Source organism: Dama dama, chromosome Y (assembly GCF_033118175.1).
Source record: "Dama dama isolate Ldn47 chromosome Y, ASM3311817v1, whole genome shotgun sequence".
Classification (NCBI taxonomy): Eukaryota; Metazoa; Chordata; class Mammalia; order Artiodactyla; family Cervidae; genus Dama; species Dama dama.
Genome location: NC_083715.1, coordinates 8,832,435 through 8,904,523, shown reverse-complemented (window position 1 = coordinate 8,904,523; position 72,089 = coordinate 8,832,435). Strand labels below are relative to the sequence as shown.

Genomic DNA, 72,089 nt, shown 5'->3' with positions numbered 1-72,089 from the left:
ATAACTCAGAAGATAAAGAGCTTCATTATACTCCACTAGTGAGTGGTGGGCCCACAGGTTAAACCCAGGATTTCTTATTCCCCAACTACCGAACATTTGACCAATAGCACTAGAGCAGATGCACATCTGCTGAGGACTTAAAACCTGAGAGCTTTAGTGGGTCTCTTCATTTCTTCAGTGCTGCCACACTCCCATGGCAGAATTTTGGGAACAGAATTGAAGATATAAGCTGGAGGGAACACAAGTGGAGGAAAGGATGTGAATACGCCCACTTTGTCTTTTGATGTTCAACTTCCCTTTTCTACATTCACTTTTTTTCCTTTTGGTGCTTTGCACTGTATAAATCAGTCATTGCTTAAAAAAAAAAAAATCCCACAACGACCTGGATTTGGAATTAAACTATGAAAAAAAAATCCATAATTATCAGAATTATTGCATTTTCACTCAAATGGATGGATGCAATCCATATTTATTTTAGAATTTTGTGTGTTTCTTTCACCGGGGAAGTGTTCACAATTTCAGTACATTCAAAACTTCAGGCAAATTTACATTTTTGGACATACTGTTCATAGCATCTTGGTGCTGCTGTTTAAGACATATACAATACATGAAAAAAGTATACAGATCAAATTCTGCTGTATTGTATGATACTTGGAGTACATTGTAGAAATCTGTTACTTAAAGGAATCCTACAGTGAATCCATTTTGTGAAAAAAACAAAAACAAAAAAACTGTACCTTGAGAGATAGTATGACTTGTGGCAAAAGCCTTGATCAAAGAGTAGAAATTCTGGGGTTCTAGTGCTACATCCCCTTTGTGTCATTTGTACCATGGAGTGGGAAAATTTAATCTCTAAACGTCTCTAATTTAAATGTCCTTTTCCTGGGCACTTCCCTGGCTGTCCAGTGGTTAAGATTTCACACTCCCAATGCAGGAGGCCAAGGTTCAATCCCTAGTCTGGGAATAGATCTCTCTCATGGCAATGAAGATCCCACAAGCTGCAACTAAGATCTGACACAGCCAAATAAAGTAACTTTAATAATAACAGATTTCCCTTTCCTGGAGTGCAGTGACTTATGGGGTTTGCCTCTCAACTGTGCCACTTACTGAATATACACTTTCCTGCAAGTCCTGTAACCTTATTATATCTTTTCTTAACTTGTGGAATAAGGATAATAATATGTACTTCAAATAGTAATTGTATTACATTAAATTAGATAATGGGCTTCCCCAGTGACTCAGCAGTAAAGAATCCGCCTGCAATGCAGGAGATGGGTTCAGAATCCCTGGGTCTGGAAGGTCAACTGGAGAACGAAATGGCAACCCACTCCAGTATTCTTGCCTGGAAATTTTTCATGGACAGAGGAGCCTGGCGGGCTACAGTGCATGGGGTTGCAAAGAGTCAGACATGATTTAGCAACTAAACAATAACAAAATTAGATAATGTTTAATAAGCAGTTTGTACATACTAAGCACTCAATAAACTGCAGTCAATACCATTAATTCCACATTTTCATGTATCAAGTTCACTTACAGTGAGGAGACTTCCTATAACACATGCATTTTTTTAGACTCTTCAATTAAATCTGACTATAAGCAATTTTTTTCAGTAGTTGTGTACAGATGTATCAGTTGGACCATAAAGAAGGCTGAGCATGGAAGAACTGATAGTTTCTAATTGTGGTGCTGAAGAAGGCTTGAGAGTGCCTTAGACTGCAAGGAGCTCAAAGCAGTCAATCCTAAGGGAAATCAGTCCTGAATATTCATTGGATAGACTGATGCTGAAGCTCCAATACTTTGGCCACCTGACACAGAGAGCAGACTCATTGGAAAAGATCCTGATGCTGGGAAAGATTGAAGGAAAAAGGAGAAGGGGGTGGCAGAAGATGGGATGGTTAGATAGCATCACTGACTCAATGGACATGAATTTGAGCAAGCTCTGGAGATAGCAACAGACAAGGGAGATTGGTGTGCTGCAATCCATGGGGTTGCAGAGTCGGACACGGGTTGGCAACTGAACAACAAAATAAGTTGTTTACTTTGTTAAATTTAATCCACACATTCATATATTTTCTAGCGTTTTATTGAAAAAATTTTAAATCTACTTAAGGTTGAAAGAAACATGCTGTGAATACCTATCCGCGCACAGCCTGGATCATACAATTAACTTTTCCTTGTGCTGTGCTTAGTCGCTGAGTCATCTCCAACTCTTTGCAGCCCCATGGACTGTAGCCCGTCAGGCTTCTCTGTCCATGGGGATTCTCTAGGCAAAAATACTGGAGTGGGTTGCCGTGATTATCGAGGATATTTATATTATCACATATCTGTCCACTTACTCCTGTATCCATCCAGCAAGACTTCTTTTCTAACGCAGTTCATTTTTCATGGAAAACATCAGTACACTTCTCTCCCAAAAATATACCAGCCTGCTTATTGTTAAATAGAATCCAGACTTTGTCTGGGAGTCTTTTTTTCCCACTTGGGGTAAAACTTTACATATAGGGAAACTACGCATTTATTCTTATATTCCAGGTGATTTAAATATTTCAAATCAACTCTTTTGTGGTGACTTAAATAGTCAAATTAAATCACCAATTATATTTGCTTTAATCTGTAATATAATGCGTTGAAATGCCTTCAAAATCCTGATATCAAACAGCAAGCTTATCTGATAGGTCAGCTGAACCACATCAAGTTTCTCTTTGCAGATTGTTTGATTTGGGCATTTTCAGTTTGACCTTGTGTCATAAATGCAAATCCATTTGGTATATCCATCTGTAAGCTAAAATATAATTTCCACTACAAGAAAAAAAAATTGTAAACTTGTAATTATGTGTGTTAACTAGACTTACTGTGATGATCATTTCACAGTATATACATATACTGAATCATCATATTAGACACCAGAAAGAAATAGAATGTTACCATGTCAATTATATCTTGACTTTTTTTAAGAAAGAAATAAACCTATAAATACATAATAAAACTTCAAAAAATAGAAAAGACAATGAATATTGCCTGTCAATAAAATTAGCATGATGACAAGGACCATGTTCTGGTTCTCCAGCTTTTGTTTGATTCTATCATGTCGAAGCACTTAAACTCAATAGTTCCCGTGTGTAACACTAAGGAGACAATGTGGAGAATGACTGATGAGAAACTCTACCAAAGGAAGGGTTTTGGCAATCTTAGTCTTTTTGGGTGTGCTCCAAGAAAAAAGATTTCAACAAAGTATCCCCTAAAGTGTGCCTGCTCTGCATATTTTATAATTCACACCTACTCCCTCTCGTAATATATTTGATGTAGAAAGTAAACCCTGGGCAGAAAACAAAAACAAAAATGTTCCAGTGCTGTTATTGAAAAAAAGCAACACATAATCACAGTTGGGTCCATCTCATATATCTATCTATATATTCTGATGAGTTAAAGAAATGAATTTCACTCCAAAATCTCTGTTGAAACTTCCGTTCCTTTCTCTAACATGGAAGAAGAACATATTCAGCAAAACTCAATTTTTCCTAGCTAACTTATGTCTTAAATGACATAGAGATGGTCTTTGTGAGTAAAGATCACAGCAATCATATTACATTTTCAGGTCATCACTGAGAATAGCAACAAAATACAGTCACCTCTTAGTATTCAAAGGGGCTTAAGCTCCAGGACCCCCACAGATACCAAATTCCATGGACGCTCAAATCCCCTCTGTAACTTGGTGAAGTATTTGCTTATAACCTGTGTATATCCTCCTGTGTACATCAAATCAGCTTTAGATTACTTATGATACCTAACACAGTGCAAAAATAATTGCAATGTGTGGCAAAGTTTTGCTCTTTGGAACTCAGTGGAATTTTTCCCCCCAAATTATTTCATTCCTTTAATTGGCTGAATCCCTGGATGCAGAACCCTTGGATACAGGGAGTCAATTGTAGTTTGTCAGGGTCTTAGGCATGGACTCTCCATCATTCAGCATTCAGCAACATCCACTTAGGGCCCTTAAGTACAGATCACTCAGGAAGATACCAAAAAAAAAAATGTTTCTGCTCTCCAAATTTTAGGGAGCTTCATCCTATTATCCTGTGTGGAACAGAGTAGTGAAATAGATGATTCAGCAGGAATATTAACTATTTGTGAAACATGCAGACTCTAGAAATGGATAAACCTGAAATTAGAAAAAAGTGTTTGAATCCATCTCTCATGATTTATTAATGCAGTGACCTTAGGCAAATAACCTCTCTCAGATATGACAAGTTACTTAGCCTCTTTGAGATACAACTTTCTGATAGGTAAAGTAAGAAAAACAATAAAACAACAGCAGATTTCTATTAAGTTCTTATTATTTGCACAGTACTGAACTTGAACTAGGAGCTTTGAAGGTTCCTTCACTGATTTTAATTTTTACAACAATCACATGAGGTAGGTGTTGTTACTATCATCTTCTTCTGTAGGACAGCCTAGGTCGTTCAGCTTGAGGGCAGTACCTAGGCTTGAACCTAGAGCTCTTCATCATCTTATCCTAGTAGAACTGAATTGCACAGGGTTGCTTTCAAGAGAAGTGAGCAGAACTGAGCCATGAAAGACATGTAGTAGATGTTCAATCAACAGTAACCTCCCCTCCTTTGCAATATAAATAAGAACACCCAGAACTTATACTTTGGATATTTTTTATCTATTTATATCAAAGTATAATTGATGTACAATACTGTATGTTACAGGTGTACAATATAGTGATTCACAATTTCTAAAGGTTAGATAGTTTCTTACTCTTAGGAAGTTAGTGAATCAAGCAAACAAAACAACAATAGATCAAGAATCGATCTGACCTAAACATAAAGTACAAACTTCTATTCCCAAAGGAAAGCTTCCTTGTTACACTGGCTCTTTACATCTTTGTAAAGAGGGGGGACACACACCTTTGCTATCAAATAGTAAAGACAGGATCAAGAGCCAGAAGGGCTCCAGAATGATCAAAAAACCTTTTGACATCAATGAAGTACAAACATTTCTGAGCTAAATATCCTGATACAAAGTTCTCACATTCCTATTCATTCCCTTGTTGTTGTTCAGTCGTTAAGTCATGCCTGACTCTTTTGCAGTCCCATAGACTGAAGCCTGCCAGGTTCCCCTGTCCATGGGATTTCCCAGGCAAGAATACTGGAGTGGATTGTCATTTCCTACTTCAAGGGATCTTCCTGACCTAGGGATTGAGCCCTCACCTCTTGAGGCTCCTGCATTGGCAGGTGGGTTCTTTACCTCTAGCATCACCCAAGAATACTGTAGTGGGTTGCCATTTCCTTCTCTAAGGGATCTTCCCAACCCAGGGGTCGTACCCATGTCTCCTGCTTTGGCAGGCAGATTGCTTACCACTGAGCCATCAGCAAAGCCCAGTCACTCCTTTAGGAGGATCTAAAATGATCCCAAAGTCATACTTGATTCTTGGGAGATGTCTTGATTAATTTCCATTATAATGTGGAGAGGAGCCAATCTCTCACTGATAAGCAGGAAGTGGGGTGAGGAACACAATCCCAGGATTCCCCTTGGAAGACAAGCCAGGGAAAGAGGAGGTCCCAGAGGGCCACCAGCCATATTGGTTCAAGTAGGACACACGTTTGAATATCATCATCACATTATTTTTCCATGTGTTTTACATAGACACGCTTGTCTTACTGGAAATCTAAGCAAACTGACAGAGCAGTTGCATGTCCCTTTTTAAAGATGCTATCCATCTAGGAAATTTGCTTGTTTTCAGGCACACTTAGTTTCTGGGATGTAACAATTAACACCAAGGTGTTGGTAGCTTAATGTAGTCTACTTCCCATAAGCATTTAATTTTTTTGTTTTATTTTTTTTATTGGAATATAATTGCTTTACAATGATGTGTGTCTGCTGTACAATGAAGCAAATCAGCTGTATGTACACATATGTTCCCTCCCTCCCCCCTCAACTCTTCCCACACTTCTAAGTCATCACAGGTCATCACAGAGCACCAAGTTGAGCTTCCTGTGCTTTACAGCAGGTTCCCACTTGCTGTTTTATACATGGTGGTGTATATATGTCAATCCTAATGTCCCAGGCCATCCCCCCCTCCCCTTCCCTGCCTGTGTCCACAAGTCCGTTCTCTAAGTCTGCATCTCCATTCCTGCCCTGGAACTATATTCATCAGTATCATTTTTCTAGATTCCACAATGTTTATTGCAACACTATTTACATTAGCCAGGATACGGAAACAATCTAAATGTTCAACAACAGATGAATGGATAAAGAAGATGTGGTACATGTTTTACAGTGGAATATTAACCCAGCCACTAAAAGAAATGAAATAGGGTTATTTGTAGAGACATAGATGGACCTAGTGTCTGTGATACAGAGTGAAGCAGGTCAGAAAGACAAAAACAAATATCATATATTAATGCATATATGTGGAATTTAGGAAAAGCATTACTTTTGAAAAAAAACTTTAGGCATGCTTTATCTAGTAGTGGAACTGATGTCTTTGGGCTGAGAATGGGGTGCCATGGGGGCTTGGAGAGACAGCACAGAAACTCACTCCATATTCCATGACTGGCTAGCTAGTTATCTTGTCCATCCAAGCAGATGGCTAGTTTGATTTCTCTGTGTTTTTGTGCATTTCATTTCCTTTGTTTTTGAGGGCAGCATTTTGGCGGGTGGAGAGGCCTCTTCATGACCTGTCATGTTGCTCTGTGTGGGCACCCATCTTGTGCGTATTTGCCTGTGGTGATCCTGATCTACAGATCCCATTAAAGCAGGCAGCAGAGAATAAGCTTTCTTCAGTACCTCTGAGAGAGAAGCCTGTGATCCCTGAGAGAAGTCTGCAAGTGTGTGCGTACATGTGCACACACACCCGTGGCATGTATTTGAAACAAGCTGCATCTTCCTGTGGATCCCTGGCTATGATACACTTCTCTTTGATTTCCTTTTCTGGGTTTGAGAGCTATCCTTTCATTTCAGTGTAGGTTGAGGCCTGATATCATGCCCCTTTATTCACACACACACACACACACACACACACACACACACACACACACACTTCCCTTTCCCTAAACTTAAGCTCCATGTAGAGTCTCTTCACAGATAAATAAATGTGTTCTGTACTAATTTGGGATTTGGGAGTTGACTCCCAAAATCCATTTTACCCCAATGATTAGTATAAACTAAGGTCACTCTCCTTGCTACTGAGTGGGTTAAAATATACATGTAATCTAGTCATGGCCAATGAGCCACAAGAGAGTCTCCTGCTTCTGGGAACAGCTTTCTGGCTCATTACACAGAGAGACAATTCTCTCCTTCCTGCACTGTTGACTTTTTTGTGTCTGTAGGTGATACAGACACAGACACAGAGGTGACTGCAGCCACCTCTCCGTCAGCCCAAGACCAGGGCCAGGATTATTGTCACAAGGCTGGGCTGGAGCCTTGATGTACCATACCTAGAACCCACACTAACTTTGGAATTACTATGTGAGACAGCAGATTTGATTGTTGCATATGCCTATCTGAGTTGAGTTTTCTATTACTTGCAACAAAAATTAATTTGGCTGATTCAGATGTACTGCTTTTTAAAATTTCATATATTATTTGTTTTTGTCTGCGCTGGGTTTTTGTTGTTGCATGCAGGCATTCTCTAGCTGTGGTGAGTGGGCTTCTCACTGCTATGGCTTCTCTTATTGCAGAGCACAGGCTCTAGGAACATGGGCACAGTAATGAGTAGGGCTCATTAGCTGTGGCTCATGGGTCATAGAACATGCAGGCTTCAGTAGTTGTGCCTCACAGACTAGTAGTTGTGACACATGAGCTTAATTGCTTCACGGCAAGTGGACTCTTCCTGGACCAGGGATTAAATCTGTGTCCCCTGCATTGGTATGCAGATTCTTATCCACATCACCACCAGGGAACTCCTCAAGTGTGCTCTTTTTACGGACAACCATAGCTGTTCCGTGGCTTTGGTATAACCACTTGATAACTGCTAATATTCCTTGAGTTTAGACCATATGCCAGGTATTTATATAAAGGAGAGTGTGCTGACTTGTTTTAAAAAGTGATGTTTCTCATAATCAGTTCATTCATAATCCTTCTCCATTCCTACCCATGGACACTTGTTACCACATTAGTTAGTATAACATAGATGTGTAAATGCACCAAAAACTGATGGTAAATGAGTTGATCAAACAGGAGTCTTGTGGACCATTTCTATTACTTCTAAGAGTCTGGACACAATTATGGAAAGAACTGCCTACTCATCAATAGATATAAAAATACTTTAGATTTTAATATAGCATCATACTTTCAATCAAAACCATAAGGATGAAGTTATTATCTGAGATTAAATCAATGCAAGAGTGTCAAGAGGAGTTTGCTATCCACTAGTTTTTAACTGAGGCTTCCCAGGTGGCTCAGTAGTAAAAAATCCTCCTGCCAATGTAGGAGATGTGGGTTTGAGCCCTGTGCTGGGAAGACCCCCTGGAGAAGAAAACAGGAACCCACCCTAGTATTCTTACCTGGGAAATCCCATGGATAGAGGAGCCTGGCAGGCTACAGTACATACAGTTGCAGAGTTGGACACCACTGAGCGACTAAGCATGCACACCTTTTAATTTTGCATTCTGTTGATATTATTGCCAAGTATTAGGATTAAATGAAAAATTAAAAACATGTGCTGAAATATAATACAGGTGAAAAACGATGAGAACACAAAAAGCTTAAGGATAAATTTAATTTGTCATGTACTTAACACTGACATGAGACATAAGTTTTCAGTTGTCATGATGTCAGCTCGAGCCTTGCTGCTCTCTTGTGCACAACAAAAGTGACATGGCAGTGGAGAGAGAAAAGTGGAAGTGCAAATGATGATGAATTGCGCCACATGTAATTTACATATCCAAGGTTTGTGCTTTGTGTGCCTTGGAAGGTAAGAACACAGCAGAAGACAGATCATGAGAAGGGACAGTCGGGTTACACTGCTTTGTGTGTTTATTTTTTCAAGTCCATTGTCGGCCCTTAAAATAAGCATAGCAGATTTACAATTTTAATTCTAGAATTGTGGTAAAATCAAATCTTAAAGTACAGAAAGGATATCTTAATAGTATAAAAGTTATTGAAGATTTTGACATGGCTGGAAAGTCAAAGCAAAATTCCCATCATTGTGTCTCCTTTTCGGTTGTTTTTAGAAGACTTGCTGCTCCTGAGTCTCCCTGGGAAGACAGATACCTTGGGAGCAACCTTCATAGGTTAAGGGACAGCTAGGAAATAGGCCTAGAGAAGCAAAGTTGCAGGGAAAATGAAAGCTGATTGGAAAGTGATATGACTGAGAGGATGATGGTAGTGTTAGGTACCAGATACAGATGACAGAAAGGCTACTGTGTAAATGGTGATGGTACTGGTGCCACCGGGGACGAGATCAAGCAAACAGGATAGGATGGTGGCTGCAGGAATGAAAGTCAAAACGCAGGGTTAGAAATCAACCATGGAACAATTGTTCATGTTCTTTGAGTTCACACTGCCTGTCGGTGTTGTGCCAAATACTTTACCTCCACTGTTTCTCTTAATCCTCATGTTAGCCTTGCGAAGCTGGTATTATCATTAACCTAATTTCACTGATGAAAATAAATGGTACAATTATTGATACAATGGACATGACCTTGGGCACACTCCAGCAGATGGTGAGGGACAAAGAAGCCTGGCGTGGGGCAGTCCATGGGGTGTTGAAGAGTCAGACACAGCTAAGTGACTGAACAACAACAAAAACTGATACCTTGCAGAATTTGGTTTAGAATCCAGGTGGTCTGATTTCGGGGCGGGCATGCTTAACCACGGTGCTATATTCTTTCATAGTTTAAAATTTTAGTGTATGGGTAATGCAATCACTGTTTGTCTACATGGTAGGTTTTCAAAATAATTTTATTTAGTTGTGCTGCGTGGGCTTCTCACTGCGGTGGCTCCTCTTGTTTCAGAGTACAGGTTCCCGGGCTCTAGAGCACAAGCTCAATAGTTGCGGCACATGGACTTCGTTCCTCTGTGGCACATGGGATCTTCCCGGACCAGCAATCAAACCTGCATCTCCTGCTTTGGCAGGTGGATTCTTTAACACCGAGGCACCAGGGAAACCCTATATGATAGTTTTAATACAAATTAGAAAAGACCAAAGGGCCCTGCCCACCACCGAGGGAAACACAGACTCACAGCTGAAGTTTAGAGGGCAATTGGCACCTCTGATCAAGGAAATAGGTTTCCTTCCTTTAAGTAATGACAGCCCTTGCAAGTGCACCTGCTTTGGATATCAGTTCTACTGACCTCCTCAGCGAGGCATCTTATTGCACACAGACTTTACAACTACATGAAGGGGTTTAAAAAAATGTGTATTTTATTTTTATCAGTTGAGTCTTATTCACAAGCACTCTGCACAGATATTCCCTGTTCCCTTCTCCATTCTGCTCTGTGCTCAGGAAGGCTGACCTTTATGGGCCCCATTAATGGGCTTCCTTGCCTTCTGGCTTCCAGTTAGCTTCATCCAATGGGAGGTTACCAGCCAGAAGTCTGGAGGAAGGAGAAGAGTGAGGCTGGGGTATTTTCTACCCTGTCTGCCTCCCTATTGAGCCAGAAGCTTGGGTCCTTTCCTAAGGTCTCAGCTTCTCAGACAGCTTTTGGTTCCACAGCTTCAGAGAGAATTCTGTCTCCAGGTCCTGGTGGCCACTTCTTGTAGCCCTTCTAGCCTGGAAGGGATGCAAAGTTCCCTTCTGTTGTTAAGTCTTCAGATGCTTCATCATTCCGTGGTCACTCCCTAACTCTGCCCACACTTCTGTAAATAGTCCCTGAATTAAACTCGCCTCAATTTCCCTGTATGAGTGAGCCATCTGTTTCTTGCCAGGACCCTGACTGTTACACAGTGGAAACAAACTTTGACTATTTTAAGTGAAAATAGAAATTGGGGAAAGCATGTTAGGAGTCACAGAAAGGCGTGGAGGTGGGAAGATCAGGGTTGGAGAAAAAGCAGGAACCCAGGGACCTCTGGAAAGCTGAAGAGCAGAAATGACACTGAAGTCATTCAGTGGGAGGAGCCTAGGCCACCCACTGCCACTGCTTGTATGCCCACCAAATGTCCCTGTGTCCTTCAGCCCCCAACTCAAGGAGAAGGCCCGCTTGCCTGAGTCTACATGACACATCCCCACGTTGAGCTGGGCAGTGGAGAGTGGGCATCAGGCCCCTTTGGCTATTGTGATAGGAAATGGACTCCACTACCCACCAAGACCACACCCAACAGTTGAATCCTTTAAAACAAGGAATCAGGAGATGTTAATAGCAAGTACCACTCCCCAAACAAGGACAAACATAACTATAAAAATAAAATAGGTTGAAACTGCCTTAACAATACGAGCATCTAAAGCAACTTATCCCAAAAGATGAAGCTTCATGCAGAGGTAGGCACTTCTCAACAAAGTGCCTCAGCAGAGAAGGACCATACCTAAAGTTCTCATACATGAAAAATCTTTACAAGGTTTTAACCTTGGCGAGATATAAAGTTGCCTGTTACATCTTAACAAGGTGTCCACATTGCCCCTTTCTTAGAACCATCCTTTCAGTGGATTGTCTGCCCAAAAACCAGCCATTCAAGAACCAGGAGGTTCAGATACCAGTAACTTCAAATCAACTTATTGCTAGGAATAAATTGATCATATCACCTTGGGGCTAGAAATCGGCCCCAACAATTTAAAAAAAAAATTCTGTAAGTTTCTTAAAGTTAATTCTTCATTTCTATCATCACTATTGAAAATGTAACAATAAAGAATATAGGTTTTACTGTGAACTCAAAACAAACAGCTTATTGAAGAAGTTGAAAGATAATACTATTTTATTACATTTGTTGACTGTTGTATTTGTAGTTCACACAATTACCAAATCTAGCATAAAATTTAGACTATTTACATTTATAGCCCTCTGGAACCGCATTTTATCTCATCTTCAAAATTAACTTACTTCACAAAGACAGAGCTGAAGACTTATAAATTTGAACATGCGTTTTACTCATCATGAAAGAGAGCGCAATACATATCCATAATTGCCCCCCAGAGGTTTCTTTATATAGTTACTGTTATCAGTAAGAGGAAATTATTTGTCTTCAGAATAAAATTACATTGACACGATGCCTGTAATTTTTAATTGAGAATATGTATCCTGTTAAATTAGGTTTGTCGGTTGTACACATGGACATTTTTATTTTCAAAATATTAATTTACTGGATAAATGTGGAGTAAACAGAACATGTCCAGGCCAGTGAGAAGATTTCCAGAGCTGCCAGTGAGATGATTTTGTTTAGCATGACATGTGATAAACAATTGAGATGGGCTTTTATGATACAATGGGCATTTAAGATTTTAATTCAAGATGTAACTTGTTTCCTATGCTCATAGGTCTTACATGCTCTTGTGTAGACGATATACATATAAAAAACAGTAAAAAGTAGAAAAGATCTACAGTTTTTCTGTGATTATGTTGTCAATCCAATACTCCTATAACCTGTCATCTTATAAAGCAAACATGAATGCTACTGCTCTAAACATGTACAAATTTAATGGCCTACAATACTTACTAGTTGCCTGCTGGAGACAAGGAAGAAAGTAGATTGAGCCCTTCTTTTCAAGGAAGTGATAATATCTACGAATCTTTCCCTTCCAATTTGAAGAACGTGCATCTTTCCCTAACACAGCCTTTGCTGTTTAAAGCCAATGAGCAGATCTTTCCAAATAAATTGGTAGGCAGTCAGCTGTTTTAATAAGCAATATCTGCAGAATCAAATCACTAGGTATGATGCAGTGATTAATGTGGCTCGGTATCCTGGATACCTGGAAATTCACGGCCAAGAAGAAGCTATTGCCTTTCACTGGCTTCTCAGTCTGTACTGCCCATCTCTAGACTGGGATGTAGAAAAGAGGCTGGTCCACTCAGCTTCCTGGCTTCTCTGACTGCACGTGCTCCCTGCAAATAAATGGAAATGGGGCCAGAATTCTCCTGTGTCAGGACACCATCAGCATAAGTGGGAATACCAACTGGTAGGCATGTAACATCTAGTGGGTTCCTAGTCCCGCGCTCCTTTCTCTGCTGGATCAGGCGGCACTTGAGAGAAAAAGGAATATCCTGAAAGTTCATTTGCTATTTGCAGGTCAGGGAACACGACTGGACTAGGAGAATGGTCTACTGCTGCTTTAGAGGATATTTTATAGGCATTTTGAGGATGCTGATTTTTTAGGAAGGAAAAGCTCTGATTTCTGGACTACAGTGTACAAAAAAGTTATTGCCAAATCCAGCATGGACCTGTCGTTTCCAAATTTTGCGGATGGGGGAGGGAGGAAGGGCTATGTATTGTGATGGTAGGTCTCATCTGTCTTATTTACCGTACCGCCTGATATATGGCAGCCATTAACTAAATATTTCTTAAGTAAATGAATAAAGAAATGAGCAGTAGAATTTTTTATGGCAGTGGCAGACAAATTCATTTTGAAGAATTTTTCTGGGTCTTTGTGGTTAACAACCTAAAGGGAGACAGTAGAGAGTGGTTCTTTAAAATGCTGCTAAATTTTGCTTAAGTAAAACCATAAATGAAAATCTGAGTTCACAAAACAAAAGGAGATTATACGCTTCACAATTACATGGACATATGCTTTAATGAAGGGGGGGATTCCTAAATGCTGGCTTTTAGTGTGGTGTTAATGCTGGTGTTTTCTCAGGTTCACACTGAAAGAAGAAAAATCAGCTCAATGCATTTTTCTAAAGAACTGTTCTTCATTCACAAACTGACCTTCCTCCATTTCTGTGGTTAAAATACTTAAAAAAGCAAAATAAAATAATGAAGCCAGTCTATGCTTCCGGTTATTTATTTTCTTTTAATGCTCTTTGTCTTGCTGTTTTACTGGCTAAGTCGTGCTCAACTCTTTTGTGACACCGTGGATTGTAGCCTGCCAGGCTCCTCTGTTCTTGGGATTTCCTGGGCAAGAATACTGAAGTTGGTTGCCACTGTCTTCTCTGGGGGATTTCCCCAGGCCAAGGATCAAACTGGCATCTCCTGTGACTCCTGCATTGGCAGGGGGATTCTTTAACACTGAGCCACCTGGGAAGCCCTCTAATGCTCTTACTTGCCAAATAAAGTTGACAACCCTACACTGGTTCTCTAGTGTTTTAAAAAACTACTTAACTGGTTTCTGAAATCCAAGTAAGATTCATTTTGTAAAAGCAAACAGCATTCTTAAAGAAACCTACATATTGAATAAAGGAAGACAGTATAAGCTGGGCCTTAATTACTGAAGACAATAGCAGCCGACAGGTTTTGAGTGACTACTCTGTGTTGAGCACTGCTTTCAGGGTTTTTAAAAATGTATTTATCATCTCAATTTCAGAGTAGCCCAAGGAAGAAACATTATTTTTATCTCCATTTCACAGATAAGGGACTCTAGACAAACAGCCTAGCCCTTGCCCCCAAAGACACAAACTATATCCAGTAAAAGAGGAGAAGGGCTTCCCAGGTGATTCCGTGCATAAAGAATCCTCCTGCAATGCAGGAGATGTGGGTTTGATCCCTGGGTCAGAAAGATCCCCTGGAGGAAGGAATGGCAACCTACTCCAGTGTTTTCGCCTGGAGAATCCCTTGGACAGAGCGGTGCTTACATTACAAAGAAATTGAGCCACCTGACACGGCAACCAATACAAAAACATTGCTTGTTAATATCTTCTAATGATTATGGAAATGAAGGTTCAATCAGCATACAGATTATAATTTCCTATCCAAGACTCCTAGTAATTTACATTTACATCAGAGTCCCTCCCATTGTTAATTTATCAACAAAATTCTTGACCTATTTTTAGCTTCAGTATTTACATAGGTATTGCTTCAAGCAACATCCAAATTGCTCAGTGAAGCGAAGTTGTTCAGTCGTGCCCGACTCTCTGCGACCCCATGGACAGCAGTCTGCACCAAACTCCTCCATCCATGGGATTTTCTAGGCAAGAGTACTGGAGTGGGTTGCCATTTCCTTGTTTCTTAAGCTCTGTTTTATTAAGTAACAGAAAACAGAACAAGAAAATGCTTTCAGTGGGGCATTTCAACCAAGTAAGGGGTGAAAGCACAACACTGGTGAATCTAGTTATCAGGATTAAGTAAATTTAGGGAAAATCCAACCTTACAGCGAACAAATCCAAAAGTTATATCCCAGTTCATTTATTTAAAAAATAAAATAAAACCCCCATCTTCCAAATGCTTAAAAAGAATTAAACTTCAGCTTAAAAAAAGGCATTAAAATAAATTTAGAAAATATTAATCTTCTATTAATATTCATCCCAACAGGTTCTTAAAATGATATCGCAAACTTTAGTGGGAAATCACATATTCCTCTGCAGTCAGAAATCCAAATATAACAATACAAAGAGGTCAATTAGGATGCAAAATCCATAATAAATGAAAAGCAAAACTGATCAAACTAGACTTTTTGAACGCAATGTCAAACTTTTCTTCCCCCAAATTATCAGCAAACTGAAATGAAAGACAACAATTTTTGCCTTCAAAATGTATCATACTCTTGTAATGGAAAAAATGATTTGGCAGGTTAAGGTTAGGTTTCTATCATTCTATTTTCTATTTAACACCATTAGCCAAAATATTGCCCTGCGTTAAGGGACTTGTTATTTCAATGGCAACGAAATACAAACTTTAATACTAGTAAGTTCTAGGTCTCTCAGACAATAGTGAATCAAGAGCTTATGCAGTTTAAGGAAATCTTATGGATTTCCATCCCTCAATCCCGACAGCTGGAGTGTTTATATCCAATCCGAATACCGTGTTAGGCACACAGGACTCTACTTTCCCACACTGCATATATTAATAACTCCTGCACAAACTCCTTCAACTTTCTGGCTTCTGGTCAAGTACCCATCCCTAGACCACATGCTCTAGAAAAACAGAGGAACCAGTTTCAGGACATGGTTACCCACCTAGTACCCTACGCTCCACCCCGAGACTACCCTCCTCCCGCTCTAGCCCAGCCCAGCGAGGTCGGCGGAGCCAAGCGGAGCCGAACACTGCCTACTACAGTCCCGCTCCGGCTCTCGGAACTTCCCCCGCCCACTCCGTCCACGTGGCAGGACCCCGCCCCCTCACCGGCGCTGCACCAATCAGCAGCCCCCTTAACCAGGCCCACGCTCCGCTTTCAAAAAGTCAGCTTACTCCTCCCACCTCAGTCCCGCCCCTTTCCTACCTCTCCGCCCCGCTGGCCCCTCCCACCTCCCCAAATACCCGTTCCCTTCCTCCTCTCCCGTTGCCCGCTCCCTCCCTCAGGCTTCGCCCCGCCCCACCTGGGAAAGCGCGCTCGCTCTCTTCTCGCGAGATTTGAACGTCCTCCTCCTCCTCCTCCTCCTCCTCCTCCTCCTCCTCCTCCTCCTCCTCCTCCTCCTCCTCCTCCTCCTCCTCCTCCTCCTCCTCCTGCCGCGGCCGCCCGCCTCTCCCTCCGGTCTTCCCACCGCCCCTCCGCCCACTCTCTCAGCTCTCAGGCTCCCCTCCCCCCTCTTCCCCCGCCTCCAGCCTTTGGGCCGGATCTCGTCTCGCTGAGGCGGAGGAGGAAGAGAAGGAGGAGGAGGAGGAGGACGTTCGACCTGCGCAGTGAGATGTTTGTACGTCGCCGCCGCCGCCGCCATCGCTGAGGAGCGCGATAAAGGGAGCCGAGCCGGGCGTGAGGGTGGACCCCGCGGAGCCGCCGCGCCAGCGCAGTCCCCCAGCCGAGCCCGAGCCGCCGGAGACCGAGCCGCCGCTGCCCCCGCCGCGGCCGCCCAGGAGCCGGCCAGCTCCCCAGCCCAGGCCGGGGGCCGCGCCGCCGCCTCCCCCAGCGTCGCCCCTCGCCTGCCTGCCCGCCTTAAATGTGACACCGGCGCCTCGGAGTGCGACCCGAAGCCGCCACCGGGGAGGGGACGAGCACCATGTTGAATCTAAGCAAAGGCACGGGGAGCCGGAAGGACACCAAGATGCGGATCCGGGCCTTTCCGGTGAGTCTCTTCTCGGCGCCTGGGACCCCGGGTCGGGGGACCCGGCCGACAGACGAACGCGAGGCCCGGGCCGACCCCCTCCCCCCCGCCTCCCAAACAGACCCCAGGCCCGGCCTCCCATCCCCCACGCCGCGGGGCGCGGGGCGCGAGCTTTCCCTGCAACCGGGCGGCGCGGGACCCTGGCGCGGCCGCCCTCCCGGGCCGTTCCCCGCGCCCCCGGCGTCCGAGGCCGGCGCCGCGCCCCCCACCCAGAGCTGCGCCTTCGGTCGCCCCGCGGGCGTCGGCTGCGGCCGGGGCCCCTCAGCCGGTCCCGGCACCTCGCCGCGCTCCTGGGGTGTAGGCCCAACCCCTTGCACCCCGCTCCTCGCTCCCCGGGGCTCCCAGCCCTGCGAGGACGGGGACCGTCTACGTTCTCCCGGTGTGGGGTGTGTGTGTAACTTTTCACGTGAGGTTTCGCAGCAGTTGAAAAAAAATCACCATGCCTAAAGGATGGTCTGCCAAAAGATGCCGGGGACGGACCTCTCCCGCTCTCCCCCTCCCCGGGAAGAGCTCTGCCGTCCACCTACCCTCGACGCGGTGACAGACGTTCCGCGCAGTGCTCTGTAGTAATACACTAACAACGCCGGTGTGTTTACAGAATCTTTCATCCGCAACCTTCCAGTGTGCTTTACAACCTCCTGTGCAGGAATGGCCTAGCCACTCAAGAGAAAACGAATGGGACGGTTGGTTCTTCATTTCCTAGCCATGGAAGCCCAAAAGAAGAAGTAATCACCACCGTGAGTTGCTTTACTCCAGGTTTTAGTGACGGCGAAAGTATTTTTGTTTAGAAACTTTTTTGGCCTTAAATGAAGTCACACCCCTTTGGTGTTAAGTATTATAGGGTGTAACTTTGGATGTCAAATCTGAATCAGATAGCCCATGGCAAGCAATTAGAGTGTAGTCTTGGGACAGAAACTGGGCATACTTGCTCATGTCGCTTCTGTAACAGGTAGACGTCTAGGTGGACAGACTAGCAATTGAATAGAAGATTTTAAACCGGGACAACTAGAGAAGAAGCTGTGGTTTCCTGTCTTAGAATCACAAGCACGTTATATTGTGTGGTGGGGGGCGGTGAAGAGAGGGTTTGTATTCACTTCTTAAAGCATGCTCTTTCTAAAGTGTAGTTTTCACTTCAGAGGAAAGATTAATATAATTGTCTTAGTTGAGTAAGAAACCGACCTAGGGAACTTGAGGACCTCCTTGGATTCTGAAAATTTAGAAGGAAAAAATAGACCTGATGCAGAATTCCCAGCTGGTAATAAGAAAAATGTTAATGCCTATGTGAAGACTCTTCAGACTTTATGTAAATAAAGGTAGGATATAATCGGGAGAATTAGATGTTTTAATGCACATTAAAGGGATTTTGAATGTCTGAAGTTTTTTCCCTAAGTAATCGTGAGAAAGTACAAAGAAAGTAACAAGTGTTGACAGAAGAGCTCTAATCAAGCTCACTTGCACGTTTTCCTTTATAATGATAAACAGTGAACTGGGTTTATGAATTTGTGAGTAGTGATAGTTTTCTTACTGAATCAGTTCCTACTAAATGAGCAGAATCTAGAATTATTCAGAATTTCAAATAGTTTTATAAATTTTAAAGAAAAGTTTGCTGTTCTTGAAGTCTTGTCTTTTTCTAATACAAGATTATTGTTAAAAGGTGGAATAGCTCACATTTGACATCAACTGACTGTTGGGGATTTTCTGATTAATCAGCTCTACCTTTATCTATGTGTAATCAACTCTCTGATCTCTTGTTTTGCCTGTCCCTGCCTGTTCTTCCACTCCGTCATTTATTTAGGAAATACTGAGGACTGTGTGCCAGGTACTGTGTTATGCCCGATGTCCGAATCCCCGAGTGGGAAGAGAGAAGGCTTTCAAGACAATGCAGTTCGCAAAAAGGGAAGTTTATTGCTGACTGGAGTCAGGGCTCCTGCCGCATAGTGGCGCGGAGTCAGAGAGCCCTGAGCCCACCCTGTTATCCAAATTTATAGGGTGTGCATAAGCAGTTGGTAGCTGGCTTAAACGGATTGGTTACATGTTTGCAAAGCAATCTTATTGGCCCAAACCTTGGCGTGCTTTTTTTCAAACTTGGGCGTTGGCGGGCTTTTCAGCTTTCCCCTGATAGGTTCCCTCTTTCTTACTAGGCGCATGTTGATTGGCTGGCTCCAGGTGGCCTGATAATCTTGTTACCCCGGAAAACCAGGCCTACTCCTAATCTAGGCTGCCTGTCATGGTGTTAGCCCTGGCAGCCTTACACTGTTCTGGGGTCTTGGGATGTATCAGTACAGCTTCAGAGACCAATATCCCTCCTTTCTGAATCTTGTATTGTTGGTAAGAAGCTGTGGGAGAGAATTTTGTTCTTGTTTTAGCTGAAGAGTATCAGAGTATGTGACAGGTTACCACACAGCACTGAAACTGACTTTTTTTTTCCAGGAGTATTATGGTCATGAGCTAATTGAGGCCTTTTCTTATCTGTAACTTGTTGCCCTCTTAAGTTTCTCTAAAATCCTTAAATGAAGTTTGCAAGTGGCTAGTGTTTGATATTCAGTACTTAGTGTCTGCTAATATTCAAAAGTGTCTAAGAGTTATAAATTTTCTCATGGGTATTAACATCACTCATAAGTAGTTCTTACTGAAAAGAACCATTGCATTTTTTAATATATGCATTTAAAAATCACACTTCTTTGAACTTTCATAAGGATGGCTACATAAAACCTCAGTGGTGTGATATTTCACTGATTTATTTGGTAAATAAACACTTAGAGAATTTCAGAATTTTTTTTTTTCCTTCCAGGTTAGTAGTCATTTACACACCTGTAGTCTGCATGGATTGCAAGTCAGAAGTAATAAATGCATCTTATTCCATAAAGAAAATACTTCTTGTGTATTCATGTGTGCACACCTAAAACTACTGTATTTTACCATTTGAGATAAACAACTACTCTAAGGGAAATTGTAGTGTAAGCAGAGGCTTCAAATACTCCTTTCAGAGTGTGTTTTATAAAGCTGATGTGTGAAAAAGTATAAAAATATGTTTGAAGATTGTTATCTTTACAAATTAGTAAGTGATGGTACAGGATATTTTGTAAATGTGTAAACCTACAACAGTTGCAGTCTCATAAGTAAAATCAGGTTCTGAGAAGTTGGTTCTTTTTAAGACGGAAAACAATGAAGGACTTTCTGTATATAACAGATTGACGATGGAGGAAATATTTTATTTCAGTTTGTAAAGTTTGCTGCAGTGGATAAAATATATAGCATCTCATATCTTTTGGGGTGTTTTGGTACCCAAAGTGACAGCAAGGGACACAAAACTTTTTAAAGAAAGGAAGCTGTAGTTGTGAAACTCCTGGAAACTCTGTGGCTTTGGACCCAAGAACGCTGTCCCAAGAAGTTCCTGCCCTTATTTCCTTGCTGTTGCCATGTGTCTCACTCCTGCGCTTTTGTTTCACTCTGTAGGATTAGTTGCTGCCAGGTGAACTTTTTGTTCTTATCTTTGTAATAGTCATTCCTCACTGTCCGTACTGTAGTTGGGTAGTTTGTCCACATGGGCTTGAAAAGCTTGGTTGTATTGGAGGGGACCTGGTTGAATGGGAATACTGGTCTCTCCTCTGATTTGCCTTTTTTGACTTAGACCTCAGAGTTTCGGAGACAGATGGTGAAAGTGATTGTCATTAGAATGTGATCTGAAAATGGTTTCACTTATTGGTTGATAGAAGCATCCTCAGTCATGATAAGGAATCTCTGGCTGTGATGTGCATGCAATAATTCCACCTGTGTGGTATGGACAATTAATGGTAGAGAAGTTATTGTTAGATGGAACCCACAGAATGACTGATAGTCATTTGTTATGTTCTTAAATACTTAAGAGCACGAGAATTTAAGGACAAGAGGGAAAGTTAATATTTTTGTTTCTCTTAGCTGTAGTGACATTTGTTAGATTTAAGGGAACAGCTTTGATGTTCAAAATAGGTTTCTCTTATTTAGAATAAGTAGCTGTTGCCTAAACTACCTGGACTGTACATACAGAAAGATTGAATGAGTTGTGCAAATCACACAGGGTGTGGAATTAACCTTTAAGTTTGGTTTGGTTTTTATTCTTTAATATTTTCTTACAGGGATGTTATGGAGATCTAGCATTCATTTAAGTATTGCTTTCACTTAGACTGACTTTTTTTCTATTTAATGGTTTTAGGCGGCTAAAACAGCTGGTTTTAGCCAGCTGTGTTATAGTTAGTACCTCACAGGCTTTAGAAACTTAAAAAGATACAGTAGTTATAAAGTGTCTTAGAAAGCAGTTCTGAGGGGCCAAGAAAATTATTGCTACCAAATTATTAGTGCTAAAGTTATCAAATTTGAAACAGTTTTAATAGTATAGATTATAATGTGAGAATTTGACTTGTTAAATAATGCAGTAGTCACAGGGCAAGTTCGTTGAAACAAAATAGAGAAAGTTTCATTCATTAAATGTAGCTAGGTAATAGCAGTGTTTTCTCTGTTGCAACAAGATTATATAATTAAGGCTAGAGAAAATAGTGTGTCTTCCCTTTGTGATATAAATTGGGAGACCTCAGAGATAATTTTTGCTGTTATTTGAAAAAAATTATCTGTTAATCTTAACAGCAAAGAAAATTTTGCTGTTAATCTTGGTGTTAGCAGTTTTGCTAGAGTTGTATAAAAAATTATTGGACAATTTGTAGCTTTAAATAATGGAACTTTCATAATAGTTCTTGTTTATCATTATAAAGTCAACAAAAAAGGTGCCACTAGTAAGAAATCGCTGAGCTAAAACATGAATTACAGTTAATGTGTCTACAAGTATATTGTGAAAATTATTCATTTGTAGTCTAGCAAAGCTATGAATTCATTTTAGTAGCTTTTCTAGTTATAAAAGTGATGCATATTCATGATAGAAAACTTAATAAGTGTCTGAACATCTAAGTAAGCTAATAAATAATCACCTGTAACCCTGCCACTTGGAAGTAAGCTGTATTAACATTTTGATGTGTTTCCTTATGATCTTACATATATGTGTAAGCACACAGTAAATTTGAGGTACCATCTTTTTATTTACTGCTTTTTAAAAAATACAATATCTTACTATACATTTATTTCCGTGTTAAATATATCAAAAACATGATTTTGAATCACTACCTAATACTCTGCAGTATTTTGACTTATCCATTTCCTTGCTGACGGGTTTGATTGATGCCAGTGAATACGTGCTTTCTGTATTACAAAGCATGCAACTGTGGTTATTTAGGAGCTTCCCTGGTGGCTCAGACAGTGAAGAATCTGCCTGCAATGCAGGAGACCTGGGTTGAATCCCTGGATAGGGAAGATCCCTGGAGAAGGGAATGGTTTTCTACTGCAGTATTCCTAGTCTGGAGAATTCCATGCACAAAGGAGCCTGGCAGGTTATACAGTCCATGGGGTTGCAAAGAGTTGGACATGACTGAGGGACTAAATAGTTTCACTTTTTCACTTATGATTATGGAACTACTGGACTCAACATAACTAATACATTGACCAACCACTTTGACCTCTAGAAAGGTAGGAATAATAATAGTTGCCCTTGCTGAATGCTTATAATGTGCCACACGCTGCTCTCTGTGCTTTGCATGTGTAAACTAATTTAATTTGCATAACTCTAGGATTCTGTTATCTTTTTTACAAAAGAAGTCTTGAGACATTAAGATTTGCTTAAGGTCACTTTGCTTGGAAGTAGCAGAACCTAAGGTTCTTTTTAACCTAGGCATTCTGGCTCTAAAGTGAATGCTTTAGGAATTAATTACATCTCAAGGTTATATCAGTTTAACTTCTACTGTATCACAGTGTCTTAGATATCTTTAATTTCATAGGTGAAAAAATAGTACTTGAATGTTTTAATGTGTATTTCTTCGCCTACTTATAAGAGTAAAACTATGGATAGTCTGTAGGGAGTTTTCATTTAGTTTTACATTAGAGTATTCAGCACAGGTTTTAGAAACCTGACTAAAAAGTAAAGAGACTAGAGAGCATAATAGTTAAGAGTGTGGGCTCATACACTATCAGAGTTTGAATGTCAGCTCTACCTCTTTCTAGTTGTGTTATTTTTTAACAAGGTACTTCACTTCTAACCTCAGTTTTCTCCTCTGTAAAATGAGATTGTAGGACCTGTCTTACATGACTGTTGTGAGATAGAGAGTCAAGCATTAGAACAGGACCTAACAAACAGTGAGCAATTGTTGTACCAATATTTAGTCATGATTCTGCCACAGTTTTGGAGAAGGGAATGGCACCCCACTTCGGTATTCTTACCTGGAAAATTCCATGCAAAATTCCACAGAGGAGCCTGGTGGGCTTACAGTTCATGGGATCGGCAGGGTTGGACACAACTAAGTGACTGAGCACACATGCCACAATTTATATGTTAAAATTGAAGGTTATTTTTGCACGTAATTTTATTTACTATACAGTTATTTTTTAAGAAGCTTACAGATTCAATTTGTGGACCACGTTAAGAAATCAGTCTCAAAGTATATATGGGTTTGGTACTGCTGGGGTGTTTGAAAAGAATGCCACTGGCTCTTGCCGGGTAGGGGTAGATTCAAAAGAGAAAATACAGTAGTGATAGTTACTTAGTCATTGGAGTAAGTGTATAACCTTTCTGGGTTAACTTTATTGAAGGAGTAAGTACTCACTTCGTGTGTACATTCTAATATGTACATTAAAGTAAGTGTTAGTCGCTCAGTCATGTCTCAACTCTTTGCGGCCCCTTTGACTGTAGCCCGCCAGGCTCCTCTGTCCGTGGGATTCTCCAGGCAAGCGGGCTGCCATATCCTACTCCAGACATGTACATTAAGTGTTTATCTAAAAGTACATTTTGTTTTTATTTCCTTCCTTCCTTTTCTTCCACCCTCTTTTTTTTTTTTTGTTTCACTCATGAACTAGGTTGTGGGCCCTGCCCAAAGTTTATACCAGGTCCCCTTTTCAATCCTGAAGTATTAGACACAGTGTGGATGAGTAGTGAATGATTGATTAAATGAGCAACTAGTCCTTGAAGCCAAACCACAGTAATTGATGACTTAGCTAAGTCGATTCTGGGAGTATTCCAAAATATTTGAACTCTTGCAGCTGTAAGTGAAGCCTTAATTTGTAGGTCATTAATGATCGTGTGGCAGTTTTCCTTAAAGGTTAGTTAGGCTAGTCTCCTAAAAACAATGACTTGAAAGTAAAGATGTAGATGTGTATTGGCAGTTACTTTGGATTGCGTGTCAGAAGAGCTACTTGCTAGTCTAGTCTTTTCTGTTTACTAGCTTTCTCTACATTTTACTCGCTCCACTGTGACGCCTTTCTCCCAGCCAGTTAACCATACCTGGCAAAGCCCTTCTTTCACGGCAGATTGACTACCATCTGTCACCTCTACCCGTTCTGGGAATTTGTCACCCTCTTTTCATCTGAAATTTACCTTTGACCTGAGGATACAGGCTTATCTTCTTGAACTGAGGTGTCCTATTCCCTTGTAGCTCTGTTGGGAAGGAATCTGCCTGCAATGCAGGAGACCCAGATTCGATTCCTGAGTCGGGAAGATCCCATGGAGAAGGAAATGGCAAACCACTCCAGTATTCTTGCCTGGAAAATCTCATGGACAGAGGAACCTGGCAGTCCATGGTGTCACAAGAGTCGGACATGACTTAGCGACTACACCACCACCATTTCCTTATAGTCCATGAATCTTTGGGCCCAGATGCTAATGATTGCCGCATCTATCACTCTTGTGGCTTAGGCCCTTCTGTACTGTTCTTTGAGTGATTCCTTTGACTGTCTCCTAACTTCTTACACATGTTCCCTCAGTCATTGAAGACTTGCATGCATTCTTCACAGATATTCTCTCTAGTTTAAATTGTAACTTTATCCAGTGCGTGTGGGCAGACATTCATTTATTCATTTTAATGTATGTTTATTATGTGTTCCTACTGGCACTAAATAGTAATGGGGGTAGATCTGGCCTCTTCTCTATTACTGTGGTCTTCACTCTGTCTTGAAACTTGTTTTCCAGCTACTTTAGAAATGTTAAAACTTCATACCACATTCTATTCTAGTCCCTTCATTTATTAGATGTAAGACTTAAGCGAACCACTTAACCTCTGCCTGTTTTCTCTTTTGTAAAAGAGAAGAAAACAACAGTACCTACCTGATAAGGTGGTTGTAAGGATAGAGTCAATAACATATAAAGTTCTTACAAGTGTCACATAATAAACACTATAAATAAATGCAACCTGTTATTATTGAATTATTCTATCCTACGTGTTGCTTGTTTTCTTCTCACATTAAATGTGCTCTGGGATCTCAAGAAGACCCAGACTTCATTCTCCCAGGCTCTGGGGCCTGATACCAGTTGCCACTTTTCCTGTTGTCTCCCAGGGCAAGGCCGGAAATACAAGCAAAAAGCATCTTGAACCATTCCATTCATCTGTCTTCACTGCTCATGTTTTTTAAGACTATGGGGCACTCCTGGAGAAAATTCCGAGATTGTGGTCTAACCTTGCTGGACTTTCAGTGCCTCTGGGCAATTTTTTGTGTCCCTGTAAGCTCCGGCTCACTTTTTGCTGCTTGAACTATTTCTGTCGTCGTCCTCAAGCTCTTTATTGAGAATTCTCTTATCTCTCTTCTTCAGGAAACTTAACTACCAACGTTATCTTGTGTAAGTACATTTAGCTTTGATCTTTTTCAGTTTCATTCGTTAACCTGTATCTTTACTTATTGTCAACTCCTTCCCTTGGGACTCAGAGAAGTAAGATGTTCCTTTTTCTGTCTTCTCTACCGTGGTAACTACCATCCCATCTCCTTTGATAGCCCCATCTTCAGAGAATAGTCAGTATGTCCTTTATTAGAATATGATTTTCTTTAGAGAAGGCAGCAGGTCTCTTGGTATTGATCTTTGTCAGTGCTTTACAGTAGCATCCAACAATGTTGAGTGAATGAGCTGACAGACTCTGTATAGTTTGTTTTCTCATCCTGTAGATGGGCACTATAGCAATCTTTCTCACAGATTAACTGTGAGGAATAAAAGAAATATTAGAAAGTGCTTGCTAATAAACAGTAAGATCACTGAGGCTGCTAAAATCATTTTCTAATCATAAAGTTAGTATTTCCAAGCATAAACGTAGTATGTTCATGTAGAACAGGTATTGTCAAACTCTTATAGGGTCTCTGTGCTTAGTCGCTCAGTCATGTCCAACTCTTTGCGACCCCATGGACAGTAGCCCTCCAGGCTCCTCTGTCCATGGGGATTCTCCAGGCAAGAAGACCGGAGTGGATTGCCATTCCCTTCTCCAGGGGATCTTCCCTGCTGAGGGATCAAACCCAGGTCTCCTGCATTGCAGGCTGATTCTTTACCATCCGAGCCACCTGGGAAGCCTAAGAGTGGTGGAGTAGGTATCTTCAGAAATCTCCCTCTCTAGCCATTTAGAGCCATTTTTATATTGTTCTTTGTATAGAAGATTTCATTTTAAAAAGTTCTGTTGCTTTAAAATCAGTGAACAATCCAGCATTTTTAAAGTTGAGAGTCCTACTTTCCCAAGTTGATGCCATTAATGAGAAATTGAGAACAGATTCTGAAGTTGCTTTAACCACTAATCCAGAGCCTTTTGCTGCAAGAAAACATTCCTTCTTTCTGTTTTTAAAGTTGAAATGTAATTAATTTTCTTAATTTAAAAAAAAATTTCTTAATTTGACTTCCATTTATTTAAGTGAACTTTGGGTAGGGTGTGGACCTGAGTTTGCTCTTTAGATGAGAAAGGTTCTAGCTAAGCAAATGAATAAAGACTTCAAAGAGATACCTTTTACCTAGTTTAAGAAAATACAAGATTCCTTAGAGATGCTTTTCTGTAAAAGCAAGCCATCATTTCTAAGAGGAATACTTTAACATACTGATTGCAAGTCATTCTTATCTAAAGCAGCTCTTAACTGAGCAATACTTAGCCAGTCTTCTCTTCTCCCCATCCTCTTGAAAGTAATAATGAAAAACTCTTCCCCCTTTCCTTTTCAATTTAATAGTATGAGAAGTTGATTTATGAGATTAATAACTGCATCATGTTGAATGTCTGCTTTGTGCTCGGCTCTGATTTAGGCTCTGTGAACTATAATTATCTCAAATTTTCACAACAGTCTTTAGATGTTACTTCTGAGGGACTGATGTTGAAGCTGAAACTCCAGTACTTTGGCCACCTGATGTGAAGAGCTGACTCATTTGAAAAGACCCTGATACTGGGAAGGATTGAGGGCAGGAGGAGGAGGGGACGACAGAGGATGAGATGGTTGGATGGCATCATCAACTCAATGGATGTGAGTTTGGGTGAACTCCGGGAGTTGGTGATGTACAGGGAGGCCAGATGTGCTGCGGTCCATGGGGTCGCAAAGAGTCTGACATGACTGAGCAACTGAACTGAACTGTTTTAAATCTGTCCTGTGGCTCATAGTGAAGTGAAAGTCGCTCCACTGTGTCTGACTCTTTGCGACCCCATGGACTGTAGCCCACCAGGCTTCTCTGTCCATGGGATTCTTCAGGCAAGAATACTGGACTGGGTTGCCATTTCTAGTAAAGTAATGTGTATTACATGTACACCTATGGAAGGGCAGAGCTGGGATTCAGATCCCAGGTGTATCTGACTCAGAAATTCATGTTCTTTCCATTACATCACACTGCCTTAATTATATTCAGTCAAAAACTTGCTAGATTCTGAAGAAGGAAATGGCAACCCACTCCAGTATGCTTGCCTGGTAAATCCCATGGACAGAGGAACCTGGCAGGCTACATTCCATGGGGTCGCATGGAGTCAGAACACAACTTAGCGACTAAACTGCCTTGCAAAATATAATAAAAGTACTGGTTTGAAAAAAGAATTTACTAGTTTCTGAAATGTTTACTTTCCTAATAGGAATATATTGGGAAGTTAATTCTAAGCTTGCCCGTTAAATGATTACCTGGGGGTGGATCCACGGCCCCTGAAACTTATACACTTCAGTGCTCTCTTTATAAAAAGAACTTAAAATTAGTTTTCAAGTCTTGGAAGGAGCTTCTGCAAGTTTAAACCTCACTAGATTCAAAGTGTGTGTACCTCTCGCGTGCAAGTTATAAGAACTTTAACTCAATGGAATCCTATGTTGTTCAGTAAAATTTGACTATATATGTTGCTTAAGGGGGTCCTAGTGTGTATTGACTTTAATAAAGTGGTCAAAATCATAGCCTATAAGAAAGATACATTAGTTAATGTATTTCTAAGTTAACACTATGCTTTTTAAGTTGAAGATTCATAGAAGATTCATAGTACACATTTTTAAACTTTTTTCATTTATTAGAAATTTATCTTGTTAAATATTTTAAAAAAGTGATTCCTTGAAGTTAGTGTGTTTAAATACTTTTATATATAATTTTTTGTGTCTCAGAATATACTAAGAGGTGTAGGTTAAACAGTGTATGAATCTTGGAGTACAAGGATCAGATACTTTAAAATAGTTTGCTTTTCTTCATGGTATATGCAAATGAGATATGAAAGAAGTGTATTATTTTGATGAGCGTTGTTCAGTCACTAAGTCATGTCCAGCTCTTTGTAGAGGACATGGTTTCCCTGTCCTTCGCCATTTCTCAGAGTTTGCTCAAAGTCATATCCATTGTGTGGGTGATGCTGTTCAACCATCTCATCCTTTGTTGCCTCTTCTTCCCTCAGTCTTTTCCAGAATCAAGGTCTTTTCCAATGAGCTGCCTCTTGGCATCCAGTGGCCACAGTATTGGAGCTTTAGCCTCAGTCTTTCCAGTGACTATTCAGGACTGATTTCCTTTAGGTTTGACAGCTTCAGGAGACTCTCAAGGGTTGTCTTCAGCACCACCATTTGAAAACATCAATTCTTGGACCCTCAGTCTTCTTTATGGTCCAACTCTCACATCCATGCATGACTTCTGGAGAAACCACAGCTTTGACTCGATGAACCTCTGTCAGCAAAGAGATGTCTGCTTTTTTTTTAGTATGTGTCATTTGTCATAGCTTTTCTTCCCAGGAGCAAGCGTCTTTTAATTTTATGGGTACAATCATTGTCTGTGGTGGTTTTGGAGCCCAAGAAAATGAAATCCGTCATTGTTTCCACTTTTTCCCCGTCTGTTTGCCTTGAAGTGATGGGACTGGATGCCATGATCTTAGTTTTTTGAATGTTAAGTGTTAAGCCAGCCTTTTCACTCTTTGACCCTCATCAAGAGACTCTTTAGTTCCTCTTCGGTTTCTGCCATTAGAATGGTATTATCTGCATATCTGAGGTTGAGATTTCTCCTGGCAATCTTGATTCCAGTTTGGGATTCATCCAGTCCAGCATTTCACATGGTGTACTCTGCAGATAAATAAGCAACGTGACGGTATACAGCCTTGATGTACTCCTTTTCCAATTTTGAACTAGTCCATTGTTCCATGTTGGGTTCTAATTGTGGCTTCTTGACCAGGTTTCTCAGGAGGCAGGTTAGGTGGTCTGATAGTCCCATCTCTTGAAGAATTTTTCAGTTTGTTGTGATCTTGGTTCATGCTGTTGAAGCCTAGCTTGAAGGATTTTGAGCATTACCTTGCTATCATGTGAAATGAGAGTCTGAACATTTTTTGGAATTGGCCTTTCTTTGGGATTGGAATGAAAACTGACCTTTTCCAGTCCTGTGGCCACTGCTGAGTTTTCCATATTTGCTGGCATATTGAGTGCAGCAGTGCTTTAACAGCAGCATCTTTTAGGATTTGAAATAGCCCAACTGGAATTCCATCACCTCCACTAGCTTTGTTTGTAGTAATGCTTCCTAAGACCCTTTTGAGCTTCACGTTCCAAGATGTCTGGCTCTCGTGCATGACGGCACCATTGTGGTTATCCGAGTCCTTAAGACCTTTTTTGTACAGGTCCTCTGAATATTCTTGCCACCTCTTGGAAGCAGATCTCTTCTGCCTCTGTTAGATCCTTGCCGTTTCTGTCGTTTATTGTGCCTGTGTTTGTATGAAATATTCCCTTGATATCTCCAGTTTTCTTGAAAAAATCTCTAGTAATGTATTTGCTCCTGTTTGTTTTCATATTTTAATTGTTAAAAGCTAAAAAGACTAGAGAGAATCTGTTCTAAATCTTATGTAATAGACGGGGAAGCGGAGAACTGGAGAGGATTTACCCAGAGGATTCTCATGACTTGAATTTATGGAAGAACCATGACTTAAAAGCCTGGTTTCTGGTTAAAAACTCTTTTCTCTAGGCCAAACTAAAGAAAAGCATATAGCCTTGGTAATTTGGTGTTAATATTAGCCTATGAATTATTGATTTTGTAGTATCAGACACTCAGGTGATTTGAGTTAACATGGTTTTAACAGAAGGTTCCTTAGCTCAGCACACATGGATTCCTTCATTGCTTTAACTAACTGAATAATTTTGGATAAACTCTCTAGCTTCAGTTTCTTCATTTGTAAAATTAAGAGGTTTTAAATTGGGGTTTCCTTAGGCTCATTTCTGTTCTTAAAATTTCAGTCTAGAAACTGAATGCTGGTGTGTTCTCCTGTGCCTTAGAACATTCTGTGATGTTGCAAATGTCACCTGTCTTTTGAGCTTTAGAATTTCTTTAGAATAAGAATGGTATGTTTCAGTGATGATGATTAAATGATTAGATGGTGATTAAATGCTAATACGAAGGAGCGGATAAGTTGATTATGTTCTTACATACTTCTTTTTGTGTAAGTTGGTAGTTTTAGAGCAATTTTGAGATGTGTTGTCAGATTTTTGTATTAATTTTATGAGCTAGGCCTTTTGCTGCATTATCACATTTGGTTTCTAGTTAGAGTCATTCAAAGACACAACTAAGTAACGGTGGCAGCTTATACTGTTATACTTCCCCCCCCCCCCCCACCCCCTTTGGATTATGTGTAGCTTATTCTGGTGTAAACTAATTTATTTAATTAAATTTAATTAATTTATTTAATTTAATGGTGTAAACAGTTTATACAGCTGTACACATTATTTCCCAACCCAGGGAACGAACCCAGGTCTCCGGCATTGCAGGTGGATTCTTCACCAGCTGAGCCACAAGGGAAGCCCACACATTATCATAGTTTTAGAAAAACTGGGTTTACCCACTAAGAATAAAACTTTATAGAGATGAAGCTACAGAGAAGAAAGGATTGTCATTTTTTAATTGAAAGTCATAGTTTTAGATTGTAGGATAGAAATATGAAACTCAGACATGCATTTAGACATGAAGTATTTCTGTCTGAAGCATTGCTATTACTACTTTGGGATTCCATCCAAAATATATGATTCTTGCTTTTCTATTATTTTTGTTTTCCAGGTAGATGTTTAAAGAGTTGGTTTATACTCATGACCTCTTATTGTTAATGTTTGGGATTTAATGGTATATTAAGAAAATAGGAAATGTTTTTATTTTAAATTGTTGATCTTATAGGTGTAATAACTAATTTTCTCAACAAGGAGAGTCTTTGAAGAGTTTCAGTGAATATAAATGTTGTATTCTCTGGATAAAAGGTGTTTGAGGATGCCGAGTAACATGTCTTTATCAGAGAAGTAGCACCAATAGGATAGTGATAGCCTTCTTGACTCAATGAAAATATGTAACAATTGCATCTTACTTGTTGTGGTCCTTATCAGACTATGAAATGTTATACATTTTTTCACATAAAATCATTCACAGAGATAACAGTTGAAAGAATATTGTTCATACTTGTTGTCAGTTGTGACTTGACTTTACAGGCTAATCTGAAAACATAACCTATGTTTTTGAAAGAAATTATTTCAAAATTTTAAATTGATTTTTGAACAGCCCTCATGTCGAGAACTGAAATGCGGATTATAATAATTGAACCTTCTGTTGATGATTTAGCTTTCTCTTTATAAATGTTACCGTTGTGTAATTTAGTGATGTTAGATGCCAGTTGAGTGTAGATCAGACTTAATTTGTAATTTCATAGTATTGTTTCAGCCTACTGTGCTTTTCTAATTGATACTCTTTCTTTCCTTCCTTGACATCAGTCATTACTTTTGGCAGCACAATTCCAGCACAGAAGGCTGTGTGTTTCTTCTTTGTAGGAAAGAAAGAAATTTATTGAGCAAGGGTTATATGTCAGATGCTTTCACAAACTTTCTTAATTGCTACACAGTATACCATCTTCTCCCATTTCTCTTCTTACAAGCAGATGAGGAAAGTGAAGTTGGAAAGTTTAAATAACTTGCCCAAAGTCTGAGTGTGTCCCACTGCGCTGTTTTCCTCAAAGCTTGGATCTTTGACTATCTTTTTGGTGGTTGAGGATACTTACAGATTAAGTGATGAGCAAATGGGATTATTGTAGACATCATAAGTCATTGTGTAGCTGTGGGTCATCAAATAAAATTCATCATTATTACTAACTCTTAACGGGAATGCCTTCACATTATCTAGGCATCATGACATGTATTAAAAAGGATACGATAAAGTAAGAGAACAGACTTGATATTACTTTGAGATGCTTATAATCTGGGAGGGAGTGTCCTTACAGAATTTATGGTTTTAGTTGTATTTGTCTAGAATATTGCCATTCCACAGATATTTGTACCAAAGCAACTTTTTTTTTTTTTTTTTTTTGAAGCTGAAGCTCAAAATTAAGATCAAGCATTTTTCCTTGTTTATTTTTTTCTAGCTGTGTCATTCTGAATTGCCTGGAATTTCAAATTCTCACCCTTTTCCCCCCACCCACCCTGTTCTAAATTTCTTGTTGAAAATTATTCACAGGGGACTAAAGACTTCTTGTCCTCTATGTGTAGTGAATGTGAAGAATACAGTTTTTTTCATTTTAGTTTTAATTGGCTCATGCTGCGGTTCTCCAGCTCTCAGTAATTACAGAACTTTCAAGATGTGTAAGTATATAATAGACTGACATCCTTTTAAGTGTAGCATTTTGAAGGTTATGTTTTTATATCTTTTAATGTAGATGAAAAGACAGATGTTTGTGAAAGAAAAGAGATTGTTAGTGTTATTTTTTCTTATTTATACTTACTAGCAGGGACATTATAATCCTGGATTGCGTACAGGTAAGGGAGTAAAGGTCACTGTTTTTTTTCTTTTCTCTTTTTATTACTCTTTGAAGGTCACTTAAAAAAAATTAATTTATTTATGGCCACAGGGCATGTGAAATCTTAGTTCCCCAACAAGGGATCGAAGCCATGCCCTGTGCATTGGGAGCTTGAGTCTTAAGCACTGGACAATCAAGGAAGTCCCTTTTTTTTTTTTTAAATATTTTATTTTATTTGTTTGAAGGTCAGTTTTAAAAAATAGTGTTAATTTGGTTTCTAAGAGGTCTCACTAAACCTTTCTTTTCTTGCTAAATGAGTTTATTTTGCTGAACACTTTGTAACTTGAACTTGTTGGGGAAGCGTGCAGTATGTTCCTAAAATTGTGTGTGCTTAATTGTGTCTAACTCTGTGACCCCATGGACTGTAGCCTATCAGGCTACTCTGTTCATGGCATTCTCCAGGCAAGAATACTGGCGTGGGTTGGACTTCCTACTCCAGGGGATCTTCCCAACACAGGGATTGAACCCGTGTCTCTTCCATTGGCATGCAGGTTCTTTACCACTGAGCCACCTGAGAAGCTCCATACCTGAAATTAGCAAACATTAAATGTGTATATAGATGTGTATGTGTGTGCATTTTATTCTTTTGCTGAAGCATTGTTAGCACATTGCTGAGTGTATTTGCAGTTACTGCAACTTGAGTAAGTCGGTTTCTCCAATGCGATTAAAATTCTACTCAAATAATTTGGAAAGTTACTTTAAAGTGTTAGGGCTTTTAAATGACTCTGGTGTTTTTTATTGATGAGTTCAGAGTTTAACATTTAGTCCTTTTAACTTTGACTGACAGTTAAAGTTGTATTCTCTATCAAAGATGGGTGAGACATTCATGGCATCAATTCATCACCAGTGTAGTTATCTGGCCACTGTTGTTGACATGTTCACTGATGCCAAGACCAAAGCATGTAGGAACGTGCACTTGAAGTGTATTTCCTTGGGTTTATTGTTTTTGGATTTACTTGATTTAGGGAAAGATTGTAGTTGTGGGCTCCTCCTGAAGAGCTTTTTTATCCACTATTTTTCTCCTAGTTAACATTAACTAATAAAATTAATGATTAAACATCCTTCTGAGTCGTTTAATTAGGTGAATGGGAAAATCTGAAAATACTTGATAGATGAAATTTGAGAATCCTTTGCTTGTACATTATTTGGAAAAGGTAGTTGATTATTTTAAGATTAAAATTACACTATTACATAAGCACATTAAAATATTTCTGTGTCATTGTGCTTAGTAAACTCAAATGTTTGTGTTTTCAAAATTGCATTGGTATAACATAGGTAAAACAGCATTCCCCAGACATTTGTTTATGGCCTTCTAAGTGACATTGAAGAAAAATGCACAGTCCCTTAAGTATCTCATAGTCTAATGGAGGAAAGAGATTTGTAAATGGATAATTATGGAGTAGTATGTGAGTGTAGGGAGAAGGCAATGGCACCCCACTCCGGTAGTCTTGCTTGGGAAATCCCATGGACGGAGGAGCCTGGTAGGCTACAGTCCATGGGGTCGTGAAGAGTCAGACACGACTGACCGACTTCACTTTCACTTTTCACTTTCACGCACTGGAGAAGGAAATGGCAGCCCACTCAAGTATTCTTGCCTGGAGAACCCCAGGGACGGGAGTCTGGTGGGCTGCCGTCTATGGGATCACACAGAGCTGGACACGACTGACGTGACTTAGCAGCGGCAGCATGTGAGTGTAGTGATAGATACAACCTGAGTGTCATGAAAAAGTTGAGAAAGAGTTGTTAGCTTTGCTTGAGGATTTCAGGGAGGGATTTTTGGAGGATGTGACACTTGAACTGTGTTCAGAAGCTGTGTAAGATATCAAGAGGCAGAAGAGGGGCGTATAAAGAAGACATGAGAGGGTGGTGTGCAGAAGGGAGGTATGACAGTGCAGGAAGTGAATGTAAGATAGGTTGCAGTGAGTGACAGATGAAGTAGGCATAGACTGGATCATCAAGTGTTGTGTTCGCTTTTTAAAGGGCCACTGCCTCCTCCCACCCGTGCTAATAGGAGCTGGATTTTGAACAGGGCTGTGATGCTCATGTGTTTTATTTTAAAGGGTGGATTTTGAGGAAAATAGTTTCTAAAAGGTTATTAGAGTTCAGTTCATGATGCCTGGAAGACTGTTGCAGTCATCTAGAAGAAAGTTTTAGGGCAGCAGTATTCAGGATGAAAGATTGGAAGCATGTTTGAGAAATCTCTTGAGCCTGATGTTGGAAGCCCTTGATGACTGGATGAGAGAGAGGAAAGAAGCAAAGTTAAGGCTTATGCTTTCAGCTTGTATAACTAGGTGGTTTGTGTTGGCCACTCCTGAACTAGAGAATACAGAAAGATTTGGGTGGGTTTGAAGAGTGAGTTTACCAGAAAGTTTGGACATGATAAATTGATTTGTGTCTGGAGGATTTTGTTGGGCATGTCCAGCATACCATAGTTTAGACTTTGGGGTTACTGCTGGGCTGGCAGTATAGATTTGGGAGTAATTAACACGTTAGCCACTCATTTATCTTCTTTGAGATACGGACCAAACTTGTTCAGAAATCTGGTAAGAGCTACTGACCCACCATCCAGAAAAGAAGTGCACACACAAAATTTTGCAAAATTTTCTATGCAGTTTTAGGGGACTCCAGAATCCATTGCCAGTCTAAAACTTTGTACATTTTAGAATCCTGGGAGCGTTCATAGTAGTTGTGACCATTATGATGAATGGAAATGCATGCGGACCCAGTGCAGAGTGAATAGAAGAACCAAGGACAGAGCTCTAGGGATTAAAATCATGTAAGTGACACTGGGAGAATAGGCGATATGAAGTAGGAGGATACTGTTTTTGAAAGAAGGCTACATTTTATTGACTTGCATTTAGCATAGTTGTGCTCTTGTTCAGTCCCTTAAGTTGTGTCTGACTTTTAGGCTTCCTTGTGGACTATGGCCCACTGGAAACAGTGGCAGACTTTATCTTCTTCGGCTTCAGAATCACAGTTGTGTTCTTAAGGTACTTTTGTTTTAGCTGTTTATTTGCTAAGCTTGAAAAACTGTTTTTTCCCTGACATTTGATTTCCGTAGATGAGAGTTTAAGAGATCCTGTCACTGTTGGTCAGCATGTGAGGGATTATATAGTAGTCCCTCAGTGTCCGTGGGGGACTGGTTATAGGACCCCTGCAGATACCAGGATCTGAGGGTGCTCAGTGAAGTGAAAGTCGCTCAGTTATGTCCGACTCTTTGCAACCCCATGGATTATACTATACAGTCCGTGGAATTCTCCGGACTGAAATACTGGAGTGGGTAGCCTCTCCTTTCTCCAGGTGATCTTCCCAACCCAGGGATTGAACCCAGGTCTCCTGCATTGCAGGTGGATTCTTTGCCAGCTGAACCACCAGGGAAGCCCAAGAATACTGGAGTAGGTAGCCTATCCCTCCTGCAGCAGATCTCACCGACCTAGGGATCAAACCCGGGTCTCCTGCATTACAGGCGGATTCTTTACCAGCTGAGCTGTCAGGGAAGCCCTTGAAGGTGCTCAAGTCCCTTGTATACGATGCCAGAGTACAGTCTGCTCTGTATCCGTGAGTTCCATAGCTATGGAGGGCTGGCTATATGGTGCCCTGGCCTGGGCTGAATTTACCAATATTTGCATTTAATCCTCGTGATAGTCTTTTGAGATAGATGTTGTTATTAAATTAAACCCCCTTTAAAGTGAGGAAATAAAGGTTTGTTGTTTGTTAGTCACGTTCCACTCTTCTGCTACCCTGTGTACTGTAGCCCGTCAGGCTCCTCTGTCTAAAGGATTCTCCAATACTGGATTGCCATTTTTTCCTTCAGGGGATCTTTCCAACCCATGGATCAAGCCCACATGTCGTGCATTGGCAGGCGGATTCCTTACCAGTGAGCCAGTAGGGAAACCTCAATAAAGGTTTAGAGAAGTTAAGTAATTTTGCCCAGCGTTGCATGGCTTGTGCATTTAGCAAAGCCATGACAAATCTAGGCATGGTGGGCAGCAAAATCTGTGTTCTCTACTATTAATAATAAACTGTACTGTGTTTACCAAGATTGTCAGTGATTACTGATAGTACTGCTTTACCCAGTTAGCACAGAGGGATGGGAGGTGAGTCCAGTGATCTGAAAATATGGATTCCGACTCCAGCTCTCTGATTTTGGGGTAAGTCATTTAACTTCTCTGGGTCTATTTTTGTCTTTGTTTGAGCATTTTTATGCTTCAGCAGTCATGAGAAGAAACATTTTGTCCTGTGTCTTCACCTCTACCTATAATGCACAAATACTGGGGAAAATATACATAAACTTCTTGGATTTTAAAATAATTTGTATATGTGAGAAATGATTCTTTCATTATAATGTAAGAGCATTTGTACAGTACTTGAAACTTACTAGTTTATCTTAGTAACTTCTATATTTTATACTAAAAGTATCTTAAAAATACTTTACTTTCTAATAGAAAATTTAGTAATTCATGCTGAGTAGAGACCCTCCTATGTGTTATTTTTAGTTTCCATGGGATCTTTGTTACAGAGCCTGAAAAGATCATTTAAGGTTTTGCTGAACTTTTATTTAGCAGTATAATTATCTCTGGCATTTTCAGTCCACAGTAACTGCTCTTCTTTGTTTCAAACATTCTTCTTTATATGTTCAGTATTTAACCTCAGGAATGGTGTCTTAGTCTGCCTTATTGTAACCTCTATATATACTGTCAGCAAACTGTTAAAAAAAAACACATTTCACACGTATGGACTGTTCGAGGCCATCATTATCACATTGTCTTGTGGCCTTTATTTGTGCAAAGTTGTAAAAAGCCACATCTTATTTATATTTTATATGGATGGCATCCTCTGTATGAGGGTATCAAATAGGTTGTAGCTTAGATATAACAGTAAAGTCTCTTAAGGCTGTTTCAGAGCAGTCTCTGATAGACCTGGATTTGAATAAAGTTTGAGAAACAAGATAGTTGTTGTTTTCTAAAGAGTTCATTTTAAAGCTCTCCAGAAAAGATTAGAATAATAAGACTTAGTTTGAGTCATCTGCCTAAGAATCCTTTTGACTGGGAGTTGAACTTGTTTGACTGAAAAAACTGTTTTTGCCTACCTACTCCTTCCTCTTTTCACATTCATACCCTTTGGACAGGACTTGAAGAGGATTCTTTTTTCTTTTTTTTTTTTAGTGTCTTAAAAAAAAAAATCTCTTTCTTTATTGAGATAAGCTATACCTATTAAACATATGCAACTTGATGAGCTTGGAGGTAAGTATTCATTTGTGAAGAGATTGCAGAATATGCAATAAATATATCCATCACCTCCAAATTTTCTTCCGGCCCTCTTTGGAGAGGATTTTATTAGTTAAGTATCTTATCCATTTCAAGTCAGAAGTAGACATGAATCAGATGAGTAATTGATGTAGTGTTTCCCTGGTTGTGAACAGAGAACTTGTAGGTCTTATGTGGCTGCTTCCTGAGAGATAAGTAGAAAATTTATCAACAAGTGTTTGTTAAATGCCAGGTATTATTTTAATGGCTGAGTTTATTCAGTAGTGAGGAAAATCCCTGCTTTCATGGAACTGATATTTGACTGGGAAGAGAGGGGCCAGGAAAAGAAATAATGTGAGGTTGGAATTTGATGGTCACTAGTAGGAGGGATGGGCTTCCCTGGTGGCTCAGTGGTAAAGAATCTGCCTGCCAATCAATGCAGGAGACATGGGTTCCATCCCTGGGTCAGGAAGGATCCCCTGGAGAAGGAAATGGCAACCCACTCCAGTATTCTTGCCTGGGAAATCCCATGGACAGAGGATCATGGTGGACTACTGTCCATGGGGTTGCAGAGAGTGGGAGACGACAGCAGCAAGTAGGAGGAGGCTGCTGCTTTAAATAGAGTAGATAGTTAAAACTTCATTTTAAGGTGACTTCATTAAAGGTTGAGCAGCGTTAGTGTTTGATAAGGGCATGAGCCATGCAGATATCTGGGGGAAGACCATTTCCAGACAGAGAGAATAGCAAAAACCACCTTGAAGTGAACTTGTTATCATGTTCCAAGGAATAACAAGGACGCTGGTAGGGCTGGAATAGAGAGAGCAAGGAAGAAGGATAGATGAAGTCAACAGAGATTATCAGGTCAATTAAGAGTTGGTAGGATAGTGCTTAGGACTCTGACTTTAACTCCAAGAGAAGTCACCCACAGAGGGCTGTGAGCAACCAAGTGACATGATTTGGCTTGTTTTCAGAAGGGTCACTCGGATTGCTTTATGATAGTGGGCCAAGAGCAGAAATAGACCAGTTAGGAGACTGTTGTAGTAATCTGAGAGATAATGGTGGTTTGGACTAGATGAGTAACAGAGGAAGAAGTGAGGACTTAGTTTTGGGTGCATTCTGAAGATCAGTTCGGTTGCCCAGTTGTGTCTGACTGTTTGTGATGCCACGGACTGCAGCATGCCAGGCTGTCCAGGATGGACAGGAGGTCCATCATCAATTTGCAGAGCTTGCTCAAACTCATGTCCATGAAGTCGGTAATGCCATCCAACCATCTCATCCTCTGTCATCCCCTTCTCCTCCTGCCTTCAGTCTTTCCGGCATCAGGGTCTTTTCCATCAAGGCATTTCTTTGTATCAGGTGGCCAAAGCATTGGAGCTTCAGCATCATTCCTTCCAATGACCATTCAGGACCGATTTCCTTTAGGAGGGACCGTTTGATCTCCGTGCAGTTCAAGGGACTGTTAACGGTTTTCTCCAACACCACAGTTCAGAAGTATCAATTCTTCGGCACTCAGCTTTCTTTCTAGTCCAACTCTCACATCCATGCATGACTACTGGAAAAATAATAGCTTTGACTAGATGGACCTTTGTTGGCAAAGTTATGTCTCTGCTTTTCAATATGCTGTCTAGCTTGGTCATAGCTTTTCTTCCAAGGAGCAAGTGTCTTTTAGTTTCATGGCTGCAGTCACCATCTGCAGTGATTTTGGAGCCCAAGAAAATAAAGTCTGTCACTCTTTCCATTGGTTTCCCATCTATTTGCCATGAAGTGATGGGACCAGATGCCATGGTCTTAGTTTTTTGAATGTTGAGTTTTAAGCCAACTTTTCCATTCTCCTCTTTAACTTTCATCAAGAAACTCTTTAGTTCTTCTTCACTTTCTGCCGTATGGGTGGTGGTATTTGCATATCTGAGGTTATTGATACTTCTCTGGCAATCTTGATTCCAGCTTGAGCTTCATCCAGCTGGCATTTCGCAGGTTGAAAAAACAGGGCAACAATATACCACCTTGACATATTCCTTTCCTGATTTGGAACCAGTCAGTTGTTCCATGTCTGGTTCTTTTTTTTTTTTTCTTTTTTCTTTTCCCCATGTCTAGTTCTTACTGTTGCTTCTTGCCTTGCATACAGGTTTCTCGGGAGGCAGGTCAGGTGGTCTGGTATTCCCATCTCTTTCAGAATTTTCCACAGTTTGTTGTGATCCACACAGTCAAAGGCTTTGGCGTAGTTATTAAAGCAGAAGTAGATGTTTTTCTGGAACTTTGTTGCTCTTATGATGATCTAGCAGATGCTGGCAATTTGATCTCTGGTTCCTCTGCCTTTTCTAAATCCAGCCTGAACATCTGGAAGTTCTTGGTTTATGTACTGTTGAAGTCTCGCTTGGAGAATTACTTGTCTCCAAGTAATTGTCTACAGTTGTCTACAAGTCTCGCTTGAGTATCACTTTGCTAGTGTGTGAGATGAGTGCAATTGTGCAGTAGTTTGAGCATTCTTAGGCATTGCCTTTCTTTGGGATTGGAATGAAAACTGACCTTTTCCAGTCCTGTGGCCGCTGCTGTGAAGTTACTCAGTTGTGTCTGACTCTTTGCGACCCCGTGGACTGTAGCCCACCAGACTTCTCCATCCATGGAATTTTCTAGGCAAGAGTACTGGAGTGGATTGCCATTTCCTTCTCCAGGGGATCTTCCCAACCCAGGGATAGAACCCACGTCTCCCGCATTGCAGGTCTCCCGCATTGCAGGTCTGAGCCACCAGGGACACTGCTGCATTTTCAAAATTTGCTGGCATATTGAGTGCAGCATTTTCACAGCATCACCTTGTAGGATTTGAAAGAGCTCAGCTGGAATTCCATCACCTCCACTAGCTTTGTTTGTAGTTATGCATTGTAAGGCCCACTTGACTTGGCACTCCAGGATGTCTGGCTCAAGGTGAGTGATCACACCATCGTGGTTATCTGGGTCATGAAGATCTTTTTTGTATAGTTCTTTTGTGTGTTCTTGCCATCTCTTCTTAGTATCTTCTGCTTCTGTTAGGTCCATACTGTTTCTGTCGTTTATTGTGCCCATCTTTGTATGAAATGTTTTCTTGGTATCGGAATTTTCTTGAAGAGATCTCTAGTCTTTCCCATTCTATTGTTTTCCTCCATTTCTTTACATTGATCACTGAGGAAGGCTTTCTTATCTCTCCTTGCTGTTCTTTGGAACTCTGCATTCAAATGGGTATATATATCTTTCCTTTTCTCTTTGCCTTTTGCTTTTCATCTTTGGTGGGCTATTTGTAAGGCCTCCTTAGACAACCATTTTGCCTTTCTTTTTCTTGGGGGTAGTCTTGATTAGGAGAGATACCTTCTACACTTCATGGCTTGGCTTCTGTTGAGATTCACCTATATATTAAGCCACCTTTATTGATAGGTTTATATCACATCACTTCGTATTTTGAGATCTTCAGGAATTATTTTTTAATGGCAATTTTAGGAAATCCCTGCCTGCTTGCTTAGTTGTGTCTGACTGTGACCCTTTGGACTGTAGCCCACCAGGCTCCTCCGTCCATGGAGTTCTCCAGGCAGGAATACTGGAGTGGGTTTCCATTTCCTTCTCCAGGGAATATTCCCGACTCAGCGATCGAACCTGCGTATCCTGTGACTCCTGCATTGCAGGCGAATTCTTCACTTACTGAGCCACTAGGGTAGCCCATTTTTAGGAAAAACAGGATTTATGTAACTGGTAAAATTTGTAAAATGATAAGTTCCCACTATTATATACGTAGGGCTCTGAAAAATTCAAATGTTGTGAGAACTTCAATGCTATTTTTGATCATGGAAAATGTTGCCTATTTTTGTGAATACTTGGTTTCATCAGGTAAAACAAGCAGTATGTTTTGGAATTTAGAGCCAAGGAAAAGATAACTTAGTATCAAGTGGCTCTGGCAGTCTCAGGCACACCTTGTTTTACTGTGCTTTTGCTTTACTGCACTTAGCAGATAACTGCATTTTTTTTTTTTTTTTTTTTAACAAATTGAAGGTTTATGGCAACCCTTTTCAGTGTGTTTCTGATGAACATTCCTGATAGGTGGGAAGAGGTCAAAATACCAATATTGACACAAGTTTGGTAGAAGTTAATTCCAACCCTCTTGGATGACTTTGAAGGGCTCACAGGGTGGAAGAAGTAACCTTAGATGTGGTGCGAGTAGCAGAAAAACTAGACTTAGTATTGGAACCTTAAAGTGTGTTAGTCGTTCAGTTATGTCCAACTCTTTGTGACCCCAAGGACTGGAACCCGCCAAGCTGCTTTGTCCATGGTGTTCTCCAGGCAAGAATACTGGAGTGGGTTGTCATTCCCTTCTCCAGGGGAATCTTCCTGACCCAGGGATTGAACCTGCGTCTCCTGCGTTGCCAGCATCACAGGCAGATTCTTTATTGGCCAAGCTACCAGGGAAGCCTATAGGTGAACAAGGAAAATGGTTTCTTTCTTTTTTTTTTTTTTTGTGGAAAATGGTTTCTTAAGATGAAATGTACTTCTGGTACAGATACTGTGAAGGCTGTTGACATGACAACGAAGGATTTGTTACATAAACTTAGTTGATGAAGCAAGTTTGAAAGGACTGACTCCACTTCTTACTGTTGGTAAAATGCCGTGAAACAGCGTTGCGTGCTACAGAGAAATCATTGTTGAAAGGAAGAGTTTATTCATGTGGCACATTTCATTGTTATCTTATTTGAAGAAATTGCCACAGCCATCCCAGCATTCACCAGCCACCCCTGATCAGTTAGCAGCCATCAACACCTTGGCAAGATCTTCACCAGCAACAAGATTATAACACTTGGAAGACTCAGATGATGGTTAGGGTTTATTTGCAACAAAGTATTTTAAAATTAAGATGTGCAATGTTTATTTAGACATAATGCTATTGCCCACTTAATAGCCTATATAATGTAAACGTAAGTTTTATTTGCACTAGGAAACCAAAAGATTCATGAGACTCGCTTTAACAAAAAAATCTGTGTGACTTGCTTTATTTCAGTGCTTGGTTTATTGCAGTGGTTTGGAATCAGAACCATGGTATCTTCAAGGTATGCCTATATTTTTAAAACAGTGGAAAAACCCTACCTTTAAAATCACACAAAGCCAGTATAAATCATGCCAATTAGGGGAAACAGCCCACCCTGGAATGGTTCTGAGGCATTGCATGAGTGCCATCGATCTGATCAACCTGTCATATTACAGGAAGAGGAACTACAGAATGTATAGGTTAAGTAACTTAGTCAAAGTTTTGTAACTTCCCTGGGTAACTGTCTGCAAATACAAATTTGATTGTTTAGCTCCTGGGTGAACACTGAAATGCTTTCGATTTCTAAGAAGTCACACACACCTCTTAACATGATAGTGTGTCTGTGGTAGCCTTAAATGTTTTCTTCTTTTTTTTTCTTTTTAGCACATGCACCGTATTATTCATGTACCATTTGATGTTTTTAATACATGGTGTATATTTCAGTGCAAAATAGTGCCAAATACAAATGTCTGTATTTTTGTTTTTTTTTTAACCTTTTTTCTTTTTTTTTCAGTGGGTTTTGTCATACATTGATATGAATCAGCCATGGATTTACACGTCTTCCCCATCCCAATCCCCGCTGCCACCTCCCTCTCCACCTGATTCCTCTCAAAACATCCCACCCTCGCCTTCTCCCACAGAGTTCAAAAGTCTGTTCTGTACTTCTGTGTCTCTTTTTCTGTTTTGCATATAGGGTTATCGTTACCATCTTTCTTAATTCCATATATATGTGTTAGTATGCTGTAATGTTCTTTATCTTTCTGGCTTACTTCACTCTGTATAAGGGGCTCCAGCTTCATCCATCTCATTAGGACTGGTTCAAATGAATTCTTTTTCATGGCTGAGTAATATTCCATGGTGTATATAAATGTCTGTATTTTTCAGAGGTTTATCTATATTGGAATTAAGTTTTGTCCTGAGTTTGAAGATTTTTTAAAGAAGAAAGTCCTTTTCAGTAGTCCATATCATCATTAATTATATGGCTCAGTTCTGGTTTCAGTAAAGTTGAGAATTAAAATCTGAATTATTACTTTTAGTTGATAAAATTGCTTGGTGTTACCTAAACATTAGGATTGGCTTGCTGGGATTTGCCCCAGGCATTTAAACTTAGAGGGTGAAAAAGTTTTAATTAATGATTAAAAATAAATGTGTGTGTGTTAGAGGGTGGGGGGTTAATGTATAGATTATTAGTATCCTTCGGCTCTCTAACCATGAGCTCCTGTGACCTTGGGTCAGTCAGGACCTTGTCAGTCCTTTCGGCTCCCACTCATGCTCCTACCTGCTAGCCTCTCCTGTCATACCCTTTCCACCTTCTTCCCTTCGCCAGCAATTTGATTGATTTGAAGATGTATTTCTTACAACTTGGATGTCAGTTTATCATTGAACACAGCGAACTTATGTTATTATGGCATTGAAAAATATAGGTTTTGTTTTGATTTACTAATCCACTTTAATCTTTGCTAAGGGTGTAATAAAAAGGACAGGGAAAGCTGTGTTCACAGAAATGGAGGATGTAGTATGTCCATTTGAATTATTGCAGAGGCCTCAGTAAAGGTTGGTGTGCTCAAAAATAATGATTCTTCATTGTTTGGCATTCAGGTTGCTTTTTCGAATAATGATTGTGGCATCATTGCTTATGTAAATAATACAGTAATGAAACAGGACCCAATTTGAGAACATAAACATTGCAAATTTTAAAAAATCAATATACAATAAAATTGGCCTTTTAATTTCATGTACGGTTCTGTGAATTTTAGCCCATTTATAGGTTTATGTAATTGCTATCACAGTCAGTATGGAATATCCTTCAGCCCCAGAAAATTTCTATTTTTCCTTTGTAGTCACATCCTTCTTCCACCCTTAATACTTGGCAACCACTGATCTGTCAGTGTAGTTTTGTTTTGTCAATAATGTTATATAAATGGAATCATACAGTTCGTAGCCTTTGAGACTAACTTCTTTCATTCACATAATTATTTTGTAATTGAGCCAGTCTGTTGTGTATATCAGTAGTTTGTTCCTTGTTACTGCTGGGTGATACTCTCTTGTTATCAGTGTATCAGTTTGCTCATCCATTTACCTGCTTATTGCAAGACATTTGGGTTGTATAGTTGCTTCTGGTTGTGATAGAGTTGCTGTGAACATTTTTGTGTAAGTTTCTGTGTGGATACAGGTTTTCGTTTCTCTAGGATAAATCCCTAGGAGTGGGGGATTGCTGGGTCATGTGGTGAGTGTGTGTTTAACTTCATAAGATACTGCCAGACTGCTTTCTTGTGGGACTGTGCCGTTTGTATCCACACTAGCAATGTATGAAAGTTTTAGCTGTTCAGAATCTGTGTCAGGACTTGACACTGTCAGTATTGTAGCCATTCTAATGGGTGTGTGTAGTGGTAGCTTATCATGCTTTTAATTTGCCTTTCCTTCCTGCCTAAGGTTGGTGAACATCTTTTCATGTGCCAAATTGCCTTTTTATATCTTACTTGGTTGAGTGTCTGTTCAAGTCTTTCCGCCATTTAAAAGTTCTGTTTGCTTGCTCTCTTGAGTTGTAAGAGTTTGGGGTTTTTTTGTTTTTATTCTTGGTACAAGTCATTTGATACTTTCTCCATGTCAGTAGTTTGTCTTTTTAATTGTTTTAACAGTACTTGTAGAACAAAAGATTTCATTTTGATGGAGCCCATTTTATCATTTTTTTCTTTCATGGCTCATGCTTTTGGTGTTAGGTTGAAAATTGTTTAAATCTCAGATGACTTTTTTTTTTCATTCTGCTATACCCTTTTGCTTAAATTATTGTGGTGCTTTGGAAATGAAATGATACTGCAGGAAATTTGTCTCCTAAAGTGAAAGTTAATGTTGAATGTTAACGATGGCTTAAGAAGATCCGCACTTAGAGCCACATATAGTATGATTATTATTATTATAACTATATAAAAACATTCATGTTGAGGAACTTTTGCACAGGGAAGGAACAGAAATGGCTGGTGTGGCTCTTTAAGTCAGTGGTCCCCTAATCCTGGCTGTTACATCAGAATCACCTGGGTAGCTCTTTAAAAACAAAAATACCCAGATTCTCTTTCTCTCAGATCCTGTGTGGGCCCTTGACTTTTTGTGTGTGTGTTAGTCTCTCAGTTGTGTGCAACTCTGCGGCCCCATGAAACTGTGGCCAGCCAGGCTCCTCTGTGTGCGTGGAGTTCTCCAGACGGGAATACTGGAGTGGGTTGCTATTTCCTTACGGGGATATTCCTGACCCAGGTCTCCTGCGTTGCGGGTGGATTCTTTACCATCTGAGCTACCAGAGAAGCTTTTTAAGATAGAGTTTATTTTTTACAGCAGTTTTTGATTCACACAAAATCAAGCAAAAGGTATAGAGATTTCCTGTATGCCCACTGACATATGTACAGTCTCCCCTACCACAAGCATCCCTGCCAGAGTGGTGTGATTGTTACAATATTGATGATTGTTACATTGTTGAACTTACACTGACTTATCATTATCACCCGCAGTCCATCATTTACATGATGTTTATTCTTGGTGGTGTTTATTCTATATGTTTTGGCAACTGTGTAATGAAATGCCATTACAATAGCATACAGAATATTTTCACTGCCCTAAAAATCCTCTATACTCTGCATATTCATTTTTCCTTTCACCCTAAGCCCTGGCAGCCACAGATCTTTTTTTCAGTCTCTTTAGTTATGCTTTTTCCAGGTGGTCATGTGGTTGGAATCATATCGTACGTAGCCTTTTCAGATTGACTTCTTTGACGTTGTAGTATGTACTTAAGGTTCCTCTGCGTCTTTTTGGTTTTTTTTTCTCATGGGCTTGATAGCTCATTTCTTTCTAGTGCTGAGTGATACTCGATTGTCTGGATGTACCGCAGTTTGTTTATTCACCTACTGAAGGGCATCTTGTTTGCTTATGTCAGTTATGAGTAAAGCTGCTGTAAACATTAGTGTGGGGGATTTTATGGCGACGTAAGTTGTCAACTCCTTTGGTATTTATTCTGGGGAGCGTAATTTTCTGGATCCCATAGTAAGAATATGTCTAGTTTTGTAAGAAACTGCCACTGTCTTCCCAAGTGGCATTTTGTATCCCTCCCAGCAGTGATTGAGTGTTCCTCTTGCTCTGCATCCTCACCAAATTTGGTGTTGTCCTTGTTTTGGATTTTGGCCATTCTAATAGATGTGTGGTGGCATCCCATTGTTACTTTAATTCAGACTGAACATGTTTTTATATGCCTATTTGCTATCTGAATATCCTTTTGGTGAGGTGTCCTGGTCTTGCCGGTTTGAAAATTTATTGATGAGTTTTATAAATTCTTTTGTGTATTTTGGATAGCAGTCCTTTGTCAGGTGTATGTGTCTTTTGAAAGTATTTTCTTCCAGTCTGTCTTATCTTTTCATCCTCTTGATTGAAATCTCTTAGTCTCTGTAGGATTCTGTTTCTTTGCCAGGTTTATGATCTATTGTTTTAAATTACTGTGTCTTGCTTTATCCTTTGCAAGGCTAGATGCTTTGCATGGTCATCCGTTTTCAGCTACCACTTTAGCCTCTTGTCACAGCTGGTATATCATCCTGGGCTCAGCTTCCATGGTCTTGTTACTTGTTCTTCTTCGTCTCATTCTTCACATTCCAACTCTTCATCTGCATAATGTTCATGTAGATTTTTAAAGTAATGGATCTGGTCACAGTATGATTGGCAGGACCCTTTGGTTCTGGTACCACCTTATCTCAGGGTTCTTCTTCCCCTTTGCCTTTGCTAGTGCAAAAACGAATTATGGTTTTGGTAGGGTGTGAGATTAATAATGTTACGTGTCCCATACTTTCTGTTTCAAGCTTTCTGTACTGTTACGTTAATAATTTGTAAGATAAAGGTTAAATCTTTTGTCACTTTGTGTATTTTGCTTTATATGCCAGCTTAGTCTTGGAAAAGCCTGTTTAGATCTTTGTAAACATTAAATTTTCATCTCTTTCCTACCATTTTATTGTATGTTTGGACAAGTGATCTTTCACTTTTCTTGTATCAGTACAAAGATATTTTTCTGAAACAGTTTTAGAGGAACCATTTCTTGCTCATAGAGTGATCTGAATAAGAGATGATTGCAGCAAGTTTATTTAAGGGCATTTATCTTTCATCTTTTTAATCATGTCTCTGTGTGTGAGCATTCAAAAATAAATATAACAAAATTAACTCTTAGTAGCAACTTCCTTTCTACTAAGTAGAATTCACTATTACTGATTTGTCAGGATAATTTTTTGATGTATAATGCAAATAAAGCAGTGTTATCATTTATGACACACTGTGCTGGTTGATCGCATTTTAATCTTGTTGAAGGGCAGTGTCTTATACTTGGTGATATATTTTTAGTGTATAAATTAGTGATTTTAGAAAACATGTCTTATTTTATAGCTTTGAAATTTAATAGGTAAATTTTTCATTTATTCAGCTGATATACCAAGCATGTTTTTGCATTCCAAAATCAGCATGACTTTATAAATAGTTAACATAACATATAGTTATATGTTAACAAATAGTTAACATGTAACATATAAAGAGTTAACATATAACTTGAGTTTATAACAAAGGGAATATTTTCACTTAAATCCTTTCAAATGATTAATTTCTAGATTTTCTGGTGTTTAGAATGTATAATACAGTTTCTCTAACATTGTCATAATTTTAATTTAATTGCTACTCAGAGTTTAGAGGGTCAGTGAAAGAATATGAAGCTTGATGAAGAATTTTGTAAATAGGTACATTTTCAGCTTGCTGGGTTTTTTTGTTTGTTTAGCATATGGGAGCTTGCATATGATGTGTGGTAGACTTAATTACTTGAAATAGGTTTTACCATTTTGCATGAACGTGTTTAACATGGTACTGTCAACTGACATGGATGTTTATCACTTTTAATATTGTCAACATATTTATGGAGTAATCTCTTGGTGATACATTTGAAGTCAAGTAGCTGAGTCTTGTGAACAAGAGTATATGATATAATTTTGAATTATGTGGTATAGACTAGTGGTTTTCATACTGTATGTTTGGTAGAATAGATTAATTGTCCCAACAGTAAAATCTCTCCCTGTTTTCCCTTTACGTGTAAGAAAGAAACTAATTACAATTTTCTCAGCTTCAGCTTTCTCTACTATGTGTTGAGAGTAGTGTGTGTGTGTGTGTGTGTGTGTTTAATCTTTGACACTTAAAATCACTTTGTTCTAGTTCTAATACACAATGACATTTTATTTACATGTGTTTATAATTTGAGTTTTAGGTGTCAGAAAGCACTGTGACTTTAGATTCTTCCCAGCCTAAAAAAGTTAAACCACTGCTATAGATTATCTGTGGTGAAGAATGTTTAGAAGTTAAAAAAAAAAAAAGTCTCTTTAGGCTGGAGTAACTGAGAGTTGAGGTGGACTGTGGAAGATTGGTTGGATTTTAAAAACTGACATTAATAGTTCCAAAGTGTCATAGGAGCATAGAGGACAGATGCAGTACTTCATGACAAAGCTAAAACCAGAGTCTAGATTCTGTTTCCTAGTCAAAGAATTTTTCCATTGAACTGCTAACATAGCAGGAAGAAGTAATGGTCAGTAACCTTTACTGGAGAAGGTGTGAATATACTTATGGATTGTGGGGAAAAAAAATTCCTGAATTGTTATCAGAATTGCCTTTAAAGGGTATTTCAGACTGGAAGGAACTTTATGCAAAGGCAGATATGGTGAAAGAACTTATTACCTTGTTGGAGGTGAATCATGGTATTGGAGAGTGGGGATGAAATAAAGGATCTTTTATATTCCAGGCACTGTTCTAGATGTGGGAGGTACACACGGAGAAGAGAATCCCTGCTGCCATGGAGCAATAATAAACAGATAAATATGTAATATACTGGTAATTAGTGACGAGTACTGTGAGGAAAAAATAAAGTGTAGGGTGAAGAAGTAGAGGTATTGTTATTAAAACAGGATGGGCAGGGGAGACCATTTTGTGGAGGTTGAACTTGAGCAAAGGAAAAGGAAATTTCCAACAATAATCCTTTGAAAAATATTCTCATACACTTTCTTTCTGTCTTGTTCTGTGGGACCTGTATAATTCAAATGCTGGTGAGTTTCCTATTGTCACTGAGGCTGCTGAGATTATCCCCAGTTCTTTTCATCCTTTTTACTTTATTCTGCTCTTCAGAGGTTACTTCCACAGTTTTACATTCCAGCTCATTGATGCCTTTGTTTGTTTCAGGTATGCTGTCGTTGATTCTTTCTAGAGTATTCTTAATTTCAGTAATTGTGTTGTTTGTCGCTGTATGTTTATTCTTTAATTCTTATTGGTCTTTGTTAATTGATCTTTGCATGTTCTCTATTTTGTTTACAAGGTTTCTGATCATCTTTACTATTATTTTTCTTTATTTTTTTTTCAGGTCATTTGCCTATTTCCACTTCATTTATTTGAACTCCTGTGTTTATAGTTTGTTCCTCCATTTGTGGAGTACTTCTCTGCATTTTCTTTCTTTCTTTTTTTTTAAAGTAAACTTTCTGTGTTTGAGTTCTCCTTTGCCTAGGCTTCAAGTTTGAATTCTTTCTTTTGTTTGGTTTCTGCCCTCTGAAGGCTGTTTTAGTGGATTCTGTGAGCTTCCTATAGGGTGGGATTTGTGCTGAATTTTTGTTTGTTTGTTTGTTTTTCCTCTTAAGGGCTAGCTTAAATGAGTTAGTAATCCTGTCTGCTGATGATTGGGTTTGTATTTTTGTTTTTTGTTTTTTTGTTGTTTACATGAGTCCTGCACAGGGTGCTACCACTGGTTGTTCTTGGGTGATGCTGGGTCTTGTATTCAGGTGGTTTAGTTTATGTAAGTTCTCTCTATTTAATACTCAGTAAGGTGAATTATCTGACCACATACGGTTTTGGAATCAGTGCTCCCATTCCAGTGGCTCAGGGCTTGATGTCTGGTCAGAAATAAAGATTCCACCAGTGGTTTGTTACGACATTATGTGAGATCAGACAAGTGGCCAAAAATGAGAAACCAAAGATGAATCCCAGACAAAAGGCAGTTTTAAGATAAGACACATAATAATTAAATAAAATGGAATATACACATTTACTTATTCACCTATAAGCAAAGTCAGAACAGTACAAAAAAATAAAGTACAGTAGATTGAGCTGGTAAAACTGTAAAACAACAGTTATGTTAAAATGTTAAGAAAACTAAATAAAGCCAAACTGGAAAACAAACTAAAGCAAGGTGTTGAGTGGGTATAAAGCAATGAAATAAAATTTTACATATGTTTAGAGGAAAGGAAAAAAAAGTGAAGAAAGAAGAAAATATAAAGGCAAAGTTATATAGCATTAGATGAAGAAATTTTATATACATTGAAGATTAAATGCATGGGGCAAAGAGCTATAGAAAAGAAAAATGAATCAATGTGAGAAGATATGATAGGTTTTAAAAAATTAAAATTTTAACAAGAAAAAATGAAAACAATAGAAGAAGAAGATGAAAGAAAAGAGGAAAACTCCACAGAACTGCAAAAGCCCAATGTAGAGGCAGAGGTTTATAGTAACAATAAAAAATGTGACTAAATATATACATGTACATGTTGACACATAAGCAAAATCAAAACATTCCAACAAAAATAAAAGGAAAGAAAAAATATATACACTGGTACAAAATTAACCAAATACAACACGGACTGGAAAACAAAGCTAAGCAAAGGGCCAATTGAGGAATAAAGCTATGAAAATGAGCCTAACATACACATTGAGAGGAGAGGGAAGTAAAGAATGAAAGAACAGTTTTGCAAAGTTAAATAGAGGCTGATAAGGAAGAGTTGTACACATTAAAGATAACTGCAAGGGGGAAAGAACAGTAGGAAAAGTAAGTAAAGGAATAAATGTAGAAAATCATAATATGGTTAAAAATTAAAATTTAAAGGGAGAGAGAGGCAAACTCGACAAAACCACAAAGGCCAACGTAGAGGAAGAGGTAACAACAACAACAACAACAACAAAGAGTGACTGCAAAAAAAAGAAAAGCTCAAAAGCTTAATTAGATTCCATATTGCCAAAAAAAGTAACAAGTACAGCACAGGGGGTGCAGTGGGGCCGGGGGAGAAGAAAGAAAGAAAGAAATTCTGAAAGGTCTACAGAAGAAGTCCAAATGTAAGAAAGAGAAATGTTTCTCTTGAGTGAATGCTGTCAGAGTCCTTTCCCTCACTGGGAGGCACAGTTCACCTCCTCTCCCTAGGATGCCCTCCAACACTCTGCTGATCTCTGGATCTGCTGTGGAGGCAGCTCAGATTCCAGTGTGGACCTACTCCTGTGTGTTCTTGGCTCAAATACCCAAAGCCATCAGAATCAGTATGGTTTCTTTTGTGGGAGCTATCAATTACCTTTTATATATTCCTTAGACACAGAGTCTGACTAGTTGATCATGTGGATTTAATCTGCAGCTTGTACAGCTGGTGGGAGGTTTTTGTCTATTCTTCCATAGCCTCTTGCCATGGGTTTCAGTTGTGATTTTATTTCCAACTCAGCATGCGGGTTGGCCATTAGGGTTTGCTTCTGGGGCTGACCTGAAGGACTTGTGTTTGTCCCATTAGGGCTAGGTGTGGAGGTGGTGCAGCCGCTTGAGTCCCAGGGATCCTGGCAGCACCAGCTACTCAGCGGGGAGTTATCAGTTAGGGCAGAAGGAAATATAGTGCTCTAGAAAGGTATGGCAACCATTATTGATAAATATGCTCCAGTATTCTTGCCTGGAGACCACTCCCCCATCTGACAGAAAAAGCCTGACAGGGCACAGTCTACTGGGCCTAAAAGAGTGGGAAACTGCCCGAATGATCCTGAGTGCATAGACGCAAGATATGTGTTGCCCGTGGCAGCTTTGTCCTAGTGAGTATTGAGAATGAAGGTGGCATAGCTGATTGGCTTGAGGACACTCTGGTGGTTCCAAGTGTTGCAGGGACACGGACTGCTTCCACCACAGGATTTATGGCCCTATCAAGTCTTTCTTTGAGCCTCTTGTAGCTGGCGATCAGACGGCCTCTTTGACCAGTCATTTTCTGGGATTCTGCCCACTCAGGCAAGTGGAGGGCTCCCTTGCCTGGGTTCCTTCTCTGTCGCTCCATGTGGCTAGGCACATACAGGGACCTTCTGCCTGGGATACTATTCAGTAGATCTGTGCATCAGACACATAAAAGGACACCCTGGGTGGGGTCCTATCTGTGGTTTAGTGTGTCAGGCTCTTGATGTGCCAGCCTCTCTATTGTTCAGTTGCCAATGCTGCTGTTTGGGGAGAGAGAATCTATAGTGATGCCTTCACCCCCTACACGTGACTCAGCAGTATTCGCCTTGCTTCCATGGTTGCCAGGCTTTCCTACACAAGCATTTCCCACCACAGGCTCCTCCCTTACATCCCCTATCTTTGTCTCTCCACCGTCAATATAGGCCCTCATCCTGTGATTCCTTCACAGTCCCCAAACTCCAGGTCCCAGGCATGGGTCCAGGGGACCCATTTTGTTGTCCAGGGTGTGTATGGCTGTGGCAAGGACTGTCTGATTCTCATTCTATTTAGGCTGCCACAGTACAGCTGTTTCAGTGGCAGTCTTAAATGTTTCCTCTCTGATTCAGACAATTACCCTGATGTGGGGATTGGACCCTTGCTTCAGTTCCCCCATCCACCTTGAGCAGGTCATGTCCTACTAACACTCCTGGTTTTCCTTCTAGTTCCTTCATCTTGATAAATTTACATGATTCTATATCTTGTTGTCCTCTGGTCAGCTCTTCCTGTCCATTCTCAGCTGGTGTTCTTCATGCATGTCTGTGTCTGAAGGTTTATTCCTGACGTATCCATGGAGAGAGATACATTCCATGTTCACCTATTACTCCACTATCTTGTTCTGTGAAACTTAAAAAGCTTTCCCTCACAAGAGAAACTATAAGGAAGGTGAAAAGGCACCCTTGTGAATAAAAGAAAACAATAACAAATGAAGCAACGGACAAATAATCTCCAACATGAGCAAGCAGTTCATGCAGCTCAACACCAGAAAAATAAATGACCATTAAAAAAAAAAAAAAAAATGGCCAAACAGACATTTCCCCAAAGAAGAAATATAGATGGCTGACAAACACATGAGAAGATGCTCAACATCATTCATGAACAGAGAAATACAAATCAAAGCCACAATGTGGTGCCATTTAACACTGGTCAGAATGGCTGCCATCAAAAAATCTGTAAGTAATAAATGCTGGAGAAGGTATGCAGAAACAGGGATCCTCTTACACTGTTGGTAGGACTGCAAGGTACTTTGGCCATTATGGAGAACAGTGTGGAGATTCCTTAAAACACTTGTAATAGGACTACCATATTACCCAGCAACCCCACATCTGGGCATACACACCAGGGAAAACAGAATTGAAAGAGAGATAGGTACTCCAATGTTCAGTGGAAAAATGTTTACAATATTCAGGAAGTGGAAGCACTCTAGATGTCCATCAGTTTGCAAATGGATAAGAAAGTTGTAGTAAATATAGACAATGAATTGTTACTCAGCTATAAAAAAGAACATATTTGAGTCAGTTCTAATGAGGTGGATGAAATTGGAGCCTGTTATACAGATTGAAGTAAACCAGAAACAGAAGTGCCCATATAGTATATTAGCACGTATATATGGAATTTGGAATGCGGTAAGGATGAGTCTTTATGCAAGAGAACAAAAGGGACACAGATGTAAAATTGTTTTTGGACTATGAGGGAGAAGCTGAAGGTGGGACAATATGAGGGAACTGCAGTTTAACATGTTTATTACCATATGTCGAATAGATGACCAGTGCAAATTCATTACATGAAGCAGGGCATTCAAAGCTGGTTTACTGGGAAAGTGCAGAGGAATGGGGTGAGGGAGGAAGTGCGATTGGGTTCAGGGGGGTGGGGGGGGGGTTGGGACACACGTACACACCCAGGGCTGATTGATATCAATGTATGGCAAAACACCACCACCACCACCCAAGAAACAAAACGACAAAATTGTAAAGTAAGTAACCTGGAATTAAAACACATTAATTAAATGAAACAAAGAAAATAATATATATTTCTATTTCCAGTTTTTTAAGAAATCTCCACACTGTTCTCCATAGCGACTGAACTAGTTTGCATTCCCACCAACAGTGTAAGAGGGTTCCCTTTTCTCCACACCCTCTCCAGCATTTATCGCTTGTAGACTTTAGTATAGCAGCCATCCTGACTGGCGTGTAATGGTGCCTCATTGTGGTTTTGATTTCCATTTTCTCTGATAATGAGTGATGTTGAGCATCTTTTCATGTGTTTGTTAGTCATCTGTATGTCTTCTTTGGAGAAATGTCTGTTTAGTTCTTTGGCCCATTTTTTGATTGGGTCATTTATTTTTCTGGAATAAAAAAGCCGCAGGAGTTGCTTGTATATTTTTGAGATGAATCCTTTGTCTGTTGCTTTGTTTGCTATTATTTTCTCACAATCTGAGGGCTGTCTTTTGACCTTGCTTATAGTTTCCTTTGTTGTACAAAAGCTTTTTAAGTTTCATTAGGTTCCATTTGTTTAGTTTTGCTTTTATTTCCAATATTCTGCGAGGTGGGTCATAAAGGATCCTGCTGTGATTTGTGTCGGACAGTGTTCTGCCTGTGTTCTCCTCTAGGAGTTTTATAGTTTCTGGTCTTACATTTGGATCTTTAATCCATTTTGTGTTTATTTTTGTGTATGGTGTTAGAAAGTGTTCTAGTTTCATTCCTTTACAAGTGGTTGACCAGTTTTCCCAGCACCACTTGTTAAAGAGGTGGTCTTTTTTCCATTGTATATCCTTGCCTCCTTTGTTGAAGATAAGGTGTCCATAGGTTCATGGATTTATCTCTGGGCTTTCTATTCTGTTCCATTGATCTATATTTCTGTCTTTGTGCCAGTACCATACTGTCTTGATGACTGTGGCTTTGTAGTAGAGCCTGAAGTCAAGCAGGTTGATTCCTCCAGTTCTAGTCTTCTTTCTCAAGATTACTTTGGCTATTCGAGGTTTTTTTGTATTTCCATACAAACTGTCATATGACCCAGCAATGCCACTTCTGGGCATACACACCGAGGAAACCAGATCTGAAAGAGACACGTGCACCCCAGTGTTCATCGCAGCACTGTTTATAAAAGCCAGGACATGGAAGCAACCTAGATGCCCATCAGCAGATGAATGGGAAGGAAGCCGTGGTACATATACACCATGGAATATTACTCAGCCATTAAAAAGAATTCATTTGAATTAGTTCTAATGAGATGGATGAAACTGAAGCCCATTATACAGAGTGAAGTAAGCCAGAAAGATAAAGACCAGTACAGTATACTAACACATATATATGGAATTTAGAAAGATGGTAATGATAACCCTATATGCAAAACAAAACGAGACACAGATGTACAGAACAGACTTTTGGACTCTGTGGGAGAAGGCAAGGGTGGGATGTTTTGAGAGAACAGCATTGAAACATGTATACTATCTAGGGTGAAACAGATCATCAGCCCAGGTTGGATGCATGAGACAAGTGCTCGGGCCTGATGCACTGGGAAGACCCAGAGGGATTGGGTAGAGAGGGAGGTTGGGAGGGGGGATCGGGATGGGGAATACATGTAAATCCATGGCTGTTTCATTTCAATGTATGACAAAACCCACTACAATATTGTAAAGTAATTAGCCTCCAACTAATCAAAATAAGTGAAAAAAAAAAAAAAGAAAAGCAATGCCAAAGAATGCTCAAACTGTCGCACGATTGCACTCATCTCACATGCTAGTAAAGTAATGCTCAAAATTCTCCAAGCCAGGCTTCAGCAATACATGAACCATGAACTTCCAGATGTTCAAGCAGGTTTTCGAAAAGACAGAGGAACCAGAGATCAAATCGGCAACATCCGCTGGATCGTGGAAACAGCAAGAGAATTCTAGGAAAAAAAAAAAAAACGATTTATGCTTTAGTGATTATGCCAAAGGCTTCGACTGTATGGATCACAGTGAACTGTGGAAAATTCTGAAAGAGATGGGAATACCAGACCACCTAACACGCCTCCTGGGAAACTTGTATGCATGTAAGGAAGCAACAGTGAGAACTGGACATGGAGAAACAGACTGGTTCCGAATAGGAAAAGGAGTACGTCAAGGCTGTATGTTGTCACCCTGCTTATTTAACATATGCAGAGTACATCATGAGAAACGCTGGGCTGGAAGAAGCACAAACTGGAATCAGGATTGCCATGAGAAATATCAATAACCTCAGATATGCAGATGACACCACCCTTATGGCAGAGAGTGAAGAGGAACTAAAAAGCCTCTTGATGAAGGTGAAAGGGGAGAGTGAAACAGTTGGCTTACAGCTCAACATTCTGAAAACTAAGATCAGGGCATCTGGTCCCATCACTTCATGGTAAATTTATGGGCAACAGTGGAAACAGTGTCAGACTTTATTTTTTGGGGGGCGGGGGTGGGGGGGCTGCAAAATCACTGCAGATGGTAATTGCAGTTATGAAATTAAAAGATGCTTATTCCTTAGAGGGAAGGTTATGACCAACCTAGATATCATATTAAAAAGCAGAGACATTACTTTGCCAACAAAAGTCCGTCTATCCAATGTTATGGTTTTTCCAGGGGTCATGTATTGATGTGAGAGTTGGTTGTGAAGATAGCTGAGTGCTGAAAAATTGATGCTTTTGAACTGTGGTGTTGGAGAAGACCCTTGAGAGAGTCCCTTGGACTGCAAGGGGATCCAATCAGTCCATTCTAAAGGAGATCAGTCCTGGGTGTTCATTGGAAGGAGTGCTGCTGAAGCTGAAACTCCAAGACTTTGGGCACCTCATGCGAAGAGTACTCATTGGAAAAGACCCTGATGCTGGGAGGAAAAAGGGACGACCGAGGATGATATGGCTGAATGGCATTACCAACTCGATGGACATGAGTTTGAGCAAACTCCGGGAGATGGTGATGGACGCCAGGGAGGCGTGGAGTGCTGCAGTTCATGCGGTTACAAAGAGTTGGACATGACTAAGCGACTGAACTGTACTGCAAGTTATGCATGTGAAACACTTCATAATATCCTAAAGAACTAAAGAAATGCTTGTTGTCTTTTACTCACGTGGAAGGGAATGTCCAGGTGACCATTGATGAAGGTATCTAGTTTGAAGAAATTGCTATGAGCAGCAAAACTGCTGAATACAAATGGCTCCAAGCAGGCTTAGAAACCAGTGCCCCCTCCCAGAGAATCAAGGACCCCTGGACAGCACCCCAGACAACATTTGGCAAGACAAAATCTGGGGAGTTCCTCTAGTTAGTTCCTCTTATCCCTGTAGAAAAGCTAATAAGTATGGCCTGGATGTGTGGTGTGGACTTTGGGTAGGTGTTGGTTTAAGGTGGCCTTTGGAAAATCTTATACATTTTCTGAGGTCCTGGTTGCACATCTGTGAAGTGAAGGTGAGAATACATAACTCATAGAGTGTTTGAAAGCGTTCCATTAAATGCAAAACTGCTGACACTACAAGTAGTCCAATAAATCCAGCTGTGATAATAGGGACCCTGCTTTGTTAGTGTTTATGCCCAGATCTCTGCTCATTGCCTTATGTGTCATGTGCCCTTCACATGTATTTTCTGAGTAAATGTGTCGGTGAACTATTTCCTATGGAAGAAGGTTGGGAAGTTAAACCTACAAATGGGAAGCACAGGGAGCTAACACTGAACTGGGCATCTGTGTTCAGTGTGGCACGTCAGTCTCCTGAACCATAGTTAAAAGGGAGAATGGGCTTCCTGATGGTTAAGTGGTTAAGACTCCATGCTTCCCCTGCAGGAGGTGTAGTTTCCATTCTTGGTCGGGGAGCTAAAATCCCACAAGCCATGCAGCGTGGCCAATAAGTAAATAATGTAACACTGAAACTTAAAAATATGAAAGTAAAAGTTTGAAAAATAAATATAAAAAAAAAGTTTTGGCAAAGTGTGTAGATGGACAAGTAGGAGATCTCACACTTTCTGATAAAACAAGGGCTAACTCTCCAGGCCCCACCAGCCTTGCTTCACTTCTGTTCTCCATCTTAGAACTCAGAAGAAAGGAGACTGAAGTGAAGAGGTATAGTCTATGAGAAAGAAAGGGCCATGTGTACTAAGAGGTCAGAGGGCCCCAGGATGACGACCCCGCTGGCCCATTCACAGAGAAGGGGTTATAAGGCCTTGGTACAGTAGCCTCACCTCACCGTTTGTACCCCAGTCGTACCCTTCCTCTATGACTTGGGGTACAGGATCGAGGCCAAATGCTGTGAGTGTCCCAGTTCTTTCTGTAGGTCTTTACAGCCAGCAGCATAACTATACCTCCCCTCATCCCTGTTGCTCTCTTCTCCAGATTGTGAGGAGTGTCAGAACTTCTTGATTGACAGCTGTGCTGCCCACAGGCCCCCGACCTTTGTAAAGGACTCTGCAGTGGAAAATGTGCACGCCAAATGCTCAGCCCTCACTCTGCCCCCTGGGTTAAGTATCAGACCATCAGGCATCCCTGCGGCTGGGCTTGGAGCGTGGAGCGAAGCATCTGATCTGTCTTTGGGCCTGCACTTTGACCTCTAAGAGGGCCAGACGATGAAGAGGCCACTAACGGTGGATGCTCCTTGGCTGGTGAGAAATAACCCTGCTTCCCTGTCCTCTGGCCTCTAATCGCTTGTGTGTGGTAGTGGGGGTACTTCATATCTACATGCAAGGGTGCAGATGATGATGACACGGTCATCAATGACACAGTCAGCCCTGTGTACTGTGTGCACTGGTCATGAACACAGGACTTCTATTTAAAGATCAGAAGAAGGTGGGAGACAGCGGTACAGGCAAATAGGATGTCTTATCAGTGTATAGGCACAGAGGGCTTCTATCTAAAGATCAGAGGAGAGGTGGGAGACAGTTGTACAGGAATACAGAAGTGACTCCTCACTTGTGGAGCCCTTGACTTCAATCTCAGTAGACTCAGACTTGAAATGATGATTAAAGAGCTTACCATATGGGTCGACTGACAGTTGAATCCATGCAGGCTGAAGAGCATCAGTGACAGCAGAGGGAAATACCTCTTCTATTATTTGCTGCCAAAAAAAAAAATCAAAGAGAGAAGAAAGCTTGTATCTCTTTTCTGACACTCAGCTTACCAAAGGGAGAAACCACTATGAGTATGTGGGTGGAAAGGACACACCTTTGGTCAACTGGATGAGGTGAGTGCAGTGAGTCTGCAGTTTGTAGACGACGTTCCTCCCTCAAGCCCACACCCCTTTCCTTCTCAACCCATCTCCCTCACTAGCTTTCACATCTTCTTTCCTCTTTTCCCTCCATATCATGCTCTTTAATTTCAAAAGACATTAGAAAGAAAAATATAGCTTGCGCTCTCAAAATATGTCTATACTCTCAACAAAACTGAGGTACTTGAAAACAACTTGAGGAGTTTAGATTCACCAGGGATACTTTAACTCACTTAATTGACACTGACCAAGCACTCTGTGTCCCAGTTTAGACAGTGAACTTCATTACTGAAGCAGATCACACAACTCATGTCCTTTTGGAGAACATACTGCAGACAGACTGCAACCAATCGGTTTTAGGGGTAGTAACCTTAATTTTTATATTTGTTAATAACTCCAGAGCATCAGGGTAATCTAACATGGGAGATGTTGAGTCCATGTGGGCAACAACCTCTCCAGGCTCTGTTCCAGTGAGAAGTGGGCCCTGAGGCCTGGGAAGCAATAGCGGAGGGCAAGATGGCCATGAGCATGGCCATTTTCTGAGGTCCTCTCCTTTCATCAGGGCAAGCAGAAAGTGAACAAACTCTTACTGTTGTGTGTCTCAAACTACGTCAGAGCACTCTCCAAGTGTCCATGGGAGGGGGTGGGCAAGTGAATAGGACCGTGGATGCATGTGGGGAGATGTGAGAAAAGCCTCGGGAAAGAAGGCAGGCTGGGCAGAGTGCTGAGTGGTGCATGCTAGCTTAGGAGCACCAAGTCCTGTGGAATGAAAGAGAACTTAGTTTAGAGGAGCTGGAGATCACCAGTCTTACGGACAGTCCAGGTGGAGACAGGTCTGGAACTGGGCCCTGGACAATGGCTAATTAGGTAAGGAGAGAAAAGCATTCCAACCAGGAAGAGGGTCAGAAACAGGATCTGGAAATGGGAATTCACATGGCCTGGTCGAAGGTGTGAACAGAAGGCCCCTATGAGGGGTGGTGGGAGCCATGGTGGCCTCAGAGCCTGAAGGCAAGGAGCTGGGCATGGTCTGACAGTGGAGGGGACTCGTCTCCTGTGGTTTCTTTCCCCTTCCTGGCCTATACCCCAGGTATGTGAACTGTGTCTGGGACGACGAGGAGCAGAACCTGATGGCCTTGCAGTATGGCAGATCTTCTACCAAATCTGCCAGGTGGTCAGCCGGGCTGTGAACTTCAGGTCTGATATGCAGACGAGTGTGGCAAGGAACTTGGCGTCAAGCGGGACAGCAGGGAAAAGAGCGAGCTCGTGGCTGGGAAAGGTGAGTGCCACCCCTCTTCCAGTGCCTCCATCATGTCCTGGGGATCCTCCTTGGTCCAGTTCTGAAGCAGAGTACAATCCAGTCTAGAGTCAGTCAAGTTGCAACTAAAATGCCTCAGAATTTGCTTTATTTCATATGACTGTTAGGAAAATGTTTATATTAAAAATGTTAGTTCTAATGTTCAGTATTTCATGCAAAAAATGTGTAATACACTTTCTGCTGAAAGGCGTGTAAGTGAAAAGTTTTCTAGCACATACCAGCCCTCTCACCTTTACCTGTTTCTTCCTCATTTCCTACACATATCTGAGTGACATGCATAGAGTGATTTGCATTCAGTTACTGTTTCAGTTTGTTGTCAAGTGAGTTCATACTCTGTGCCAGACAGGGCTCCACACACTGAAACAGACAGAACCACTCCCTTGGGGCAGCATTGGCTTCATACCAGACAGGGGCTGGTGCTCTGAGGAAGACCAGTGCAGGAAAAGTGCCTTGGGTCAGTATGAGCAGAGGGTGGGGTGTGGTGGAGGATGGTGGGGCAGGGTCTCTGCAGCGAGGACACTTCTGGGTAAGGATTCCCGGCAGCGGAGCAACCAGTGCTGCACCCACAGGGCCGGGAAGAGAAGTCATGCCAGTGATAGCAGGAGCAAGCACAGAGAGAGAGGAAGGAGGCTGGATGGAACACCAAAGCCTCGGCATCCATGTCCATGTGCAGGCCCCCAGGGGTCTTCCTGGAGACATAGAGCAACCGTGCAGCTTTCAGCTGCAAGTGGCATGGTTTCTGTGCTAAGACAATGCTGCAGCTCATTTTTGGGAAGAGACAGCAGCAGGGAGTACCCTCAGAGGTCAGTTCCTTGCGAGACATGAGGGAAGAGTGGGCTGACTGAAGATGCATGGGAGTGAGGGTGTGAGGAGTCTGATGGGAGATGTATTTTAAACCAGGGCTTCCTAGTGCATGTTAAATGGACTAAAACTGAGTGAAATAAATGAGGAGTGAGTACTGGTGAGGCTTGAGAAAGGACACATCTTTATTTTATGATTTACAGAAGACAGAGGAGCAATTTATGAAACAGTTGGGGTAGCAGGAGCCAGAGACCTGTAGTCAGTGGGACCTGGGCCTCTTGGTCTCATCCAGTCTGAAACCCACTTCCTGCAGAGATCAACACAAAGACTACTCTTTGAACAAGGAGTCTCAAATTCAGTTTTACTCACACCTGCTCTAATCACCCCCTGTGCTGCCTCCCATATGCAGTGAGCTCCAGGCCAGGCACTCCTAACTTAACAGACTCTTTCCCCTCACAGGGAGCCCTTCAGGGAGATTCCACCTAAGTCACCAAGAGTCTTATCTCTCAGTAGGGTAAAATACCTGTGGCCACTGTGACATCACTTTTAAGATACACACAGGGAAAGGTCCTTGCAGATCCACCTCTATCAGAGACACTGCCTCTGATGCTACTGCAAGGTCCCTAGTCTGGGTAATATGTAGAAAAGGCCATTAACACAGGCTTCCTGGATTTCTGTAGTTGTAGAGAATAAGAATGGAATGGAAAAGAGGACTGTAAAGGCACACTTGATGGGAGACAAATCGTGCACTGTCAACACTAAGATGATCAGTGGGGCAGGCCGTACCATGGCAAACCAGCTACCTGACTAAAAGCTTCCTCTTTCACCAGAACCAAAGCCTAAGATCTACCCTGTGTATCCGACTCTCTGGACTTCTCAAGTCAAAAATTCCTCTCAGATCCTCCTGAGACCATCTGCAAGAGACCACCTCCAACCAGAGGATCCCTGCCCGGTCAGTCAACATCAGCAGCTGTGATATTCTGATCCACACAGCCTGAGTGAAAAACTGGAGCAACGAGAGGGCAAGAAAAGTCCCCATCCTTCGATGAAAGGCCGCACATTTTGCATAAGGCCGAAGAGGATTTCAATGGCCTCTTCCTACTCACCCAAAAGACAAATGGGGGGTTCTGAGGTGCATGAGAGAACGACATAAGAGCCCAGCACAAGCCAGAAACTGAATGCAGAAGAAACAGGCAAATTACTTATGGGGGCAGGGGTATCAGGAATTATAAGACTCAAGTATGGAGAGTGAGGGTAAGTCTCCAAGGATAGGTAAAGTCTCATCACAACCAGAGGACTCACACATGGGAGAAGCCCTATGTATGTAGAAAGTGTGGACAAAGCGTCAGTCAGAAGTCCCATCTCATCAGACAACAGAAGACACACACAGGGGAGGAGCCCTATGTCTGTGGGGAGTGTGGGCAAAAGTCAGTCAGAAGCGCATCTGATCAGAAAACAGAAGACACACACGGGAGAAGTCCTATGTTTGAGGAGAGTGGTGCGAAGTTTCAGTGAGAAGTCGGGTGTCGTCACGAAGCAGGGGACATACACCGGGTCGAAAGCATATGTTTGCAGGGAGTGTGGGTGAAGCATCAGTTAGAAGTCAGTTCTCATTAGAGACCAGGGGACACACAGGGGAGAAGCCCTGTTTGTGGGGTGCGAGGGTGAAGCTTCAGTGTGAGGTCCAATCTCATCAGACTGCAGAAGACACATACAGGGAAGAAGCCCCGTGTTTGTGGAGAGTGTGGGCGAAGACTCAGAAGTCAGGTGTCCTCACACAGTAGAGTACACACAGAGAGGGTGTGGGGGAAGCTTCAGTTGGAAGTCAGTTCTCACAGACCAGAGGACATAGGGGAAAGCCCTGTGGGTGTGGGTGAAGCTTCAGTGTGAGATCCAATATCATCAGACTCCAGAAGACACACACATGGGAGAAGCCTCATGTTTGTGGGGAGTGTGGGTAACGTTTTAGTCAGAAGGCAGGTATCTCCATACACCAGAGGGGACACACCGGGGAGAAACCCTATGTTTGAAGAAATGTGGGTGAAGCTTCAGGTAGAAGTCAGGTGTCATCACAGACCAGAGTACACACACGAGGGAGAACCCTGTGTTTGCAGGGAGTGTGAGTGAAATTTAAGGTATAAATCAGGTTTCAGAGACGAGAGGACACACAGGGGAGAAGCCCTACGTTTGTAGGGAGTGTGGGTGAAGATTCAGTTAGAATTCAGTTCTCAGAGGCCAGAGGAAACAGGGGAGAAGCCCTGTCTGTGGGGGGTGTGGGTGACGGTTCAGTGTGAGTTCCAAACTCATCAGACTCCAGAAGACACACGGGACAAGCCCCATGTTTCTGGGGAGTGTAGGCAAAGGTTCAGTCAGAAGTTCCATCTCATCAAACAACAGACGACACACACAGAGAAGCCCTATGTTTGTGGAGAGTGTGGGCGAAATCTCAGAAGTTAGGAGTTCTCACACACCAGAGTACACCCAGGGGAGAAACCCTATGTTTGCAGGGAGTGTCGGTGAAGCTTCAGTTCGAAGTAAGGTCTCAGGGACGTGAGGACACACGGGAGAAGCCCTGTTTCTGGGGCTTGTGGGTGAAGCTTCAGTGTGAGGTCCAATCTCATCAGACTCCAGAAGACACACACAGGGCAGAAAGCCCATGTTTGTGGGGAATGTGGGGAAAGATTCAGTAAGAAGTCAGGTGTCATCACACAGGAGGACACACATGGGGAGAAATCGTATGTTTGCAAAGAGGGTGGGTGAAGCTTTGGCTAGAGTCCAGTTCTCAAAAAGACCAGAGTACACAGAGGGGAGAAGCCCTGTTTGTGGACAGATGTGGATGAAGCTTCAGGGTGAGGTTTAGTCTCATCAGAAAGAACACTCAGGGGAGAAGCCCGTGTGTGTGGAGAGTGTGGGCGAAGTCTCAGAAGTCAGGTGTGCTCACACAACAGGGTAGGGAGAGGGGAGAAATGCTATGTTTGCAGGGAGTGTGGGTGAAGCTTCAGTTGGAAATCAGTTCTGACAGACGAGAGGACACACAGGGGAAAGCCCTGTTTTTGGGGTGTGTGGGTGAAGCTTCAGTGTGAGCTGCAGTCTCATCAGACTCCAGGAGAAACACACAGGGGAGAAGCCCCAAGTTTGTGGGGAGTGTGAGCAAAGCTTCAGTAAGAAGTCAGGTGTCATCAGACAGGAACACACACACCGGGGAGAAATCGTACGTTTGCAGGGAGTGTGGGTAAAGCTTCAGGTAGAAGTCAGATCTGAGAGACCAGGGGACACACACGGAAGAAGCCCTACTTTTGCAGGGAGTGTGCGTGAAGCTTCAGTTCGAAGTCAGTTCTCAGAGACGAGAGGACACACAGGGCAGAAGCCCTATTTCTGGGGCTTGTGGGTGAAGCTTCAGTGTGAGGTCCAATCTCATCAGACTCCAGAAGACACACACAGGGCAAAAACCCCATGTCTGTGGGGAATGTGGGGAAAGTTTCAGTAAGAAGTCAGGTGTCATCACACAGGAGCACACTCATGGGGAGAAATCGTATGTTTGCAAGGAGTGTGGGTGAAGCTTTGGCCAGACGTGCGTTCTCATTACAGACAAGAGGACACAGAGGGGAGAAGCCCTGTTTGTGGAGGGATGTGGGTGAAGCTTCAGTGTGAGGTCTAGTCTCATCAGAAAGAAGAGCCACAGGCAAGAAGCCCCGTGTGTGTGGAGAGTGTGGGCGAAGTCTCAGAAGTCAGGTGTGCTCACACAACAGAGTACACAGAGGGGGAGAAAGGCTATGTTTGCAGGGAGTGTGGGTGAAGCTTCAGTTGGAATGCAGTTCTCACAGAACAGAGGACACACAGGCGAGCGCCCTGTTTTTGGTGTGTGTGGGTGAAGCTTCAGTGTGAGCTGCAGTCTCATCAGACTCCAGAAGACACAGACAGGGGAGAAGCCCCATGTTTGTGGGGAGTGTGTGCAAAGTTTCAGTGAGAAGGCAGGTGTCTTCACACAGCAGAGGACACACCCCGGGGAGAAACCCTATGTTTGCAGGGAGTGTGGGTGAAGCTTCAGGTAGAAGTCAGGTGTCATCACAGACCAGAGTACTCCCACCGGGGAGAAGCCTGTGTTAGCAGGGAGTGTGGGCGAAGCTTCAGGTAGAAGTCAGGTGTCATCATACACCAGAGGATACACATCGGGGAGAACCCTGTGTTTGCAGGGAGTGTGGGTGAAGCTTCAGGTAGAAGTCAGGTCTGAGAGACCAGGGGACACAGAGGGAAGAAGCCCTCCGTTTGTAGGGAGTGTGGGTGAAGCTTGAGTTCGAAGTCAGTTCTCAGAGACGAGAGGACACACAGGGCAGAAGCCCTGTTTCTGGGGCTTGTGGGTGAAGCTTCAGTGTGAGGTGCAATCTCATCAGACTCCAGAAGACACACACAGGGCAGAAACCCCATGTTTGTGGGGAATGTGGGGAAAGTTTCAGTAAGAAGTCAGGTGTCATCACACAGGAGCACACACATGGGGAGAAATCGTATGTTTGCAAGGAGTGTGGGTGAAGCTTTGGCCAGACGTGCGTTCTCATTAAAGACCAGAGGACACAGGGGAGAAGCCCTGTTTGTGGAGGGATGTGGGTGAAGCTTCAGTGTGAGGTCTAGTCTCATCAGAAAAAAGACACACAGGGGAGAAGCCCCGTGTGTGTGGAGAGTGTGGGCGAAGTCTGAGATGTCAGGTGGGCTCACACAACAGAGTACACAGAGAGGGGGAGAAAGACTATGTTTGCAGGGAGTGTGGGTGAAGCTTCAGGTAGAAGTCCGGTGTCATCACAGACCAGAGGACACCCATCGGGGATTACCCTGTGTTTGCCGGGATTGTGGGCGAAGCTTCAGGTAGAAGTCAGGTCTCAGAGACCACAGGACACACGGGGGAGAACCCTGCGATTGTAGGGAGTGGGGTGAAGATTCAGGTAGAAGTCATATCTCAGAGGCCAGAGGACACAGGGGAGAAGCCCTGTCTCGGTGGGGGGTGGGTGGGGGGGTGTAGGGTGTGGGTTATGCTTCAGTGTGAGTTCCAATCTCATCAGACTCCAGAAGACACAGAAGGGACAAGCCCCATGTTTGTGGGGAGTATAGGCAAACTTTCAGTCAGCAGTTCCATCTCATCAAACAATAGACGACACACACAGGGAAGAAGCCCTATGTTTGTGGAGAGTGTGGGCCAACTGTCAGAAGTCAGGTGTCCTCACACACCAGAGTACACACAGAGGGGAGAAACCCTATGTTTGCAGGGAGTGTGGGTGAAGCTTCAGTTAGAAGTCAGTTCTCATTAGAGACGAGCGACACTCCGGGGAGAAGGCCTGTTTGTGGAGGGTGTGGGTGAAGCTTCAGTCTGAGGTCCAATCTCATTAGACTCCAGAAGACACACACAGGGAAGCAGCAAATGTTTCTAGGGAGTGTGGGAAAGTTTCAGTCAGAATTCCCCTCTGATCAGGGAAGCCACACACAAGGGAGAAGCCCTACATTTGTGGAGAGAGTGGGCGAAGTTTCAGTCAGAAGCCAGGTGTCCTCACACAGTAGAGGACACACACCAGGGAGAAACCCTCTGTTTGTAGGGAGTGTTGGTGAAGCTTCAGTTAGAAGCCAATTCTGATTAGAGACCAGAGGACACACAGGGGTGAAGCCCTGTTTGTGATTGGTCTGGGTGAAGCTTCCGTGTGAGGTCCAATCTCATCAGACTCCAGAAGACATACACGGGAGAAGCCACATATTTGTGGGGACTGGGGGCAAACTTTCAGTGAGAAGTCCTATCTCATCAGACAACACAAGAGACACACAGGGGAGAAGGCCTATGTTTGTGAAGAGAGTTGGCAAAGTTTCAGTCAGAAGTTCCATCTCATCCAATAACAAAGGACAGACTTAGGGGAAAAGCCCTATGTTTGTGAAGAGTGTGGGCGAAGTCTCAGTCAGAAGTCAGGTGTCCTCACACACTAGAGTACACACAGAGAGGGGAAACGCTATGTTTGCAGGGAGTGTGGGTGAAGCTTCAGTTCGAAGTCAGTTCTCAGAGACAAGAGGACACACAGGGGAGAATCTCTGTTTGTGGGGCTTGTGGGTGAAGGTTCCGTGTGAGGTCCAATCTCATCAGTCTCCAGAAGACACACTCAGGGGAGAAGCCCCATGTTTGTGGGGAGTGTGAGCAAAGCTTCAGTAAGAAGTCAGGTGTCATCCCACAGGAGCACACACACCGGGGAGAAATCGTACGTTTGCAGGGAGTGTGGGTGAAGCTTCAGGTAGAAGTCAGGTGTCATCATACACCAGAGTACACACACCGGGAAGAACCCTGTGTTTGCACGGAGTGTGGGTAAAGCTTCAGGTAGAAGTCAGATCTGAGAGACCAGGGGACACACACGGAAGAAGCCCTACTTTTGCAGGGAGTGTGCGTGAAGCTTCAGTTCGAAGTCAGTTCTCAGAGACGAGAGGACACACAGGGCAGAAGCCCTGTTTCTGGGGCTTGTGGGTGAAGCTTCAGTGTGAAGTCCAATCTCATCAGACTCCAGAAGACACACACAGGGCAAAAACCCCATGTTTGTGGGGAATGTGGGGAAAGTTTCAGTAAGAAGTCAGGTGTCATCACACAGGAGCACACTCATGGGGAGAAATCGTATGTTTGCAAGGAGTGTGGGTGAAGCTTTGGCCAGACGTGCGTTCTCATTAAAGACCAGAGGACACAGAGGGGAGAAGCCCTGTTTGTGGAGGGATGTGGGTGAAGCTTCAGTGTGAGGTCTAGTCTCATCAGAAAGAAGACCCACAGGCAAGAAGCCCCGTGTGTGTGGAGAGTGTGGGCGAAGTCTCAGAAGTCAGGTGTGCTCACACAACAGAGTACACAGAGGGGGAGAAAGGCTATGTTTGCAGGGAGTGTGGGTGAAGCTTCAGTTGGAATGCAGTTCTCACAGAACAGAGGACACACAGGCGAGCGCCCTGTTTTTGGTGTGTGGGTGAAGCTTCAGTGTGAGCTGCAGTCTCATCAGACTCCAGAAGACACAGACAGGGGAGAAGCCCCATGTTTGTGGGGAGTGTGTGCAAAGTTTCAGTGAGAAGGCAGGTGTCTTCACACAGCAGAGGACACACCCCGGGGAGAAACCCTATGTTTGCAGGGAGTGTGGGTGAAGCTTCAGGTAGAAGTCAGGTGTCATCACAGACCAGAGTACTCCCACCGGGGAGAAGCCTGTGTTAGCAGGGAGTGTGGGCGAAGCTTCAGGTAGAAGTCAGGTGTCATCATACACCAGAGGATACACATCGGGGAGAACCCTGTGTTTGCAGGGAGTGTGGGTGAAGCTTCAGGTAGAAGTCAGGTCTGAGAGACCAGGGGACACAGAGGGAAGAAGCCCTCCGTTTGTAGGGAGTGTGGGTGAAGCTTGAGTTGGAAGTCAGTTCTCAGAGACGAGAGGACACACAGGGAAGAAACCCTGTTTCTGGGGCTTGTGGGTGAAGCTTCAGTGTGAGGTGCAATCTCATCAGACTCCAGAAGACACACACAGGGCAGAAACCCCATGTTTGTGGGGAATGTGGGGAAAGTTTCAGTAAGAAGTCAGGTGTCATCACACAGGAGCACACACATGGGGAGAAATCGTATGTTTGCAAGGAGTGTGGGTGAAGCTTTGGCCAGACGTGCGTTCTCATTAAAGACCAGAGGACACAGGGGAGATGCCCTGTTTGTGGAGGGATGTGGGTGAAGCTTCAGTGTGAGGTCTAGTCTCATCAGAAAGAAGACACACAGGGGAGAAGCCCCGTGTGTGTGGAGAGTGTGGGCGAAGTCTGAGATGTCAGGTGGGCTCACACAACAGAGTACACAGAGAGGGGGAGAAAGACTATGTTTGCAGGGAGTGTGGGTGAAGCTTCAGGTAGAAGTCCGGTGTCATCACAGACCAGAGGACACCCATCGGGGATTACCCTGTGTTTGCCGGGATTGTGGGCGAAGCTTCAGGTAGAAGTCAGGTCTCAGAGACCACAGGACACACGGGGGAGAACCCTGCGATTGTAGGGAGTGGGGTGAAGATTCAGGTAGAAGTCATATCTCAGAGGCCAGAGGACACAGAGGGGAGAAGCCCTGTCTCGGTGGGGGGTGGGTGGGGGGGTGTAGGGTGTGGGTTATGCTTCAGTGTGAGTTCCAATCTCATCAGACTCCAGAAGACACAGAAGGGACAAGCCCCATGTTTGTGGGGAGTATAGGCAAACTTTCAGTCAGCAGTTCCATCTCATCAAACAGTAGACGACACACACAGGGAAGAAGCCCTATGTTTGTGGAGAGTGTGGGCCAACTGTCAGAAGTCAGGTGTCCTCACACACCAGAGTACACACAGAGGGGAGAAACCCTATGTTTGCAGGGAGTGTGGGTGAAGCTTCAGTTAGAAGTCAGTTCTCATTAGAGACGAGCGACACTCCGGGGAGAAGGCCTGTTTGTGGAGGGTGTGGGTGAAGCTTCAGTCTGAGGTCCAATCTCATTAGACTCCAGAAGACACACACAGGGAAGCAGCAAATGTTTCTAGGGAGTGTGGGAAAGTTTCAGTCAGAATTCCCCTCTGATCAGGGAAGCCACACACAAGGGAGAAGCCCTACATTTGTGGAGAGAGTGGGCGAAGTTTCAGTCAGAAGCCAGGTGTCCTCACACAGTAGAGGACACACACCAGGGAGAAACCCTCTGTTTGTAGGGAGTGTTGGTGAAGCTTCAGTTAGAAGCCAATTCTGATTAGAGACCAGAGGACACACAGGGGTGAAGCCCTGTTTGTGATTGGTCTGGGTGAAGCTTCCGTGTGAGGTCCAATCTCATCAGACTCCAGAAGACATACACGGGAGAAGCCACATATTTGTGGGGACTGGGGGCAAACTTTCAGTGAGAAGTCCTATCTCATCAGACAACACAAGAGACACACAGGGGAGAAGGCCTATGTTTGTGAAGAGAGTTGGCAAAGTTTCAGTCAGAAGTTCCATCTCATCCAATAACAAAGGACAGACTTAGGGGAAAAGCCCTATGTTTGTGAAGAGTGTGGGCGAAGTCTCAGTCAGAAGTCAGGTGTCCTCACACACTAGAGTACACACAGAGAGGGGAAACGCTATGTTTGCAGGGAGTGTGGGTGAAGCTTCAGTTCGAAGTCAGTTCTCAGAGACAAGAGGACACACAGGGGAGAATCTCTGTTTGTGGGGCTTGTGGGTGAAGGTTCCGTGTGAGGTCCAATCTCATCAGTCTCCAGAAGACACACTCAGGGGAGAAGCCCCATGTTTGTGGGGAGTGTGAGCAAAGCTTCAGTAAGAAGTCAGG

At 41.9% G+C, this 72,089-nt stretch overlaps 1 long non-coding RNA gene across 4 annotated transcripts; it reads left to right on the top strand.

Annotated features, from left to right (window-relative positions):
* Positions 1-16,822: 16,822 nt before the first annotated feature.
* On the top strand, positions 16,823-64,725 carry LOC133053514 (uncharacterized). Of its 4 annotated transcripts, none has more exons than XR_009692288.1 (6): positions 16,823-17,028; positions 17,666-17,804; positions 59,823-60,088; positions 60,492-60,666; positions 61,778-61,966; positions 63,637-64,725. It is a non-coding gene; the product is annotated as an uncharacterized LOC133053514 (long non-coding RNA). The 4 variants fall into 4 exon arrangements; XR_009692291.1 differs by having other exon boundaries at positions 16,825-17,028; positions 60,599-60,666; XR_009692290.1 differs by lacking the exon at positions 17,666-17,804 and having other exon boundaries at positions 16,824-17,028.
* The last annotated feature ends 7,364 nt before the right edge of the window (positions 64,726-72,089 follow it).